This window comes from Amborella trichopoda, chromosome 10 (genome assembly GCF_054954075.1).
Source record: "Amborella trichopoda isolate Santa Cruz 75 chromosome 10, AtrichopodaSantaCruz75HAP2 v2.0, whole genome shotgun sequence".
Taxonomy (NCBI): Eukaryota; Viridiplantae; Streptophyta; class Magnoliopsida; order Amborellales; family Amborellaceae; genus Amborella; species Amborella trichopoda.
Window position 1 is genome coordinate 39,850,402 of NC_142345.1, and position 60,948 is coordinate 39,911,349.

The 60,948-nt window shown below is 34.1% G+C and overlaps 4 protein-coding genes across 20 annotated transcripts; 1 reads left to right on the forward strand and 3 right to left on the reverse strand.

Annotated features, from left to right (window-relative positions):
- Positions 1-1,855: 1,855 nt before the first annotated feature.
- LOC18434022 (Ribosomal protein L7Ae/L30e/S12e/Gadd45 family protein) lies at positions 1,856-16,364 on the reverse strand. Of its 4 annotated transcripts, none has more exons than XM_011624968.3 (4): positions 16,084-16,364; positions 15,795-15,864; positions 4,217-4,322; positions 1,856-2,260 (listed from the first exon to the last, which is right to left on the reverse strand). In XM_011624968.3, the coding sequence occupies exons 1-4, from the start codon at positions 16,208-16,210 to the stop codon at positions 2,099-2,101; spliced, it is 465 nt and encodes a 154-aa protein (XP_011623270.1). In that variant the 5' UTR covers positions 16,211-16,364; the 3' UTR covers positions 1,856-2,098. The 4 variants fall into 4 exon arrangements, with proteins under 4 accessions (XP_011623270.1, XP_011623269.1, XP_088704962.1 ...); XM_011624967.3 differs by having other exon boundaries at positions 15,768-15,864; XM_088848836.1 differs by lacking the exon at positions 1,856-2,260 and adding an exon at positions 3,864-4,042.
- A 4,479-nt stretch (positions 16,365-20,843) lies between these two features.
- Positions 20,844-35,539, forward strand: LOC18434021 (ribosomal RNA-processing 7 protein). Of its 14 annotated transcripts, none has more exons than XM_020667061.2 (12): positions 20,902-21,085; positions 21,246-21,292; positions 21,592-21,635; positions 26,740-26,830; positions 27,228-27,341; positions 27,459-27,608; positions 28,128-28,202; positions 28,327-28,476; positions 31,675-31,842; positions 33,433-33,530; positions 33,799-34,009; positions 35,164-35,539. In XM_020667061.2, the coding sequence occupies exons 4-12, from the start codon at positions 26,740-26,742 to the stop codon at positions 35,247-35,249; spliced, it is 1,143 nt and encodes a 380-aa protein (XP_020522720.1). In that variant the 5' UTR covers positions 20,902-21,085; positions 21,246-21,292; positions 21,592-21,635; the 3' UTR covers positions 35,250-35,539. The 14 variants fall into 14 exon arrangements, with proteins under 14 accessions (XP_011623266.1, XP_020522719.1, XP_088704966.1 ...); XM_020667057.2 differs by having other exon boundaries at positions 20,907-21,156; XM_088848838.1 differs by having other exon boundaries at positions 20,907-21,085; positions 26,731-26,830.
- Positions 35,540-42,184: 6,645 nt separating this feature from the next.
- Positions 42,185-46,798, reverse strand: LOC148780223 (uncharacterized). Its single transcript, XM_088848845.1, has 2 exons — positions 46,504-46,798; positions 42,185-43,056 (listed from the first exon to the last, which is right to left on the reverse strand). The coding sequence occupies exons 1-2, from the start codon at positions 46,541-46,543 to the stop codon at positions 42,356-42,358; spliced, it is 741 nt and encodes a 246-aa protein (XP_088704971.1). The 5' UTR covers positions 46,544-46,798; the 3' UTR covers positions 42,185-42,355.
- Positions 46,799-52,918: 6,120 nt separating this feature from the next.
- On the reverse strand, positions 52,919-60,195 carry LOC18434018 (WAT1-related protein At2g39510). Its single transcript, XM_088850567.1, has 5 exons — positions 60,023-60,195; positions 58,079-58,258; positions 54,311-54,713; positions 53,458-53,609; positions 52,919-53,277 (listed from the first exon to the last, which is right to left on the reverse strand). Exons 1-5 carry the CDS (start codon positions 60,193-60,195, stop codon positions 53,127-53,129), a joined length of 1,059 nt encoding a protein of 352 aa, XP_088706693.1. The 3' UTR covers positions 52,919-53,126.
- Positions 60,196-60,948: the final 753 nt, after the last annotated feature.

Consider the following 60,948-nt stretch of genomic DNA (forward strand, 5'->3'; position numbering starts at 1 on the left):
TACTGTTTTAGACGAGGAGACCTATCAAAATAGATATAACTTATCAATTATTTAACAATTTACCCATTCTCAACTTTTCCAAGTCATAATCATGTATTTTTTAATAGATTTTTTTTGAAATTAAATAAAATAAATAAATAAAATGCTAAATAATTCATTTCTTAGACCAATTTTGACTTTTAACATCCTCCCACTAGAACAAACTCCACACTCACTCCCTCTTGAAAAGATTTATGATCCACTTTTTTTGGGGTAAGTATTTATGATCCACGTTAAACTGGCCAAATGCATATTGTCAAGCCAAAAAAGACCTAGATTTTGAGCTTCTAGATGCTTAGACCTGACTTTGAAAAGACTGAAGAGTTTAGGTCGTTATAATTTTTAAGCACATACTGAAATATTCTTAGACAAGATTTTTACCGTGGAGAAGGAAAATTGTTTCATGCGGGCTAGACCATATTTTTATAATACGCAATCCAAAGGTATAAAGTATCTATCTTAAAGATGGATGCAAATAGGTAGTCAATCTAAAAACAATTGTAATTAACGGTTCAAAAGTTTTCTTATTATAATTATTATTTTTAGTTTTCAAAATTTTTTCCTTTTCATATTCATGATCTCCATGTTCAAGATTATATATTCTCTAAAAATTAAGATTAAATTATATTTTTTAAAATATATTTATTGCCAAGCTCATATTTCTACAATATATGGGCTGGTCGCATAGAAACCGTGTCCCATGGAGAATGCACCCGCGGACGCATATGATCTTGTAACTTGGAACTACAATGCTAATATATGGTAATCGTTCAAATATCGTGATACAAAAGTTATTAGATTGAGCTATTGCCACTTTGAAACCGTTGAGGCAGCAACCAGGAGCTCTTTGATGACGACCCTTCAAGGTAGCAACAGAAGAGTTCTCTCATGGGGTCAGGGGATAAGATTCTTTTTGTTGTACTCTCTTTCTCTCTCATGATACATACATGCAAACTACCCATGGTAGAACCATTGATCTATCACACTCAAATGACAAACTTTCTATATGCCACTAGATAGAGGGAATTGATAAATAAGATTCTTTTTTGTTGTATTCTCTCTCTCTCTCTCAAACATACTACATACATAAAAACTACCCATGGCAGAACCATTGTTCTATCACTCAAATGACAAGCTTTCCATATGAGGAATATTATATGAGGAACTTATAGATTTATATATGACACCTCTATCCAGCTGTCTTTCTAACCCGAAAGGACTGGACAGCTGAGATAACCCCAATCACAATGTCGCATTTAAATATTTTTATTTTTATTGACATATATATATATATATATATATATATATATATATATATATATATATATATATATATATATATATTTTGACACCGACATCCAATCCTCTCACAGGCTAGCTTACCAAAAAAATTTAAAAATATTTTTTTAAAAAATAAATTGACTAAAATGCCCCCCACAAAATGTCAGGGCAGTTTGGTCATTTTATTTTCATGGAAATATTTTTCTAATTTTTTTTCAGGTACACCCCATTGAGATGATCGCACGCAGCAGATTTTATGTTCATTAAATTTGTACAAAAAATTAACAATAAGATACTCTAAAACATTAGATCTAAATCAAACGGTAAATAATCGCTTCTCACGTTATATCTGAAGAGATCCCAACCACCGACTTAGATTGGACGGCTCGAAGAGAGTGGCAAATATAAATTCCCTATGCCTATATAGGAAGCTTTCTCAATAAACAGCAGCACTAGATACACCATAGAAAATTTGAAGCAAAAGCAGTGGTACAAATTCATCCCCAAACTCAAAAGGTGAACAAAACAGAAGAAAGGGCCAAACAAAATCCATTGATTTGGGGCATAAAGTAATAACCATCACAAGAAAGCCTATGCTATAGAGGTTCAACATAAAATAGTTGGGAATAACACCGATCTATCACACTGGACAATATTGTATATTCCATAAAAGTTGGGGAGAGCCGGTTCAAAATCCTTTGTAACATGACAATAAAGAAGTGTTGGAGAGAGAGAGTGTGTATGTGTGTGTGTGAGAGAGAGAGAGAGGGTGTGCTCCTTAGAAGAGAGATGATGTCAACTCATTCACATCTTTTACTACTTGGTTATAATCTGCCTGCAACTTTTCCTGATCTTCGTGGTTCATCTCCCCTTTTGGAGGCTTGGTTAGTACCAATACACAGCATGTGGGCCTTTTAGTGCTCCCTGCATTGGCAAGTTCCTGGAAAAAAAGGACACGTACCCCACGACTAAGCTAGAATGCCAAACAGCACATGTACTCGTGAACACAAGATAAGATTCTGCATTATAACACCGAGGCCCTGTTTGATAACCAGGGAAAAGTAGAGAATCCTGTGATTTTCCCTGCTTTAAGTTTAAACATTTTTCTAGTTAACAGTTCCTCAAAAAAAGTGTCTTTTTTCTTTATTCCTTTTTGGTTGGATTGGGAAGGGGGGGGGGGGGGGGGGGGGGCTACAGTAAAACAGAGCATAGCTTCCCCTATCGCCATGGAGAAGGAAAGCCACAATTCACCTAGATTGGGAAAGACCCATCCAAAAATGAAGCATATTATTTCATATGCTCCATCTTTTTCACAAGAGTAAGCTCTCACTTGCCCTAGGGTCTACCCACTTTTAGTAGACCTTAGGTTGAGCCCTCTCTCCCTTATAACCCACCCACCCCCCCCCCCCCCCCCCCCCACGCCTCCTCCTCTTCCCCCACAAGCCTATCCATCTCTTTTCAAGACTGGGGTGACTTTGTATTTTTCCTGGTAGAAGAATAAGCAGTCGTATTCCTCGACAATGTTCGACATGATTAACGCAATAAGATAGAGCAAACTTTATACTAGACGAGTTAAATTTTCAGGAGTCGACATGAATAGTTACAATAGCGTTGATAAGTTTAAAGAACAGATGAAGATAAAGGAGGCATGGATGTTCAAGAAATTGAAATGAAGCGCTCAGTCCTCAATGCAGGGTAGTCCACCAATATGGGTAACACCTCTGGGAGACCATTACGCCATAAATATGAGCTCGTTATATAGGGACTTGCATATGTGTTTCATTAAAAATGTGAAGCTTTAACATCTTATTGATGAATTACATAGTCAACAGTTAAAATAGGCAATTTCCAACTTTCCAAGTTATCAAATAGGGAAACCATCAGCACTAGAGAATCCGGACAGGTTATAATACTGGAGACACTACCTGCAACAATTTTCCAGATATTTCCCCCTCCTCAAGAATCCCAGGGATTCCTTGGTAACCAGGGAAACTACAGGAAAGTGATCAAATGGGGCCCTAAAGCATATATATAGTGGACCATTTCAAATCAGAGGAGAAAATACGCTTACCATGAAATATCATTTTATTTTTTTATGGTTCATGAAATATAATTTCATATATATGGAAATGTGTTCAATGAGCAAAGTGAAGACTCTATAGGAAATTTCATAACGCCCCCACCATCAGATGTTGACAGGGGACGGCTGGGATGCATTGCTACTATACCCAAAGTTCAAAAAAAACAATTGGAGTTTGAATGAAGGAATGAAGGCTTCCAATACGTCTATCCAGGGTTTCTACAAAAAAGTTATCAAATGGGAACCTAAAGCATGTACTGGGCGATTTCGAATCAGAGGAGAAAATTGGTATGGAATGAACTATCATTATTTTTTTAGAATGTTAACTGGGAATGAAATATATTTTATACATGGAAATGTGTTCAATGAGCAAATTGAAGCTCCTATAGGAAACTTCACACCATCCCAACCATCAAATATCGAAAGGGATGGCTGGCATTCAGTACTACACCCAAAGTCCGTCAAAAAAAATTATGAAGTTTAAATGAAGCAATGAACACTCTACATATGTTTAGCAAAGCATAAAATCTTGTTCTCCTGCGCATCATCATTGGGAGCCTCCAAACAAGAAACTCATGTTCCAGTCACTTAAGTGATTACTATAAGAAACATAGCTTTTTCCTAGCGGAATCAGCACAAGGGCTTCGCAATTTGCCATTCATCGTACACCAATCAAAGAAAAAGTCACTCGTTAGTACTAGTACAGTTCCGGGACAAAATTATGCTTAGTGTTGGTTATGGTGTTCTGATTGGAATTGGCGCACTAGAACCCATGATATTTGAAGGAATTTAGCACGGTTAATTATCTAATTTTACCTCTTTTGTTGGCACATATATGTATGGGATATCTGACTCTTCGCATAGAATTGGGACATGGGTGATCACATCAATTGGAGATATATTCCCTGCAATAACGCACAGCCTGCACCAATGAAAGGGTCATATTAATATCATATAAAATTTCCCAAAGACCAAAAATGTATCAGTACTTCCAACTCAGACCATTTAACTGACCAGAAAAAGGGAGTTCAAGCAGACATGTCATCCTCAGAATAATAACTAATTAACTAGTAAGAGTCACGTGCTATACACATTTCTATTATTCAATCTCAAGAAAAAAGAAATTTTCCAAAGCATAAAAGATTCTGAATAGATTTATAATGAAGATAATAATCCTTAAAATAGGACCAGAAGTCTCTCTTTATGTCTGCATAACTACATATAAAAAAAATTCACTCTTAAAGTTTGCATAAACATAAGGTATTAACTATAGGAAGAGATAGAGATTGGATTGGATGATGTAGGTTACATTGTATTTCCACTCCTGCCTAAGTCTCCCTCTCCATAGGGTCCTACTCTAGTTGAATGCCACATGTCCCAACTCTTAACCATGAGTTGTTAAGAACAAAAAACGAAGAAGAAGAAGAAGAACAGCGACAGCAACAACAACAATAACAATAGTAACAATACTGTCATTGTTGTTAATTACTACTGCTGCTGCTGTTACTAGTTACTACTACTACTATTATTTTAATAATAGTATTAAGATTGATATTAACATTAATACTAATACATTGGGCCTTCTGATTTAACATATAAAATATTAGAGAGATTCTAGAATATTAATTTCTCTAATATTTAATAAAAATATTGTCCGCCGTAGATATTAATTATTACAGCACCTACTGTAAGTGAAATGAGCAAGACTGACAACTTGGAAGTATTGTAAATAACAGAAAGTATTGTAAATAACCACTTGGAAAGCATTGTAAATAACCTCCCTCCTTCCCTCCCTCCCTCAATTAAAAACCCAGACACAGCACCATCTACTAGGCAGAAACTAACAATTTGATCAACTGTAGTTTAAAATGGAAGTTATGGTCAGGGTTTTCTTAGCTTCTTCTAATATTATATAGGTAACTCCTAAATCTTAACCCATTGTTTTACATGTGTAATACAGAATGAAATGGAGACGGAAAGGAACTATCCTATGTTGATCGCCACCACATGCAGCAGACCAAAGAATTTTTCTTGCAAATAAATATTCTAATAACAAAATCATTAGGAAGGACATGCTAACGTTGGTCTTACGTTGACAAGTCCTCCAATGACTCCAAGCATAGGAGACACATTGTAATTGCCACACTACCTTAAAGAATACCACTCAAAACGAAAACTGGTATTGTTATGGTGCCGCACCTCAAGAGGAACCACTAAACTTTAACTTTGATGGATGTGCCAAAGGCAGTGTTCGCAAAATCGAACCGAAACGGTTAACCGGTCACGAGGCTGGGAGCGGTTCAAACCGGAACCAGACTAACCGGAGCGGTTAACCGGACTAACCAGTTAAGTAGATTTTTTTTAAAAACCAATGGGTCAAAACCCCCCAAAAAAAATTAGAAAAAATAGAAAAACTTAGATTAAGTATGATTAAGTATACACCAGTGTTTTAAAACTCGCCGAGTCGAGCTGGACTCGCCCGGTTCGACTCGGGAATCGTCTGCTACCGAACCGGTTCCACGACAAAACCAAGAATCGCCCGTGTCCAGAGAGAACCGGGCGATTCCGAATAGTGAATCGCGAGTCTCAACGAAAAAACCTGTATTTTTTGGGTTTACACGTGGTAGCCTCACGGTAGTAACACATGGCACACGTGGCCGCCTCATGAGAGTGACATGTGGCCACACATGGTAACTCACATCACGTTTGCCTTCCTCGCGTTTCTACACGTGCAATGGAGTGTCAATTACACATGACTTTATAGAGAACCAAGCAACACTCATCCTTCGATGTGGGATAGTTCCTACAAAAATCATTAAAGCAACATGATGGAATATATATTATTATAGAAGCTAGTAGAATCACATGTGGCGACGTGGCCATGTTGGTTGACAACACCAATTTTTCGGTGTATGTCTTGAGTTCGAACCCCATAGCGAACACCAAAAAATATTTTGAGTTCGAACCCCTTAGCGCACAACAAAAATTTTTTTTTTTTGAGTTTGAACCGCTTAGCGCACAACAAAAAAATACAAAAAAAAATTTGTTGTCAAAAAAAATAAACAAAGGTAGAAAATACTGTTGAAAAAAAATAGAAAAAATAAAAAATAAAAGGCTTTTCAAGATGAAGATAAAAAAGATAATACAACATTTTTTTATTTTTTTTGTAAAAAAAATTCGAGGTAATATAACAAGTATTTCTTGCAAAAAAATAAAACAAAAGGCATAAAAAAATAAAATGTACTTTGACAACATCATTTTTTTATTTTTCTTGTAAAAAAAAATAAAAAGTAATACAACAAGCAAACAAAAATGTAGTACAACGTCCTCTTCTTTTGTCAAAAAAAAAAAAATATAATCAACAAGTATCATATTTTTCTTGTAATGTAGTACGCATTCTGATAATTTCTACATTGATAACCAAATCTTTTATTTTATTTATTAATTTTTGTATTATAAATCATGTAGTGTACTATTTTTCTTACAGTTGTCAATAATACATTTTAAATTAGATGATATTATAAAATATTTTGGATTTGTTATTATTTATATAATAAAATAATTATAAAATATTGTTGGTATATAATATTATAGTTAATTAGGTTGTAATAATTTGGGTTTTTTAGGGGATTAGGGTTTTCCGCCAATTCGAGATTTTAGTGGCCAATTTTTCATCGATTTAGTAAACTCTTTATTGTAGTCCATATATGATTATATACTTAATCCACGATAATTCTATGATTTCTTTTGTGTAATGTAAAGTTAATGGTCAACATAAGTTCATACAGGGAAAGAACATCTCAATATTCATAAATTGATGAAAACAGTGAAAGTTAATAATGTAGTACCCTCATTTCTTATTGGATTCATAAAAAACAACATTTATAATGAATTTTAATAATTTTTTTGAATTTTTTTAAGGTTTAATCCGAGCGATTCGGCCCGATTCCCGATCCGGATAGCCGATTCGCCGATCCAGATTGGTTTTTGGGATGCTCAATCAAGGTCACCGATCCGTTTTTTAAATCACCGGTATACACTATCATATTACATACATTTATCTCATAAAAAAAATTTGAAACAACTTTTTATATAATTTAATATTTGAATATTATGGAGATATGCAAGACAATTTATAATTTCACATATATTCAATTGATGAAGTTACAAAATCCAACTAACAATGGATGATGCAACAATATATGCTTCTATATTGTTTTAATGTTGAAAAACCCTTTAATACGGTTTAGAACTGTGTTTGAGAACGTATTTTTTTGTAGCATGATGTTCCCAGTTTTTCAATGGGTTGTGAGTCAAGGTAGTAAGAGAGAGCACCTCATTTACTCAATAACTTGGTTATCAAATGTAGGGTGTGGGTCAAGGTGTTACGTGCTGCTTGAAATGGCCAAATCGCATATTTTAAAAAAATATGGCCAAGTCGATTTTCAAATGGCCAAATCGATTTTGAAATGGCCAAACCTCATTTACTCAGTAACCTTTTGAGTTGGGTTTTAACATGAAAAAAAAATAAAAAATAAAATAAAATAATATATATATCTATATCTATATATATATATATATATATATATATATATATATATAAGATGGCAACTTTAAAATGTAGAATTAAGATGCATATTTAAAAAGAAAAAACAGGTTAATTTTTTATCCATTTCAGCATGTGGAAACATGAGAGATGAGTAAAACACTTTTTAGTTTCTACCTCTTTTCTTCATAGAGGCTAATAAACAGATTTAAGAAGTATGAAGCTGCAACAAATGATAGATAGCTTGTAACAAATAAAACAACAAATTAGAAGAAAATGTCACAACTAAACAAGAAGTTGAGAACACAGACAACAGTAACATACACCAAAAAAAACCTTAAAAAGAAATATTTTTTTTCTAAAATTCATCACAAAAAAATATTTTTACAAAAAAAATAAAACATTAAAAACAATACAACAAGCTCACCAAAAATATATAACATTAAAAAGAAAGAAATATTTTTTTCTCATATTCATCACAAAAAAACATATTTTTGTAAAAAAAATATAAACATCAAAAACAATCCAATACGCTCACCAAAAATATATAAAATTTAAAAAAAAGAATATATTCTTTTTTTCTCATATTCATCACAAATAACATATTTTTATAAAAACAAAACGTAGTTTCATTAAAAACAATTTTTTTTTTTTTTAAGAACCCTAAAATCGAGCCAAAGAACACATAAACTTAAGAATCAAAATCAACCCCAAATCTTTCATTTTTTGAACAAATTGACATGGGGATATGATAGATACTTCAATTAAGATTCAAATGCCCCAAATTTCATGAAGATTCATTCACTATTGAGATCTTTATTCAAAAAATTGCGGATTTTTCACTTCACGAAAATTTCAAGAAAAAAACGTAGCAAAAGAAAAATTGATATAAAAACATTTAATCAATAGTAAATCAAAATAACTAGTTTATTTGATAGATGAGGCCTTTATGATCAAACGTTCTGTGATCAATTCAATAAAAATCGATCAGAAATCAATTTGTTTGGATAAAAAACAGTTCTTCGAGCAATAGTACTTCGGGCCCAAAAAGCATCAACGCTTCACCGTTTTGGAAAAAATGGAAATATGTAAACGTTGAATACTTCAACAATGAATCAAAGCCCTCCATTTTTATGAAAATCTATGAGGTATTGAAACTGCATTTGATAAAATGGCAGAAATTTCTAATTTTCAAAAATCCCCATTTCAATCCGCTAAGAACTCTTTGTTTTTCGACTTTTGTTTCAATAATCGATGATTTATAGAAACTTTCTACAGTATAACATCAATAGTTGATCAAAAAAACAAAAAAAAAACCAGAAAATGGAATAAACAAAAGCTGCAAAATCTTGTTATGTAAAAAATAACGGGCATGTGTCAAATAACGGCTGTTATTTGATGCATTGAAAACAGCGTTATATCGGGTGTTAAAACGGTAAACTGGACTGGTTGGGAAAAACCGGCCGGTTTAGACTAAATACCGCCAGTTCGACCTCGAACCGACCAGTTTTGGTGTCGAGTTTTTTTGGACAGTGCAGTCTTATGAGGTTTGTCGTAAAACCGGCCCTAACTGAACTCGCCACCCAACCGGTAGCGATCTAACCGGCCTGTTCCAGTTCTAACCGGAACCGGCAGGTTTTGCGAACACTGTCCAAATGTAACTCCAAACCAATCGATTATGCAATAATTTGGGACAAGAAAGGTAGAGTTTTAAAGTGTTGTGCCAGAGCACTAGGAACGGCAGATTCTACAAGGTTGAAGCCAATGAGGCATAGACATGGACTAGCTAATTGAAACCTTGAAAAAGAGTAATCAATTATGATAGGAGGAAGCCCAACAGATGCAATCAAATGGATAAGGGATTGGTCTTTTCGCTAGATAACATTTTCTTACAAGAAGATGAATAGATGAAGTTTCTCATGATTTGAGAGAAACAAATTCCCTTTGATGGAACCAGTGGTTTAAAAAACAGATCGGTGACCCGGATTGGGCATTACAAAAATCAATCCGGATCGGCGAATCGGCGATTCGGATCAGGAATCGGGCAGAATCGCTCGGATTAAGCCTTAAAAAAATTCAAAAAACTATTAAAATTCATTATAAATGTTGTTTTTTAGGAATCCAATAAGAGATGGGGGTACTACATTATTAACTTTCATTGTTTTCATCAATTTATGAATATTGAGATGTTCTTTCCCTGTATGAACTTATGTTGACCATTAAATTTACGTCACATTAAAGAAATCATAGAATTATCATGGATTAATTATATAATCATATATGGACTACAATAAAGAGTTGACTAAATCGATGAAAATTTGGCCACTAAAATCTCGAATTGGCAGAAAACCCTAATCCGCTAAAAAAACCCAAATTATTACAACCTAACTAACTATAATATTATATACCAACAATATTTTATAATTATTTTATTATATAAATAATAACAAATCCAAAATATTTTATAATATTATCTAATTTAAAATGTATTATTGACAACTGTAAGAAAAATAGTACACTACATGATTTATAATACAAAAATTAATAAATAAAATAAAAGATTTGGTTATCAATGTAGAAATTATTAGAATGCGTACCAATTTCCTTTAATTTTTCAGGTTTCTAGAATAAATTAGTAGAAAAGATTGTTAGCAAAAAGAGAGATTTCAAATGGCCTCATTGTATGAATCCTATCTTTAAATTAATATTACTAAATTTATGTTAAAGACCATCAATGTTATAAAAATAAAAAAATATAATTAGATCATTTATTCCTAGGTTGTATTAAGAAATACCTATTATTTTTTTGACAAAAAATACTTATTGTGATATCTTTTTTTTTTTTTTACTAGAAAAATATGATACTTGTTGATTATCTTCTTTTTTTTTTGACAAAAGAAGAGGACGTTGTACTACATTTTTGTTTGCTTGTTGTATTACTTTTTATTTTTTTTTACAAGAAAAATAAAAAAATGATGTTATCAAAGTACATTTTATTTTTTTGCAAGAAATACTTGTTACATTACCTCGTATTTTTTTTACAAGAAAAATAAAAAAATGTTGTATTATATTTTTCATCTTTATTTTGAAAAGCCTTTTATTTTTTATTTTTTCTATTTTTTTACAACAGTATTTTCTGCCTTTGTTTATTTTTGTCGTCAAAAATTTTTTTTATGCCTTTTGTTTTATTTTTTTGCAAGAAATACTTTTTATATTACCTTATATTTTTTTTACAAGAAAAATAAAAAAGTGTTGTATTATATTTTTTATCTTTATATTGAAAAGCTTTTTATTTTTTATTTTTTAAGCTTTTTTTACAACAAGAAAAGTTTTTTATTTTTTCTATTTTATTTCAAGCTTTTTATTCATTATCTTGAAAAGCTTTTTATTTTTTATCTTTATCTCTATTTTTTATCTTTATCTTAAAAAAATGTTGTATTATATAAACGACGACACGCGGGGTTCGAACTCAAGACGCCAACCGAAAATTCAAGGTTGTCAACCAACACCACCACATCGCCTGATGTGATTCATTAGCTTCTATAATATAATATATATTCAATCATCTTGCTTGAATGAATTTTTGTAAGAATTATCCCACATCGAAGGATGAGCGACCCTTTGTTCTCTATAAAGTGTTGCGTACTAGTCAATCAGCTGCGCGTGTAGAAAAGCGAGGGGGGCATACGAGTGAGGTGAATTGCCACGTGTGGAGGATTTTTAAGTGCCACGTGTTGCTCTCGTGAGGCGGCCACGTGTAAACCCAAAAATTTTCGGTGAGACTCGCGATTCACTATTGGGAATCGCCGGGAATCGCCCGGTTCTCTCTGGACACGGGCGATTCCCGATTTTTTTGCAAAACCGGCTTGCTAGCCGACGATTCCCAAGTCAAACCGGACGAGTCCGCCTTGACTCGGCGAGTTTTCAAACCCTAGATGGAACGATTATTTGGACTATGGAAACAAGTTACTTTTGGCTATGAATTAGTTGTCCCTCTAAGAGGACATGCCTCTCGCCCTTCATAGATGTTGTTCAAGAAAGCCAACCTAGCCAAGTGTACTTCAGTACAAGCAGTGTTACAAGGGCACAAACACACACGTCAACAGTAGACATGCCAAGAATTGTGTCTGAAAGAAGTTTCCTTTAAGATACATTGTAGACATGCTTGAGCCATGTCTGACATGTTAAGAAGCGTGTTGGAAAATGACCATGTACAACACGTCAAAATATCCCGACACGCCTGCCATTGCAACATTGGTTATAAAACCATGAAAGGTTGATTTCCAACATGGCCACTCATCCAGGTACTTTCATTATGTCCAACACGTCAAAATATCTCGACACGCCTGCCATTGCAACATTGGTTATAAAACCATGGAAGGTTGCAATGATTTCCAACATGGCCACTCATCCAAGTACTTTCATTGAATCATTATTTTGCGCTTCTCCTCCCATACTACCCACTCATCCAAGTACTTTCATTGAATCATTATTTTGCTTCTCCTCCCATACTACTACTAAGTAGTAGTAGTAGTAGTAGTACTTCTCCTCCCATACTACTACTACTAAGTAGTAGTAGTAGTAGTAGTAGTAGTACTTCTCCTCCCAATTACTACTACTAAGTAGTAGTAGTAGCACTTCTCCTCCAATACTACTACTACTAAGTAGTAGTAGTAGTAGTAGTAAGTAGTAGTAGTAGTAGTAGTAGTAGCAGTAGTAGTAGTAGTTAGTAATAGTAGGTAGTAGTAGTAGTAGTAGTAGTAGTAGTAGTAGTAGTAGTAATAGTAGTACTTCTCCTCCCATACTACTACCACTACCACTACCACTACCACTACCACTACCACTACTACTGTTGAGAATTATTAATGTACTTGTGTTGATGGGACTTCAAACTTTGGTGGGAATTTCTAATTTAACTTGATAACTGCCAATGGGTGTACTGCCATATGCAACGGTAAAGGGGAATCGTTTGATTACCATTGAATGACATTTATGAGAGTTAACCTTCTACAATACGTGGCACCAAGACTGATGCCGCAAAGATCCTCAACTCCAACAACAAAGCAAGGCCTCTACTGTAGTCGAGTCATGAGAGCCAATAGGGGCCAAGAAGGATTTAAAAACCCGGCCCATATTACTCTTGAACACGCCAACCCACCCTCGTTGGGCCTGAATTTCGCATGGAACTCCCAACAAAATAAAGTTAATGGATGAGATAGTGGTGGGGACAGGCAATGGCACAGTCTAGACTGGCATTTCACCTTAAGAGCAGTGGCAACCCAATCTGTAATAAACTATTGGGCTCAAACTGGAAAAAGGTATCATCATAGCCCAATATATCACCACATCTATAGTCCTTTTATAGGATATTGCATGGTGTGGAACAATATGACTCCAACACATTGAGCATATACAAGTATCCATGATTCATAGTTCCCAGCAATGATGGCACATGTAGGAAAACTGAGAGCCACGATGGTGTAGGTGACCACCAGTAAGAATCTTCTCTAGAGTAACCAGCTAATCAAAAGCAACAACTCATGGTGGAGCCAGAATGGACGATAGGACCCTCATCGAATAGCATCATAATTAGACACCTGAAGGAAAGAGAGAAACGATCTCATAGAGATGATCCACTGCAGTATGGAGGCCAAACCATCCCATCACAAGCAGAGCAAGTGCATGAAAGAAAGACAGACTCTAATTCTTCCAACAACATATACAATGCACTAAACTTCCCATGCTCAATGTGCATCACTGCATCCTAAATGGAGGGACCTCATTAGGTTCCCACACCTCCAATCAAGTTGAAAAGGCAAAATTTCAACGACAACTGGATCAAGATTATCTATCAGAAAGGAACAACATGCTTGGCACCTTGACAAAGATTCTTAATCATGTCACTGTTAAGGATATATTCAAGCATTCAAAATACGAAAGTACCTCACAATTGATATGGTTGCACGAAGACAACGCTGTCACAGAGGATGTGAAAAAGTTAGAGTTAAAAGCCTTAAATCTTGAATGTCACAACTTAAGTGACTTGTTTCAAGTTCTCCTCCAAAGCTCAAATCTTCCATACCAGGAAAAAACCTTGTTCAAACTGTCATTTGGCTCATCGAAAATCTCTCTTCACAAGGGAATTTCCAAGAAATCGGCTTCATACCTCCTTGGGGATACATTTTCCCACATCTTGCATAGCAGTGCCCATGGAGATTTCCTAGAGAGAGATGTCCCACAAACCAAACATGAAAAATCGGCTTGATCAAGGGCTATCTTTTTACTAGAGAGATTTCCGATGAACCAAACATGTCCCTATTGATGAGACAACCTTACCATGGATAATGGGCATGATTTTATCCATGTCTCATGAATCATTAAATTGATTCTAGCATACATTTTAAGGGACACAGAGAAGGATTTACATGGAAAGGGTGACAGCAATAAAAATTTATACCAAAACACCCCAACAATAGATGGCTTGGAACTCAAGACATGACAGCAGATTTCTCTCAGTTTAAATGTAAGAGAGTCGTGGTGACAACCATATCAAAACAATACTTATGTTCGAGTAGTAAGGTTATGCTTGTTTACTGACCTATTAATTCTTGGTGGGTGGATTCGAGATCAACACCACATGGTAATCAAAATGGGGCAAATTTGGTTCTATTTGTTTCAAAGAATTTGAAAATGTGTGATTAAGAGGATCTTTAAAGAAGCATGAGATTGAGAGGGGAAGGGTTTTTTCTTTTTGGTACCTAGTCACAGCTTGTCCTCGACTCCTAGTATAGCAACCAATATAGAAAACAAGCATCTAATTATGAAATATAGAAACACTCATCAAAGATGATATACTTTTAACCAGATGGAAACCTTGATATAGTCCTCACGTAGCCCAACATCCTGAGTTTCACCCAAGTTTGCTATGAATGCTTTGAGGCATAGTATCGAACACACAATGTACACACAATGTGATAAGAAAATTGACATCTATACACCAATTGATGACTGTGAATTTTCAACTTCATTTCAAAAATGAGAAATTCGAATTGCTATTGGGAATTGCAAGCAGCAGGGATAGTACGTGCATCGCAGATGAATAGAAGGCCTCTGTCTAGCACTCCTATCAAAGCATGTAAAGCGCCTGTGGTCTATTACATCTGCTGCCAAGGTGAGTATTTGAAACCCAAGTTGATGGACCAAGTCAGTTTCGACTGAGCTATTTTACTAGTTCTGAATGAATTTCAAGATTTTTTAAGCTTCGACAACCGACACAATGGTCAAGTTTGAACACAAATATGGATATACAGATTTACATATACTCTCTTTCCAATGACTGATCTGTCACTTATCATTTGGAATTTTAGATTAATGCTTCTGAAGAATGATTGCATGAAACTGTCCAAATAATTTCCATATGGTTGATAATGGATTAATGTGATAGGCATTCATCACTCAAGAATAATTAAAATTCATTGAAGAAATACCAAAAGAGATAGACAATAAGCAAACAAATTCTAAATTCATTTGTTTGTAAAATAACGTGAAACATCTCAAAATTAAATAAAAAAATTGCACTACTACTCCATGAGAAACTTCGTTAAACAAGTAGAACATCAGGTTTCAACATGCAGTTTGCAAAGAATAAATATTCCAGCCAAATACTGCAAAAGAATTTTCTTCGAAAAAGTAACACCAACAATTTAAAAAAAGAAAAACAACAGTAACAATAATAACTACAACAACAATGAAACGTATTAAAACTCATCCAAATACCATCCTAATAAAAATCAATGGAATTTTAAAACTATAAATTATTACTGAGTAGAAGAAGAGGCAATCACGAACCCTTTGTTACCACGTCTGATGCTCTTCACTACTTCCTTCACCCCCCTCCTCAAACACTTCGACTCAGAAGCTGGAAAACCCAAAACCAAACTTCAGATAAAACAAATAGAAACATATAGAGTGAGAGAAGATAAATAGAGTACATTATTGGAGAGAGAAACAGAAAAACCCAAAACCAAGTTTCAAAAAGTCAGAGAGCGAGAGAGAAACCAAAATGGGGTTTAGGAGGAACCTCAAAGAGAAGGAGATATGAGAGTATAAGCGAGAGGGAGAGAGAGGGTATTTTTACCACGTCTGACAAGCTTGAGGGTTCTCTTACAAAGCTTCTTTCCTGCTAAAGGCTTGGCAATGGGGGCTAAAGCAATGACCTTTTTCCTCTCCTTCGCACTCTTCTCTGTTTCATTATCGCTACCCATCTCTCTCTCTCTCTGAAATCTCCCTCTCTCTCTCTCTAAAATCTCTCTCTCTCTCTCTCTAAGTTCCAGAGAATGCTCAACCAGCTACTCCCCTGTGTCTCGTCGGCCGAATGATCTGAAGAAGACCGAGGGTTGTGTTTCTTCTTTCAAAAATGACTATAACGCCCCTTCTGCTAATAAACAAAATGGCGCGCACTCTAAGGTACACGCCCTGAGTAATTTACCGTTTATTCGGAAAGTAAACGGCAGAGATGAGTCTCTACCGACCTAGTTCTTTCATTTCCGTACATTGGTTGATATTGATCGTCCGATTCCTGAAGGGAGAGGAGATTTTCTGCGTGTGTGTATTGAGTCATACACAAGACGTGTACACTGGATTTTCCTGCACAGGGTAGGGTATGGTGGAGAGAGCGTGTGCTAGAAGAAGGTATGGATGCATCACATCACCGTTAAGATTCAAATAATGGGATTATATACTTGCAATACGATTTATTTTTCGGGGTGGTTTGGGTATAAGGCTGAGGCCCTAAACAGTTAAAGTACAGCACACCTTCAAATACTGTCAAAATATATCGATTCAGTACTAAAACACATTATGATGACCTAAAAATTTGTTTTTATCTCTAATTATAAAATTTAAGGCTTAAGAGTGTAGATCAAGCATATCTATTGGCACTTGAAAATCTTGAAAACTGATGGCTCAAAAAATGCATTACAAGATGCACTATTTTTAAGATTTGAAATCCAATTTTTCTCATGTCCATACATCTTAAAGTTGAGATGATCAATTTGATGATGTTTGAGCATCAAAATAACCCGTTAATAGTGAAGTTTTTAGGCATGCCTTAATTTGATTGTTTGAGTCCTCACCCTTATATAAATTTTCTCCTTTATTTTTTTTACAAGGAATTTCAAATCGTTTTTGGCACCCAGATGTGAATTCAGCAACTAAACATGTATCGTAAAGCTCTAAAAAAAATGATTTTGAAAGGAATCAACACACTTTTCACATCTAACAATATCAATAAATGTGATCTCTTTGTAAACTGTAACATTTTATATTTTTCCTGAAATATAGAAAGTAAACAATGATGTTTACATTTGTACAATAAAAAAATTCAAAATTACCCCAGGAACCAATATCAAATGAGGGAGCTAAGGATTTGCATTTTGTATAAGATTGCAACTTGCAACCAGTAAGGCGCACCTCTAAATTTTATTATAAGATGTCAATTTTTGTATAAAAAATTATTAGAATGGTGCGACAATCTATTGTTATCTCTAATTATAAAATTTTGAACTTTAAAAATAGTTTAAATCAAGCAGCATCTATAAATGTATAAAAATATTAAAATTGGACAATCCGGATATTGTGTCGCAAGATGTACTACCTTTGAAACTTGAAATCTATCTTTGCTCCATATTCATGTAACTCGATGTTGAGATAATTAATTAAATGTTTTTCCAACATCAAAAGAACATTTTTCAAAAAAAAAAATTGAGATGTACCTTAATTCTATATTTTAAGTTATGTTTATATAAACTTTTTCCATACTGCTGACCTTGCTCAAAAACTGATAAATTTTTTTCAAGCTTTTGGCAAAAGAGTGATGCACCCCAAGCCTCTAATTTTACAGGCAAAGATTTGCGGTTATTGTGGCTTAACAAGATAAAGCTAAAATTATCCTTTGGTCTAAAATAAAAATAAAAAACACAGGTTATGGCAGGGCATCTTATAGCATGTCATCGTTTGAGTTTCCTTCATTTACTTAGCAATCCGCCAACCATCAAGTATTAACAACTAGGAACGATCTATAAAAATAATCAACTAACTTTGAAGGGAGAAATGGCACATCTAACTGTTTGTCATTGCGGGAATGGGGTTGAGGTCATGGTAGCAGCACCATCTGAGTGTTAGCTATCGGTCTAATTTTCTATTCTAAAAAAAACAAGAGTTTGTAATGGAGATAGGGGTATCTATCGATTGCGGGATTTATATACATTATCTCTCACAAACACATATACTCATGGCAAAGAGGTCTACATAAAAACATAAACTTGTTTGATTTATTCATTATTATACTCAATATTACTGCATCTTGTTTTCAGTAATAGAGATAAAATCTAGCGCTCCCAATTTTTGAAAAAGGCCACAAGACATAAATATTGATAAATTATGCACAACACAGGCAAAGAAACTCTGAAAGAATATAACGAGATAGATAAGTGTATATAACATAGTGCAATAAATAGGAAAGTACTGACAGTATAAATTGTATATAAGTTGTACTTTTTGCTATTGTACTACCATATATATGGTAATGGAGCACAATTTTCTTTGAAGAAGTTCTTTTTCCTCTCAAAAACTTTAAAGGTACATGAACTCGCCTAGTCTCTAGATTCATGTGTCTTCTTGTAAAAGGTGTTTTACATTGTGTTCATCTGGTTCGTGATAATTTGAATACTTCTTAATGTTTCCGGTTATTTTCCGCAACGATTTTACGTTTTAAAAGTAGTTTAGTAAAATTTTGCTATCCAAAGTCTTTATTCCACTATGTATGATTACTCTTGTTTATTAATTTTCTTTCATTTGTGGTTTCTTTTTCTTCTTGTTCTTTTCTCTTCTTTTTTTTGTTTTTCTATGGAGATTTTTCTCTAGTTGTAGAATATTGGGGCATCCAAATGATATGATATAAAGATTTTGGGTTTTTTATGCTTGTTTTGTTCATACAAAGGTGGTTATGTATGATTTGTTATTGAAATTAGGAGAATCATTGCCTACTTAAAAGACCTTTTAGTGGTCGAGTTTAGTGTTCTTGGGTGGGAGTACTTTTTAAGGGAAAATTATTAAGTAGAAATGGTTTTTTGCTCTTTCGTACTTTTCCTTTTGAGCGTCTGCAAATAATCTAAAACGGTGATAATGTTTTGGGAAGGTGCAAAATGTTATATTAAGAGAAATCTCCAGATTTACATCCTCAACACAAAGACTTTGTTGGGTTTTGTAGTAAACCTTGAACGAAGCATTCACCTTGTTGACCGGCTTGAGAGTATTCTTCTGCATGTTCTTTAGCCATTTTCAGTGGAGGTGGTTTCAATTAAGGGTGCGGTTTGTATAAAACCGAGGCTATAAATAATCAAAGTAAAGGACATTTTCAAATAGTGTCGAAAAATATGGTTTCAATATTGGAAATATTTGTAATGGCCTTGAAATATATTTTTATATTTAATTATAAATAAAATTTAAAGCTTAAAAAATAGTACAGATCAAGCAGATCTATGAAAACTTGAAAGCCTTAAAATTTGACGGTCCAAAAAATGCTTTATAAGATGCACTATTTCCATAACTTGAAATCTATTTTTTTATCATGTCTTTACATTTTGATGTCGAGATTATCAATTTGAAGATGTTTGGGCATCAAAACAACCTTTTCTATTGAAATTTTTGAGGTGGGCTTTAATTTAGATTGTTTAGAACCTCAGTTCTATATAAATTTTTTCCTTCAATTAATATCATTAACTGGCAAGGCAGGAATCCATGTGCCTTGAGTTTGGGTGACCTTATGGAAGAAATCATCCCTTGCATTTGCTCAGCTGGGGTTCGTTCTGCTGTATTTCATAGAATATCAATATCTTTGATTGGTTAGTTGAGGAAGGAGTGGGGTAATTCATCCTACTGCTAGGGAACTCCTTCATCCAGTCCTAGTCCCTTTATCCCAATTTTTTTCTTCATTTTTGTTGTATGTATCTTTGTTTGGTTGCAACTGAATAAGAAAAATTCTAACTATTTTCTCAACTTTTTAATAGTTGAATGTCAATGAATTTTTGCGTAACAGATCCATAAGTGGGATAGTTGGGCAACATTTTATTAGAATGTTACATAAAGTAGTGATAGTTTTTTAGCAGGCGAATTATAGAGAGAAAAGTGATAAAATTAACCGAGGTGGATATTGTCTTCATATATTAAAAAAAAAAAAGAGGGTAGTTTTAATTGATTATTTATCCTTAAAAGGAAAAAAAGTATTCAAAAAACCATTTTACTTTAGATAAAATTAACACAGTATTTCTTAATCAAAATGTTGGTAATGTATTTCTAAGTTTTTTTCTAGACATAGCCAAACAATAGCCATATATTTTAAAGGTTGCATCTAAATACTACCCAAACAATAACAATTTATTTGCAATTCAAGGTTGCATCTAGATACTATCCAAACAATAACAATTTATTTGCAGGTAATGTATTATGCCAGCAATGTGTTACACGAATAATATATTTATCAGACAATATATTTTCAGGCTCCAAATGGCCTTTTTTAAAAAAAATTATATAAAGTGGCAACCTTATGCTATAGAAATTAAATGCATATAAAATTTTGAATAGGAAAGAGTGTTTTTACCTTCTAATTCAACTTCAAGATATATGAATATTAAGAAAAAAACAAATTTAGGTCTTAATAAGTTATCTAGACGATCTATTTTCATATTTTTAAGTGTTTATATATGCGCTCGATCTACATTACTTTTAAAATTTTAAAAATAATATATTTTTTACTAAACTACTATTTAATAAGTTATCTAGAACACCTATTTTTATATTTTCATGTATTTATATATATGCTCGATTTACCGTTCCTTCAAAATTTTAAAATTTATAATGAGAATAGATTTTCAAGACATTATAAGATCTTAAAGGCTTCCTCAGTGGTGCACCTTACTGGTTGTAGGACACAAAAATGACCCATGGTGCCCAACCCATAATATTCCTGTAAAATTTTTCCACAATAAATTCACCGCAACGATTAGCCTTTGTCGCAGGAAGCCCTAAGTAGCTCCTTGTCGCCGAAATTAGTCGAAATTTCGGCGACTTTTAAAACAGTGGTACGTTACAGTGTCATTAATCAGCCGCCTAGCACGCTCAGCTATAGAATTCTGATTTCTATTTATCCATGGTACTTATGCTTTTGTGTTTTATCTTCATCTCAGTATTAATTTTTGTGCAGTTTTCCTTTGATCGATTTTCCTGAAACTTGTGTTTTAGGTTTTGTAGCTTTTGAATCCAATTGGTCGTGTAGTGGGTGAGGAACCGTGAGTATTCGAGAGAACTCAATGTATTTTTGCAATATATCTTTGCTGTTCTTCGTTCTTTTTCCGAAAAATTTGAGTTTTTTTTCCTCTCTCTGATATAAGTTTCCTGTTCTTTTGTCGATTTCCTGAAACTTGCCTTTTGCGGGTTTGGCAGTTTTTGAGTTGAAGGAACCTCTATGTCTACCATTTTTTGTTGTTGTCAAAAGTTTAAAGTAAATGCACTTTTTTTGCTTTTTGATGTGTGAGTTTAAAATTAACTTTGTTATCTTTTTATCAATATTGATTTATGGGTTTTGCAGCTTCTGATTTGAGCTGTTTTGAGTAACAAGTGATTGCTGAGGAGGTAACTCGCATTTGTTCTTTGTTGAAACTCTATCTCTGAATTATTAATCCTCCTTTTTTTTTTATCTAGTTATTTAATTGACGGTTCGTGGTTAGTTCTTGTTATGTTTAAACTGTTATGTACTTATTTTTCAGCTTAATGGTCTCTATATTTTTGTCTCCAATTTGATTATGGATGAATTTCACAATTATTGTGCATTTTTTTAATCTTTCCTTTTATGCTTTGCTATTTCCCTGAATTTGGGTGGATTGAATTCTTGAAATGTTTACCTTGAATATGCTTGTTTCGTGGCACCTTACATATTTTAAGTATAGATGTGTTGGATTTTAAGTATAGATGTGTTGGTTTGTAGGGTTTTTTTAGGCTCTTTAAATTCAATAATTACACACTCATGAGCATTAAGTACAATACTTATTACACACTCTTTTCTTTAATTTTTAACTTTCTCTTCCTACTCAGATTACACACTCTCTCTTTCTTCTCATTACGCACTCTTTAATTATTACACTCTCTCTTCGTACATAGATTACACACTCTCTCTTTCTTCTCGCTACTTCTCACATCATTCACTTCTTTTCTCACTACACCTCACCCCTCACTTCCTACTTATGCTCTCTTATTCACTTGATACTTATTTGAACCCATGATACCCCTTTTATAGCTTCATGGACTGCACTTCTAGATGGGGTATAATTGGCCACATGGTCTTGATTAGTGGTACTCCACATTACTGCCTTTTTTACCATTTAGTAAAGTCAGTTTTTATAATTGCCTCTAAAAATATTTCTATAGAGGGAGACCGTGTCGAACAAAGAAGGAGCCACTTGTTGCTCCAACAATTTTCGCCCTTAACATTGGCTTCTTTTGATCATTCTGAATTGTTTTATGTAATGAACAAATTTTGTGACAGTAAGTAGTTTTGTAAATATATCAGCAACTTGTTATTCTGTCCTGATTGATGCTAGTGTGAGTTACATTCAATGATTGCACACTCATGGGCACTAAATACAGTACTCATTACATAGTCTCTCTCATCAATAATTACACTTTCTCTTTCTACACGCACTACAAACTCTCCTTCTTCTCACTACTTCTCATTTCACTCACGCTTTTTCTCATACCACACTCAAGTACTTCATACCATACCACACTCAAGTACCTCACAACTCACTACTCATTAAATTATCGGAGCAACATTTGGTGAGTGGTGAGGTGTGAGGCACTAAAGTGTGGTGTGAGAAAACGAGTGAGTGACATGAGAAGCAGTGAGAATAAAGCGAGTGTAGTGTGCATAAAAAGTGAAAATGTAATAATTGAAGAGAGTGTGTGTAATAAATAGTGTATTTAATACCCATGAGTGTGTAATCATTGAATGTAACTCACACTAGCACCAATCACGACAGATGAACAAGTTACCTGATATATTTACCAAAGGACTTGCTATCACAAATTTGTTCATCACAGGGAACAACTTAGTATCTGAAGAATTCAGTGTTGAGGGAGAGAATTGCTGGAGCAACATGTGGCTCCTTCTTTGTTCAACTCATTTTCTCTCTCTAGAGAAACTTTTTAAGAGGTGGCTATTAAAACCGACTTTGTTATATGACAAAAAAGGAGGTAACATGGACTCCCTTGAATCAGTGAATGGATGACCATGTGGCCCATTCTACACTATGTAGAAGGGCAGTCCATGACGCTATAAAAGGGGTGCGTTGGATTCAAGTGGGCATCAAGTGAGCAAGAGAGCATAAGTAGGAAGTGAGTGGTGAAGTGTGAGATACTGGAGTGTGGTGTGAGAAAAAGAGGAAGTGATATGAAAATTAGTGAAAAGAAAGAGATTATGTAGTCTGTGTAGAAAGAGAGTATAATAATTGAAGAAAGAGTGTGTAATGAGTAGTGTATTTAATGCCCATGAGTGTAATTGTTGAATGAAGTATTTAAGATTTCATGAGCCCCTTTTTGTTTTCTCTACATGAAGAGGTGTGTTTATTTTGAAGGAATTTCGGTATGTATTAGAGCCTAGAAAAATCTTGCAATCGGTATCAAAGCGGGTTTTGTCAAGGCCCATTTTATGTGAACATTGAGATGCTGTGAAGCTAATCAGCCTTGGACAGAGCTTCCTGGTGGAAGAGATTGACGAGCGACCCGCCAATCACATTGGAGGACCTAGCAAACACAAATTGAGGGCCAGATTGATAACCTTCTCTTGCTAACTTGATGCTCACTTGATGCAAATGAAGGGTCAGATTGATAACCGTCACTTGATGTTCGTTGAACCCATCACACCCCTTTTATAGCTTCATGAACTGCCTTTTTACATGGTGTAGACTGGGCCATATGGTCCTTTATTCTCTTGATTAATGGGAGTCCACATTACCCTCTTTTTTGACCATGTAATAAAGTCATTTTTAATAACGCCTCTGAAAAGATTTCTTTAGAGAGAGAATGAGTTGAACAAAGGAGCCACGTGTTGCTACAACAATTTAGCGAGTGGTGAGGTACTTGAGTGTGGTGTGGTGTAAGACACTTGAGTTTGGTGTGAGCAAAAGAGTAAGTGACATGAGAAGTAATGAGGAGTAAGAGAGAGTATATAGTCCCTGTAGAAAGAGAAAGTGTAATAATTGAAGAGAGAGTGTATAATGGGCAGTATATTTAATGCTCACGAGTATATAATCATCGAATGTAACTCACACTGACATCAATCAAGACAAAGGAACAGGTTGCTAATGTATTTACAAAAGAACTTACCGTCACAAAATTCATTCATTTGCAAAGAACAACTCGGAATAATCAGAAGGAGCCAACGTTGAGGGGGATAATTGATGGAACAACACGTGGCTCCATCTTTGTTCAACTCATTCTCTCTTTAGAGAAATATTTTAAAAGGCGGTTATTAAAATGTCTTTGTTACATGGTAAATAAGCAATAATGTGAATTTCCATTAATCAAGTGAATAAAGGACTGTGTGACCCATTTTACATCATGTAGAAGGGCGGTTTATGAAGCTATAAAAAGGGGTGCGATGGGTTCAAGTAAGCATCAAGTGAGCAAAAGCATAAGTAGGAGGTGAGTGGTGAGGTGTGAAGTACCTGATTGTGGTGAGATAAAAGAGTGAGTGTCGTGAGAAGTTGTGAGAAGAAAGAGAGAGTATGTAGTTTTTGTAGAAAGAGAGTGTAATAAATGAAGAAAGAGTGTACACTGAGTAGTGTATTTAATGCCTATGAGTGTGTAATCATTGAAATGTACAATTTAATATTTCATAAGCCTCTTTCTCTTTCTCTATGTGTAGAGGTGTTTTTGTTTTGCAGCAATTTTTGCACGTATTAGAGCCCAGAAAAATCCTACATGGTTCACAATTGCATTGTTTATGGCTTTGATGAATTGTAAGTAATGTGCACTTTTGGCTATATAGTTGGTAGTCATGGTGTTCATGCTTGTTAGTGGAGCATACGTGGCAAAGTAATAACTAGTTAAATTTCTAAAATCTCAGAGAAAATGCTATGAAGGCACTGTTTTTTTCCTTTTTATCCTTTCAATATTTGGAGGACTATATATGTTATTCTTTAGGATTTGTCACTATGAGTAAAAATGTGATGTAATGAAAAGAGTCGATATGAAAGGCATGCGTCCATTAGAAGGAAATTTTCATCTTGCAAATCTCATAGTTGGCTTGCAGTATTATTGTAGTAGCCGTAACCCAATATTTTGTGGTAAAAAAGATGATATTATTGGAATGAATTGAGAAAGTTTCGTCACTGGAAGCAATCTGATATATTCTAAATTATTCTAGTCATTCAAGAAAGGAAATAGAAGAATACTTTTCCGGTTGAGTATGACGAGACTCTTGGGCATTTGCTGTGTTTAGGGGAGAGGTAATGTCAAGTAGAGAATGACAGGCACAAGGGCTTCACAAGTGTCATATTTGTGGAAATCAAAATTATATGACACGGGTGTTGGTGGAAAAATCTAGTTGGGAACTTTATTTCTTGGATCAGAATAATCTTGAGCTTGGCTAAAAAAAGTTAGCATTATAAAAGCGAATAATAGGCTGTAAATGAATTTGAACATGTGGCTATTTGGAAATAAGAATATTAACATAATGAGGTGAGAACAAAGATATGAACGACCAGAGGTTTTGTGGGATAGATAAACTAACATGGAAAGTAAAATGAATATGAATGATGAGCATTAAGAGGTGTATCTTGGATATAAGAGACATTGAAAATGTGATGTATGGTGATTGTGCCATGTGAGAGATGAGCCTGGTTTTTCTTTGCGCTATTCGAAGGTCGTGACAATTGGGATGACACATCCATGCGGCTACAAATGGAATACTGTGTTATGGTTGTACAGATAGGAATTCGCAAGATGAAGATTGTAATATAATATGAAAATGCTTGTCTAGTTGGACACATATAAGCATATAGCAAAAAAAAAAAAAAAAAGGAATCCAAAGTCGGAATCGATACCTTATACCAATAAGTTTAATGCACAAGGATAATTTATGTTTTCTTAGCACCTAGAACGTGTTATATGTTATACCTTGTCCAAAAGTATGACAGCTGCTTGAACCTCAGTTATTTTGTTCTCTGGATCTTTTATTGGAATTCCTTTTTTTTTTACTCTGAGATACTGAATACAAGAATTTTAAAAATCTGGTAAGATAAATTGATATCAAGTAGTTCATTTAATTTTAGGGATTTTGACTTCTTTTCATGATTTCCAAAGTATATTTTGTTCAATGTAAGGACAATCAAAAGACACTTCAGAAGTTGAAATTATAATGAGATATTTTCTGTATTGTCTTGTCTAATTCTTGTCTAAATTCTTGGTAATTTCTAATGTCTATATTCTGTTTCTCCAATAGAATGATGCATAATTCATATGAGATGTTTAAATCAGCAAAGATTTGAACTTAAGTTCAAGGCACCATCTGGGTCTGTTATTCTTATTATTTTTGTTTGTTTTTTGATTGAAATGTTGGGTCTGTTATAGATTTGAGGGCTTGAATTAGGAATTGTTATTAACTTGAATGAGATACATATCCTTTCACATGGAATTACATACTTATTTGGTGCCGTTCTTCTAACTTTAGTTTTCACAGATGAAGGCAAAGAATGGAGCAGAATGCAAGAAACAGAATGGTTTGAAGCTGAATAAGAAAAGGAATTTACCCAATGTGGGAGATGAAGCAGGTAATGTGGGCCATTGGATTAAACATGAAAATTGCTTGATCAAAACGAGAGTTAGTTTCTTGAGTTTATTTGCTCCAAGGAGCATTATGGTGGTTTCTATTTTAAAGTTAAAGCCAGTTTATTACTTTCAAACTGGAGTTATCTTCTTTGCTGTTTCATCCCATGATTTTTTATTTAAGAAGATATAGTTGAATTTTCTATTGATGTAAACTGAAATTATAAGGTATATTGTTGAAAACTATTTAAAAATTGGACTTACATGATTTCCCTAATGCGACTGTTCCAAGTTTCGATGTATCTATGCGATTGTCCTTTCAAGTATGTTCATTTAATCCAGTTACTATTATAAAGGCACAAGTATATTTTTACTGTAATTTTACGTACAAACTACTGGCAGATGCTGTAGAAGCCAGTGGTGATGTGGAATATTCTCGCCATTCCAAACTTTGGGAAGATGGGAATAATGATTTGGACCCTCATGAAGAACACAATGAAGCTGACCTTTCAAATAGTAAGTATGCCAAGGGTTTATATTTTTTTACTATGTCTTGTATTCCTTGATAATATTTCAATAAGATGGTAGTTAAAACGTAATATAATTGGGTGCTTGTGTACTTGGTGTTTCTAGAGAAGGCTAGAAGAGCAGACAAATGTGGTAAAAATGATGATGTGAAATTGAAGAAGAAAAGGAAATTAACAAAAAAGAAAAATGGCACTGAAGCCCTCAAAGTCTATGAAAATATACCAGAGGATGGGAACTGCACAAGCTGCATGGCAAGTATGTCATATTGCGGACAGTGTTCTTTTGTTTTGATGCCGTATAATGGAAAACAGATTTTGTTGGTCATTTACTTTTTTTGATTGACTTTTATACACCAAGAGACTTAATGATTTATTGAGATTATTAGTCTATCCTATCTCATAAACTTTGTCACTCATGTTTTGTGCATTTGAAGGCATATGGTGAAAGGTGCTTGTTTCATATGATTGATGAAAGCATTGTTACTCCACTGGTGTTTCTCGTGACACATGGAATAGATTGCTGACACTTATAATTTGCTGTTAAATTGACTTCTTTAGTGCTCATGAAATGTTTACTCACAACTATTGACTTGGAGACCTTGTTGTCATTGTTTTATTCTTTATTTGTTTGATTGTTATTTTAGGAATAGCATAAAGCAAATAAGTTTCTATTGTTTCCTTTCACTGGTTTCTGTTTCAAGTACATTGGCTTCCAAAGTTTGTCTATGCAGCATGAGAAAAATTTCCTTTTTAGTTGATCGCATACTTTCCACAGGTCATACTAAAAGTTCTGGCTATTCTGAAATTCAAACTGAGAAAATCACTGCTGATTGTGATGAAGATATTGGTGGTGAGTTAGTGAATGTTCATTTATTTGAGACATCTATCCATGCATCCATGGATTCAAGATAGCAGATTAATGAGTGACTGGAAAACTATGATAATCTCATGCTCTGGTTACTTGTTTTCATTAGATATTAAGATGAGTAAAGCAGAAAAGAAAAAGAAAAAGGACAAGTTGTCATTGAAGAATAAAAGAAAATTCAAGGGAAAGGGAAGTGAGGTTGAGATTGCAGAGAAAGTAGATCTGATCGTGAGAGGAATTGGCACAAGAACACCGAAATGTATGTTGGCTAATTCCTCAGTATCAAGTTACAATATTTTGTATTATCTTGCATGCCATTGATATTAATATAACTTTAATGGTTCTTTCTCATGGTCTTGATCTGAAATCATGAAATACTGGTTTACCTGATTTACTGTTAAGTGAAGTCTCACTTTTTGTTCAATTGCCGTTGCTCAATTTTATAGTTGGTCATGAATTGTATATGCATATTATTTTGAGGAATATTTACTAATATATTGGAATTTATGTGAATTACTTCCTCATATGATGAACACTGAGTTATCATGTTTCCCAATAACAAAGACTCAAAAGCATGGGAATTTACTTTAGGGTTTTCAGGTTGTTGTAGTTTGTGTTCTAACTGGAAGTTTGATGAAGTTTGTATAATTTTATATGAATGTAAACATGTTGTTTAGACAAAGAGGGCCCAATTTGGTGGTGGTGGTGGTTGTTCTTATTATTATGATTAAACATCATCATCGTCATTGTCATTATTATTAGCATCACTATTATTCTTAAAATGGACAAGTCTATAAAGAATGAGTCTTCAATCACCCAACATAGGGCTAGAATTGATCATTGTCTAAAACACGTGGATTTGTTCAGAAATTGAAATCGATATAACATTGACATCTAACATCAAGCGATGTCTTGTCTGAATATCATCAAACATTGACAAAAGTGTTCAAATGCTTTTCTAAAAATATCAAATTTTTTTGGGCCACCTTTTTTACCAATATTTGAAGTAACAGGGAAGGTGAAAAAAGAAATAAAAGCACAAAAATATGAAATTTGAGAATATATGGCTTCTGTCACTAAAGATGTTATGGCTCCAAAGGTTTCCAAAACATATGACAAGGTGCTGACGGATGAGTGGCAGGACAAGAAGGGATAGAATTCGAAATGCATCCATTCTGGAGAATTTAGGTGTGGCACCAATAGGTGATAAGATGAGATAGAGTAGACTTAGGTGGGTTGGCTATGTGTGGCACCGACTAAGTACAACACTTGTTAGGAAGTGTGAGTTAGTTCAAGTGGAAGGACTTAAAAGGGAAAGGGGTAGGCCCAAAAGAATGTGGTTGGATGTAGTTCGGAAAGATATAAGAACTTGTGGTTTCATTAAGGGTATGATCTTTAATAAAGCAGAATGGCGGACCAAGATTCGTGTAGCCGATCCCAATTAATTGGAGAAAAGCTATAATGATCATGATGATGACAAAGTGCTGATGGCTGTCACACATGGGGGCTTCAATCCCATAAGTGCAATCCTTCCTACCCATCTTTAAGTGCTACTCTATATAATGATTCCTTAGTTTCCCTAAACAAATGGTGAAACCTAAACACCCTAGCTTCAATGAACAGATATCTTATTTCCTTATATCTACCTTTAGGGTGTATCTTTGAAAACATGGTTACCAGTGTTGGGCAAAATTGTTATTAGATGAAAACAAGCCACTCATGTGTTTTAGTCAAAACACAACACCGGTCCTAATATCGTAATACGACAGTGAAACATGTTACAACTAGACTGAAATTGATTAGAACTTAGACTGACACAGGTTAAAAATTGATCAAAACAAATAGAAAACTGAAAGATGCTCCAAAAACATCGGTCTCATAGATGATTGGTTGGCTTGATTAAGCCGAGAAAAAGATGTCAAATCCTTTATTATGATGTGATTAATGTTGTAACGGTAAAAGTGTCTTATTGTATATTGTTAGAGGGTGCTTTAAGCTATTCCCCTCATTAGAGGCTATTTAGTCATTCTACATTCTTTGTTGCATATATAAGTTGTAAACTGCTAGAATCATCGATGTGATCCTTTTCTTTTTAGCTCTCTACTACTGATTCTACATTAGCAGAGGCTCGTGGAATGTTTAGAGGTCTATGGATCTGTCCCTGCAATTTAAGAAGTTGACTAGTACTAGAAGGGTATTGTCTCAATGTCTTAAGATGGGCCTATAAAGAATCCTGTACTCTATGGAGGATTTGTGGTGAGATCTTTGTTTTTTATGACAGTAAGAATGTGAATTTGGGGCACATTATTAAGGGAGCTAACCAAGAGGCTGATGCCCTTGGCAGTGACGGCGTTCTTTGTGAATAACTCTATGTCGACACAATTTCGTTGCTAGAATCCAATATGATGTCTTGACATCTCTTTACATTTGGCTTTTGTTTTTGATTCTAAAGAGAGCTGCAGATAGAAGTTTGATTTATAAATCACATAATCATTTGACTATTGAGGGTCACTCAGATGCTGATTGGGCATGTTCTCCATCTGACAGGTGGTTTACCACATGTTATTGTACATTTATTGGTGGAAATCTTGTCATATGGAGAAGTAAGAAATAAGATGTTGTGGCTGATCAAGTGTAGAGGTCGAATATAGAGCAATGACACATACTACATGTGAATTGATGTGGTTGACTGGTTGTAGACATAGATGCAGGAGATGGGATTTACTATTAATGAACCTATGGAGATGTATTGTGATAATTAAATTGCAACTGATATAGCTAGCAATCCAATATTTCATGAGAGAATTAAATATTGAAATAGACTGTCATTTTATTCGAGAGAAGGTCACTATTAAGCAGGTATCTATTCCAATCTAAGTATCACTTGGCAGACATCTTCATCAAAGATCTTGGTCATAATCTGTTTCAAACAATTTGTTTCAAGCTGGGCATGGGTGACATCTATGGGGGAGTATTAAAAGTCCTTTGTAATCCTTGTTTCTCTTTTATTTTAAGCTAATAAGACCTATATGTCCTATTTCAATTTGCATGGGCAGTCTTGCCCTTTCACTATTTTTTGCATGAGACGCAATTGGGACTCTCAGGTTACTCTCCCTTCCTCTCCTCTATTTCTTTCGTCTATGTCTCCCTTCTCTAACAGAGTGCCACTCTTCTTTCGGTTGAAATGCAATTTCATTTCCATTGTATTACTTGTCGAACTCTAAAATTATGATAACTGAAAGTTCACTTCCAAAAAAAAAATGAGCACTGAAATCATAGAGTCTTTTCTTTTCACCTGGCATGAACTAGTCATGAAAGTACCATTTGCTAATTGTTAATTGTTGATTCACCTATGCTTGACCTCTTCCATGGAAATTCCACTCATTAGCTCATAACTGCCTGTAGACTTACGTCATGCTTTTCACCCCTTGCTGATATTTGTCCTATAAATTTCCAGCCGATGTTAAACTACCGAGACATTCAAGTCATTCTGAACACAAAGGCAGCAAAGCTTCCCATACCGGTGAAGCAAGTAATCTTGTATCACAAGAGGGTTCCCTACTTGAGGTTGAGCAAGTTGATCAGATTTCTTCTGGGGATGAAGACTGTTCCAGAGGAATGAAAAGTATGTATATCTGTTTTGCAATGTTGAAAAATGTCAAGACATTACTGCATTTCTGTGATTTTTACTATAGCTCTATTCTATACACATTTTTGATGTTTGGAATAGTAAGTAATTCTAATGATGTTTGCAATAGCTCTTTGCTATACATTTTTCCCATGATGTTTGTAGTAGCTCTTTGCCGTGCGCATTGCATGAGATTGTGTGGGAATTTTATGTTACTAAAACTGTATTCTTTTGTTTTGTGTTTATGTATGTATGAATGTACATTATGTATATATAACTGAAATCATATGTTCGAATGGAACATCCGGTTATATGTGTCAAAGAGTGAAAAGTAATGAAAATGGGGTACTACGGGGAATTAGAGGTTTGATTTGCAGACTACTTTAAAGGCACTCAGTTTTAAATCACACATATCTGCAGATTTTTTATTGTTAATGTCATATTCATGTGAATTAAACTGAAAATGCTGACCAAATCTTTTATCTTAATATATCTTGAAACCTTTTCTAGTTCATACACTTCTCTATTCATTTCAGAGTTTCGGAATAGGATCACCTCTCTTGCCTTCCTTTATGGGTCTCATAAGAAGTTCCTATGCACATCGGTGGCTTGCAACATTTGTTGTATCTTGGGCTGGAAAAGTAGGTTCTTATTAGGAACTTAGTGGCATTTGGAGCCACAAATCATAGATTGTTCGAGAACTGCCCCTACACTGATTTCTATAGGAACTGGGACAACTTAATTCAGGTAGTCAGCCGTAGGAACTCGAGAGCATCTCTTTGGAGGCCACTCAAGCCAGGTTCCATCAAGCTGAATTTTGACGGGTGCTTCCTTGGCACCCCGGCACCCTCTGAAGTAGGAGGCCTCTTTTGCTCTATTGTTGGTCAGATCTTGCAAGCTCATTCTTGCCCCATAGGCTTTGCGGATTCAACTCTAGCTGAAGCCAATGCCCTTTTAGAAGGCCTCCGTAGATTTCAAACTACCTGGGGCCCCACCCTAGTGGTGCCAGGAGACTCCCAAAATGTCATTTTGTGAGCATCGGGAGTCTCCCCTTGGCTGTGGCTTCTGGACAATATATTCGATGAGATAGCCCACTTGACTCAGGATATCTCAATCTCTTGGTGTTATACATTTTGGGAAGCTAACTTCGACACTGACCACCTTGCCCGTGAGGGAGCTAATTCTAACACCCTGGTGGGGTCTTGGATTTTTGCAGTGCTACCTTCCAACTATTTCGAGTTGTAATTTTGTTTGTTTCTTTTATACCCCTTGGATTTTGTGTACGTTTTTTACTCGGTAATATAATTATAGTGAACATTTCTAAAAAAAAGGCATATATTGGCATTTAACCTTGTAAAATGGCTGTAATCGCTTCTGCTTCTTGTATGCCATCGCAAACTTTGCTTCATGCTGATAGCAAGCCTTCATATTGGCTTTTTTTTTTTTTTTTTGTATATTTTTATTCTTAGCTTTACAAACACTGGATGCATATAGGGCACATTTTTTGTGTGTGCGTGTGTGTGTTATACATAATTAGTTATGTAAATATATAAGCATTTTGAGACTCCTTTGCTTTCTATGCAACAGAGTGGATCATGGAATACCATTGCCATAGACCGGGTTTGGAGGTCTTGCAGCAGAGAATTGATGCATTTATTGCTGAACACGAGGCACAGGAAGAAAAGGTGACATTGATTGAATTCAGTCCCTGTTCAGTCTAGTATATTAACTTACATGAATCAATTTCACTCTCTTTGAATCTGTGGTTATATTGATTTAGGCTGAAATTTTACGTATTCCCATCTTAAGTTTGACTTAACTCATGGCCCTGCATATGGCTTTTGCCATATGGCTTCCTTAACTCCATGTATATTATACACCTGTATTGTGTAATATATCCTTGATATTTTCTTGTCTCTTCTGTCCTGTTATATGTCTTCTGAATTTTTGCAGGCAAGGAAGGAGAGAGAGGAGAAAGCTGCAGCAGGTGGCTGGACTGTTGTGGTACACCACAAAGGCAGAAAAAAGACAACTGATGCTGAAAGTGGGGTTTCTGTGGGTTCTGTTGCTCAGGCGGCTATAATGGATAAAATGGCCAAAAAGAAAAGCAAAGAAGCTGGTTTAAATTTTTACCGATTTCAAAAACGGGAGGCCCATAGAAATGGTATGCTAATGCATATTTTTTGCAATCATAATTTTTTTTCTCAAATAACAGTTGTTGATAACTGAACTAATTTGATGAATAGTCAGGAATTGACGCACACATTTCGTTAGTATTTTTGCAAGTCTGTTTGCTAATGGTGATTACTTCATATATTTGGCACCGATGTTTCTTGAATGCAAGATTGATAGTAGGGTTTTAGAATGGAGTTGCTTTCTCATAAGGGCAATATTATGTTAAAAAAGAGTACTGCAACTCAGAGTACACACTATAAATTGATTACCTTCTAACATAGAAGAATTATTTAAAAGTTCAGATGCCTGACTTATTTAATTGGTCTTGAACTCAATAATAAAGACTTGACTCTTAAAATTTCAGTCTTTGGATGGTTAAATGCACGTCATGCAACTTGGAGTTGGTTGTCCACATCAAGTGCCTGGTTTAGGAAATAGGAATTAGGAACAATAAAAGGTGCCTTTTATGTGTTCCCTGTTTTGCTCTTTTGCATCGGAAATGCTTCTCCAATTTCTTTGATAGATGTCTCATATACTAGGGGTCGATCTCTTAAAATTGTGATATGAGCTTGGACAATATTTCTAGTTTAGGCATTTGGCAATACTTTCTCCAAACAGAAAGTGAAATTCATAAAAAAAAAATGAAAGACAACAAAATGGGATTTGAGTTTTGAATCTTTGGCTCCGGGGCTGCTATGAAATGCTTTGAACTCTGAAACACTGCACATTCATTCATTGGAGGGGCTGAAACAATTTCAGTATAGAACATATGCTTCTCAATTGCCTGGTTCTTCATTAATGATCATTTTATGATTGGCCTAGTTAAATGTTTCTTGATAAATACATGTTTTCAGTGGTTTGAAACAAGTACTCAGGTCCGGACTGTCAAGGTTCCTGAACCTGACTTAGACAACTCGACTTGGCGAAGTCTTTATTAACAATAAAACCTTGGGAACAGGCGAGATCTGGCCAGTTCCTGAAGCTTTTGTTCCAAACTCGTTAATCTTCCAAGTAACTTGGGTGAATCCCAGTTGGACTTGGGTGAGTCCCTGTTGGACTTGCCAAGTTTTATATCACTACGTATTGTAATAGAAGTGCGGCTTTGTTCGGTTGGTCATCTACCTGTGTTGCTATTTTTTGCAGAGCTTATGATGTTGCAGAACAAATTTGAGCAGGATAAGAAGCGAATTCAGGAGCTGAGAGCTGCTAGGAAATTCCGGCCTTATTGATGCACGCACATTGACGGAACCTTTAGTGTCCGCTTCCTTTCTTCGGAACTGCAATGGTTGGTAAAAACAGAATATGGATGATTTGCCTTACCCAACACAGTCAGTCCGAACCAGAGGGGTTTCTCTCGCATATAGTCTTTCTTTTTGGGATGAATTTCTTCTCAACCTTGTTGGACTTTGAATATATCGCGGCAATTGATGTCTTTTAGTGGAAGAGTTTGTTCACATATCTTGTCAGACAATAAATTATTTTTTTTAGTAAATATGTGATAGAGGCTACTCTTTTACCATTTTATAGGCTGAAAGCACAAGTTTCACTAAGTTCTCCGAGCCATTGTATTTGTCTGGACTATGGATTAGTGGAAGTCCAGCCTGTAGTGCCTATTTGTGAATTTCTTTCTTCATTTGTCTATTAGGAGAGTTGGGTGAAACGAAAACTCCAATGAAAAAATGCACAGCAATTTCATGGTTTGTTAAGATAGATATTTTTTGGTTTGTTGAGCGAGCGAGCTAAGTGATTGTTATTGTCAACATTGTTTTAAAAAACTGTCCGCCTGGTGCCTAGCGCCCGCCTAAGCAGCCTGGACCAAAATACCGCACGTTCAGATCCAGGCGGTCTTACACGGGTGGATGTATCTGGGTGGGCACCCAGGTGGACTAGGTGAGCGCCCAGGACGTCGGTTTTTTTTTTAAAAAAAATACCCCAAGGAAAATGGGGTAATTTTGACCCTCAAAAAGGTTTAAATAGGTTATAGGGCTTATTTTCAACCTCCAAAGTTAGAAATAAATAAATCCATAAACCCTCAATCTCTTAGCTATACTAGTTTTTTAGAATCAAAAGTAGTTTTTGTGGTTTGAAGAAGCTTCTTAAACCTTTTCACTTATTATGAAATATGGAGAGTTGGAGACTATTACTGATACATATCCTATTAGACTTTTAAGTTTTGTATGGTTTGAATTTAGAAATTTTGAACAAGTTTATCAACATGCAAGGTCGTATGTTTGTATGTAAAAAAATGTTACAATATTTTAAAATATAATAAATTCTAAAATTGATACAAATATATGTATATAAACCACTTAGCTATGTAACTTATACAATAGGGCGCCAAAAGTTATGAGAGCCAGGCCGGTTGCATAGGGGTTGTCTAGCATTTTTTGAAACTTTAATTGTCAAATAGGCTCAAATTATTGCAGGGGAAAAGAATAAATGATTAATCCTTTCACGCAAAAAAAATAAAATGTAATCGTTAGATCTTTCTCCATTTTATAGATTGAAAATCTAGTGTTGTTGTTGTCTTTGGTTTTTCACTTTATTGGTAGTTTAGATCGTTGATAATTGTATGCTAGAAAAACAATTTTCTTTAGCAGAAAAGGGTCGCAATCACTCAAATGTGCAATCATTCAAATGTGGAAAATGTTAAATTGGGTCGCAAGGGGTGTCCAAAGAGATAGAATTCTTGAACTTTGACTATGGTCCATAAGAGATGGGTCGCTAGGGGTGTCCAAAGAGACAAAATTCTTAAACTTTGAGCATAGTCCATAAGAGATCGTGGCTGCATGATTTCACATCTTATGGCTATGGACCATTGTGATCCTTCTAATGCCAATAGTAACTCAATAAACTAGCCAATTGCAGGCAACACTTCCTCAATGGCCATGGTATCCATTTGCTCATTCTTACACCAAGGTATTTAAAAAATCACCTTGCACCATACATTACGAACCCATCAACTTGTTTTTTATAAGCTTCAACCCTTGCAGCAAGAATGCCATTTCAGCACTATTGGCACTTACATTCCCGCAAGGGCCAGACATTCTCACTCCGATCTCTCACCACTTCCTCTTCTTCAGTAACAGCCGGATTACTTAAGTGCTCTCATCAGAATTCAATTACTATTGGCACTTATATTCCCACAAGGGCCAGCATAACAAAACATGACATTCTCACTCTGATCTCTCACCACTTCCTCTTCTCTAGCAACATCTGGATTACCTTAGAGCTCTCATCATAATTCAATTTATATCAACCTTGCAATTGAGGAACCCACTTGACTTTTGGCTTACATTTCACCATACCTAGCTTAAACAAATTTGGAAGATTTGTTAGTATGTGAATCTCGTTCCCCCCATCTTTCTTTCAAAATAGACGATTAGCTCTACAAAGGAGGTTTGATATTGAATAACACCCACTCAAAAGGCAATGATGACCGATCAAAAGTCATCCAATTCCTCTCGTTCCATGTCTCCCATAACACATCTCTAAGAATCATTACAACTCCTTGCCCTCTTCAGGTAATTGAATTATTAAAAACTATGTAATAATGTCTAACAAGTTTGAGGGCAACATGCATGCTATCCCCAACTACTGAAGGCACCATTCCCAAATTCGGAAAGCAAAGGCGCAATAGAAGAAAATGTGAGGTCCTAACTCCCCATCATTTTTACACATGAAGCACACATTCGATAGAACCATGCCCCTCTTAACAAGGTTATTAATAGTTAAGATTTTTTTTTGGCATAGCCAACCAAACAAAAGCTTGTACCTTATGAGATAGATATAGGTCACTTCCAAATTTTAGAAAGATTTGGGTATAACCATCTCCATCGATCATGAAAGAACATTCTATATACAGATTTAATTAAAAATTGACCATCATTCTCCAATTCCCAAACAATGTCATCCTTCTCAGAACTTGAAATATACACTTCCTCCAAATTGTATATCAAAGAGACAAACTGATTCGCAATCACATTAAGAAATTTGTTATAAAGAAGATTAACATTCCACACCACTTTTCCCTACACTATTGAAATCATATCAATCACTTTGGCTTGTGGACTTGAAACGCATTCAAAAAGCTAGGAAATTTTTTTGTTTAGAGGCTTATCTCCAAGCCACTTGATATGCCAAAACAATAGGCTATCCCCTCTACCAACCTGCCATCTAACATTCCTCTCCATTATTTGCATGGGAGAAAAAATTGCTTTCCACATATAAGATGAGTTTGAAAACCCTTAATCCTATCAGCACAAAATTCTTATTTATCCATCTTATATAGTTCTTAGCAAGTGAAATTTTTCCCTCTCCTCAAATGATTCCCATAGGAAAGTATGCATCATTGCCTCGGGTCTCTTGGCTGATAGATGAGGCATTTGTGAAATAGACATTTCATAAATAGGTAAATTTATCTAATCTTTATAAAACCTGTCAACTTTTTGCATTTCCCATACTTTATTTTCAATTTTAGAATTAGTTTTTTTCTAGTGTTTAACTCCAAATAGGCACCTGCTAGGTCCAAGTCTGTCAGGTTGATTCAAACCACCAAAAACAAAGAAAAAAAGCAAAAATTACAAATACTACATAAATATATAAAATATGTTTGAAATTAATGTGTAGTTCTATTTCACCTAATAAGAAATATAAAACAAAGTGAAAATAAAAAAGTTCAACTAAAAAAAATATTTTGAGAATAAAAGGCAGATAAAATATAGGAAAATAAAAAAACAAAATTGCTTTTTTTTTTTTGGTTTGATTCAAATAAACATTGTTAGGGCTTTTGCAGATTAGTATAATAGGAACAATTTAGGATAAATTTGAGAAACTTTACTCAAAAAATGAGAGAGAAATTAAAGATTTTAAAATTTCGGGTTAAAAAAACCTCCCAAATTTGAATACTGAATTCTTCTGATTTAGATTTTAAATTCAACAAATTTCTATAAGAATCTTTGAGAGGAATCTAGTACCAACATCTAGAATCAAATTTTTGATGATTTGGTTGAGCAATGACAAAAAGACTGCAGGAAAAGAGAATTGGCTTTTCTTGCTCATAAATGTTGTTATTATGTTTTGTTTTTTGAAAAATTATGCCCAAATGCAGTTTTATGTATGGGTCCCAATCGTTTAAACTTGGGTTTGGATATGAATTGAAGGATGTGAAAAGCAACAAATTAAAAAAAATTTAAAAACCTATTTCCTTTTATTTTAATGTGAAAATAAAAAATAGAATGGTCCCAAAAACCAAATTCCTGTCGAGCTATATTCACTCTTGAACAATGAATCTAGACCATCCATTTAGTTAACATTAAGATCCAGGCCTTTAACTATTCAAAATCAACTTTTTGTTTTCCAAAATTGTTCATCTAATGTGTATGGGTGTGGCTCCAAAAATGGTTAATCAAGTAGATCTATTATCATATGAAAAACTTGAAAATAGACGGTCTAGATAATGTACTGTAAGATGCACTATTTCTGGAACTTGAAATCTTTTTTTTGTTTTGTTTCATATTCATTAATCTCAATGTCAAGATGATCAATAAGAGGGTGGGTTTTTCAACATTAAAACAATATTTTCCGATGGAACGCATTTGTAATTCTACATTTTAAGGTTGCAACTTCATATAATTTTTTTCCATAAGGTTCTACAGAAATTGGGATATGAAAAACTTTTTATAAGTCCTAGATCTAATTATTCCATCAAATTGACGTTCATTGGGATCAGAAAAGTATTCCTAGGTATATGAGGGACTAATAGTATATTTTGGTCGAAGGGAGCGTTTTAATCTTATTTCCAAGGAAAAGAATTCATTTGTGGAATAAGATACTGTCTTTTTTCATCTATATACAACAATAGCACTGTACAGTGAGTGTCCTGCCATTTTTTGCTTTTTCCTTGAAATTCCCAAGTAAAACATAATGAAGGGCAGGTATAGTTGAATAAGGACGTTCATGTTAATCTGATTCTCCCACATTTGCCGTCCTCATTCAGTTTGGAAGCTGCCTCTTGTGGGCTCTCTCAAACTAAATTTTGACATAAGCTCAGTGTTGGGGTTGGCGGACTGCTTCGAAACCATGAAGGGACAATTTTTCTCTCTTATGCGGGACCTTGTGGCATCATTTCGGCTAATCAAGCTGAAATTTGCTCTCCTGCATGGTTTGGAAATCATTGTCACCAGAGGTTTTTTGGGAGACATTCTTATTGAGGGGACTCTCTCAATGGTGCAACAAGGAGCAAAGAATTTCAAACTCCATCGGAAATGGTTGTTACAAAATAGAAAACCTTACAGTTCATCATCTCGAGCTAGAGATGCATAGATGTAAAAAAAAAAAAAAAGATCCCAAGTCTTGAAAATATATTATATACACTATCAATTTTAAAGATTTTGTATTGTTATATATTTGTTGCATCTACACCATCTTTGGAGCTTTAAATTTCATAATTAGGAGTGCAAATGAATTTTTATATTATTATATGAGTTTCCAGCATTGGAATTGCATCTTTTGGCAATCAGCCTATATTGGGTCTAGTAATGGGCTTGTGGGCCCTACTTGGGCAGACATTGGGTGAGGGGTTGGTATGACCCTAAAAAACTAGAGCCTGGGCCACAAAATGTGGCCCAAGGGTTGACCTAGTCCTTTAAAACTAGGGCTTGTGTTACAAAATATGGCCCAAGGGTTGGTTTAGCCCTAAAAAAACTAGGGCCTAGGCCTCAAAATGTTGCATGAGGGCTAGGCCTATAAGAGGGCTAGATAGGGCTAGCCCAGCTCGACCTTTAGGTTCATTCCTAGCATGCCCAAATAAGGACAGGTTTTGTGCCCCAAGGGCGGAGTTAGAGAGGGATATGATAGGGCTTGCATAGCTCAACCTTCGGGTTATTATCCGAGAGAGGGCCAAGGACCGCTCCTTGCCCTACTTATACAAACCACATCCCTACTGGGATTGACAATGGGCTGGTGGCTTGGTCTGACACTAAAAAACTGTGGCTTGGTGTGGTACTAAAAAACTAGGGCATGGGGTACAAAATGTGGCTCGAGGGTTGGGCCTAAGAGTAGGCCACGATAGGGTTATCCTAGCTCGGCCTTTGGGTTCGTTAGGGATGGCCTGGCCTGGCTTGGCGTGGCCCGGAATGGGGCAGGTTTTGTGGCCTAGGGCCAGGTGTAGAAGATGGCCATGGCCCGGAAAGGGGCAGGTTTTGTGGCCCAAGGGCATGCGTAGAAGATGGCCATGATGGGGCTAGCCTAGGTCTAACTTTGGGTTAATTAGGCCCATGATGGGGCTAGCCTAGGTAGACCTTTGGGTTAATTAGGCCCAGCCTGCACAGGGCTAGGGCTAGGCTTGGGTCTGAGCCGGCCCATTGCCCTACTTACACACATTGCATCCACTGTAAAAGGTTTACACTTATTGTGACACTAAGTATTTTTTTTCCTGACATATTTGGGGTGCTTCGCTCCTAGCCCTATTGGAAAATGGCTGCAAAACCTCCATACTTTTGGTTGATTATTAGGAAAGTTATAAAAAAAAAAAAACCTCAATACCACACTTTTTATGCAACTTACCCCAACCTAACTTTTTTTCTCATTGTTTTTTCTTTTCCCAAAACAAATTTTTTATGCAAATACCCCCAAAATAAAAAGTTCATTTTTTAGACAGAAATGCCATTTCAGTACACAAAAATCATTTTGGCTGATGCTTTGACATTGCCGAGTAGCACATTGCCAATTAGACATAATTGCCCGTCCCATGCACAAAAATCATTCATGCTAAGATTTGACATTGACTTTTGGACCGATTAGCACATTACACAAAAATCATTTTGGCCAGATTTGACCCATTAGCACATTACACAAAATCATTTTGGCCAGATTTGACCCATTAGCACATTACACAAAAAAAAATAGCACATTACGCAAAAATCATTTTGGCCAGATACCCATGAGCACATTATACAAAAATGAGCAAATTACACAAAAATCATTTTGACCAGATACCCATGAACACATTACACAAAAATCATTTTAGCCAGATCTGACTTTTGGACCCATCCAGTAGCACATTGCTTGAGACCGCCCTAAAGACATTGAAAGTTAAGTTTTGAGGGTTTTTTTTTTTTTTTTTGTAATTTTCCCTTTACTGGTGTACCAACTGGTGTTACTGCGGTTAAGCTTAGTTGTATTAAGAAACGTGCCAAATGGTGTTACTGCGGTTAAGCTTAGTTGTATTAAGAAACCTTAGAGATGAGAAATGGTGGTAATTACATTTAACCACACAATTCTCAGCCTGCTTTGTCACAAAGTAAAAACAAACTAAAAGACTCCATAGGGAGTCTTAATTACAATTAGCCTGAGCATTTGGAGCAGGGGCAAGAATTGGGTTCCAGGCCTGAGCACGGGCAAGAATTGGGTTCCATACCTGAGCACTTGGAGCAGGGGCAAGAATTGGATTCCAAACCATGCCCAGTGTATGCACTGGGTCCCGGATCGATGACACTGGGTCCCGGATCGATGAAGGCCGAGAGGACAGGACTTGGGTTGGAGCGGTTGGGCCGCATGCTGTTGCCCGTATAGGGTTCGGGACTGGGGGACCGTGGTTAGGTTCTGGGTACCAGATTGGGGCTTGAGCATATGCTTGAGCCCAGGTTTCTTTGGCAGTTTCAAGAGCATCTTTCCAATCCACCGATGAAGCCATTGTATAAGCTTGCAGGTGAGCCCGAGCAAGCTCCCGAGCCAAATTAAGCCTTCCAGTCCTTGTTCGAGCATACGGTAGTGACTTAGCCCAAGGGTGAGCCGAGGCTTGAGCCTGAGCACACGGACATGCATCCCACTGATGAGCTAAATAATTGAATGATTTCTCCATTGCCGTGAAGAATGGAGCATAGACATTCGTGTCGAAGTTAATGAAACCAACAGCTGCATTCTCCCATGCATTGTCAATGGCGTTGTCCAGATGATCCCGATAGTCTTTATTCTCATCACCTGTTTCAGAGGAGGTGGAGGCTTCTTTCTCTGGATCGTCCATGGTGGCTGCCTCTTCAAAGGAGAAGAAGAGAGGGTGAGAAATCACACAAGGAAAAAATAATGAGGACCAAGGTGGTATGGGTACGGACCCTAAAATTTATTTTAACATACAAAATGCTCATGAAAGCCTTTTTTTTTTTTTTTTTTTCAAAATTGCTCGAATTTTTTGTCCCAATTTTGTTTTATTTTTTTGAAGTTTTTTTTGTTAGTAGGGCAGTGCCGGTGGTTCCCTAATAACATAAAAACAAAAAAAAAAATAATTAAAATTCGGTCCGAGAAGCATAATTTTTCTTTTGAAAAAAAAAAAAAGTGGGTTGAACGACTTTATTTATAATTTCCACCTATAAATGTAGGTAATTTCTACCTATAAATGGAGTATTTCATATAATAGAGAAAAAAATTAGGTTTACCATGTAAATCACTCTATTTTTTTCGTATTTTAGAAAAAAAAATTTAGGGTCTATATGTAAATCACTATTTTTAAAAAAAATTTGGAGAGTAAGCATATTCTTTTGAGATTTTGTGAGATTCTAAGGATATCAATTTCCAAACAAAGGATACCACAAATTCATTCATAAAAAATTGATTTAAATTTAGAAGTTAAATTTAAAAGAAAGTTGATTTAAACTTTAGAAGCATGTACGAGATTTACTGAGAATGTCTCCAAATTTAGAAGGGAAAATAATTGAGAAAATGTCAAACATGGTTTTAGGAAATTTTTCAGTGAGAAAATATCAATCTCTCTATGAATTTAGAAAAAATTTCAACAAGAAAATATCTCTTTATGAATTTAGAAGCCAAAATAGGAAAATTTTAGGAAAATTTTCAGCAACTAATAAGAGGTTACATTTAGCAACTAATAGGAGAGACATTTAGGAAAACGATGATGTGGAATCGGTGTCTAAAAATTAAATAAATATGATTGAGTATATTATCTACTTTTTCTATATAGTTCAACGGAAAGTGACAGTTATCTCTCAGCAAATTTGTATTATGGAAAGTGACAGTTATCTCTCAGCAAATTTGTATTTGTCATTATTTTACCAAAACCCATTAAAAGGAATTTATCAGAATATTTGAAGGCTTATAGCATAAATATGTTACAGATTTTTTTTAGAAAAAAGATATCTTATAATTATATCAAATTAATTAATATAAGTGATTAAGTAATATCTATTGTTACAATTCTACTGCTGTTGCTCGAAGAAGGTTTCTAATGAGTCCATGTAGAAATGAGTCGCCTCTTAAAAATCTATTTTTGAGATAGACTTTCAGACTTAATTTTTTAGGACATGTAATCTCTAGCATGGAGATTATGAATATGAAAAATAAATAAATTTTGAAAAATAAAAATAATAATTCTATTAAAAAAACATTTCAACCGTTTATTTCAATTGTTTTTAGATGGACCACCTATTTACATTCACCTTGAAAAAAAAAAAAAAAACCTAGTTTTGATTATGATTTATTTGAAATGAAGTTTACGTATTTGCTTTTTTCACACATGAAAAGGATTAGGTCCGTTAAAGTCAAAAAAAATTGGAAGGGAAACTCCAACAATCAGAAATTAATACCCTTTCAAAGAAATTTTCTTTCAAAAGAAGAAACCCTCATTTTCTGAAACATTTATATCTGATTTACCAATACAAGCCGGGGGCGTTGTCCATAGAAATGAAATAAGTGATTATGTAAATAAACATGTGAATATGCATTCACATAAATAAATTTATAAATTCAATCTATGAGAGCTTCAAGAATGATCCTTAACCAATCCATTAACCTATGATCCTTCTTAAAAAGAAATTTATAAACAATAATTTTTATAATATAACAGTAAAAATAAATTTTATAATATTTCATGGAAACTTAATCAAAAAATTTAGAATAGTATGTGCACACAGACCATGACGTTCATAATAATGTTAAAAAAATTTAATAAATAAAAAACTGCAATAAATACACATGCATAAAGCTATATATTTTCTAGATTATTGTCTAGTGGAATTATTATTTTACTGCATATTTTATAGCATGACGTTATTTTTCTTTTTGTATTGGGGTTTACTAAATAATTCTAAATAAAAATTTTAATGCATAAAAAATCATATAACTAAAATATAAGTATTAGCTTTCCAAAGCATGTCTATTAATACACTTAAATCTAGATTAAAGCAAAAAGGCTTCAATTAATATTACAAATGAAGAGTGAAGCACTCAAAATTGTCCAGGGAATCTCACTTTTTTAAAAGTTATGAAATTAATAAAACATAAAATTATTAAAAATCCAAAAAAAAAGAAGAAAAAGCTAGTATCATATTTCCCATTTTTGGGTGTGTGCCTGTGTGATTAATTTAATAATAATAATAAAATAAACAAGCTTTTAGAATATTTCTTTGAAATTAGTAGAGCATATTTTTATGGAAAAAAGAACAGTGAAAAAGTATCTTGAAATTTATTATTAAATTTTTTTAAAAATAAGATAATCCCAAATTTTAAAATAATGAAAATTTATTTAAAGAAGTCTTTGTTGAAATAATTTTTTGTATTTAAAAGAAAACGTTTGTTGAAACTGGTATGATCTGCGGGAAAGACAACATAATATTAAAAGAGTATTTAGAAATCCATTATTAAAAATAATGAGTAATAAATCTTTCTTAATATGTTAAATCATGAAAACTCATTAGAAACTAATAAAAATTCTTAAAACTAAGAAAATCAGCTAGTACAAAGAGATAACTCATTATTTTGGGGCGAGAAAATTATTATTTTGTATAATAATACAGTTAAAAATGACAACATGTGAATATATGACTCAACTTTGTGACCTACATGTTATCATCAAAAAAACATCCCACGCAAAGTAAGTAGATAATCATATTAGACAATAAACCGTGGAACATTAATAACTAAAGGAAGGAAAATGGTTTGATAGGGCAGTTGCCCTACCAAAATAAGTAAAGCCTCACTTCACGTTTAATCAAGAATTACATTTTAAGCATCGGAAAACCTTTACATCGATCATCTTGGTTTGAACATATCAGATGCGAAAAAAAAAAGGATTTTAAGCTCTAAAAATAATATATATTATAACAAATTATCTAGACCGCCTATTTCACCCTAAAATTAAGTATTCATAAATCCGCAAGATCTATACCATTTTTTTGTTTCAAATTTTATAATCGGTATCGAAAATTGATGTAGATCCATGGAGATTTCCGTTGCCAAAATGCTTTCTAGACGGGGATTTGCTGTGAGGATTTATTTTGTTTTCATAAAGCCTCATCCCATAATTAATAATTAAATTGACACAATTGTTGATATAAATTAACACAACTGTTGATATAAAATGGTAATAGAACAAACGTCTAGTTGAAGAGATGCAACATATTTGACATAACATATGACATAAATTAACGTGGAGTTTAATAGGAATGAAGAACAATGAATGTTACAAGTTACCTTTTTCTGAAGGATATGAACCGGACCAAAATAAACTCATTATTGTTCTTTACTCTGTTCTCTTCGGAGCAGTATTTGAGCAGTAGAGGAGGGAGACGATGGTCACTGGTCTGCAAGTTCCGAGCAGTATTCCGAGCAGCAGTAGCAGTAGAGGAGGGAGACACTGGTGGCTTGTCTGCAACTTCTGAGCAGTATTCCGAGCAGTAGAGGCTGATTTTCTAGTTTCCTAAAGGAGGAAGATGCGGAAGAAGCTGATTATAGATAAAACTCATTTCGTAATCATCGTTATCCCTTTGAGGGTTTTTCTGAAAATAGTTAATGATTTTATAGGCAAGCACTATCACATCACAAGAGATTGTTTCCTTATATTTTCAACTGGTTACTACTGTACGTTGATCTCAAAAGATTATTCATAAGTATCTCTTTAACTGATTGTTTATTTTTCCTTTTTTAGTTATAAATATCATAATACTTTGGGATTCTAGTTAATCGAATCAAAATGATGATTAATCGTCATGATGTTAATAATTATAAAGTTATTTTAGTTATAAATATCATAATAGTTTGGGATTCTAGTTAATGGAATCAAAATGATTAATCATAGTTAATGGAATGAAAATGATTAACCATCATCATGTTAATTATTACTGACAAATACTAATAATTATATCATCATCATCATCATCATCATCTTAGCCTTTTCCAAATTAATTGGAAAAACTATGTCCATCTTAACCTTTTTTTAATTAATTGAAAAAACCATAGCCCTTTACGTGGACATGAGACGGGTTAAGAAAAAGTTTAAAGTCATCATTGTTTTTAGACTGAAATACTAATTATATAAAAATATAAAATTGTAATTTTTATAATTATCATTAATAGACAATACAATGTAGTTATCATAATCTCCACCAATGAAATTACAATAAATAATGATATAGTAATAATAAATTATTAGATAAATACTAAATATAATACAGTTTTAATAACTTTTCAATTTATTAATTAGATGACACCTATTGTTGACATTTATGTGATTTAATAATGAAATATCTTGCATTCATTAGTGTCCTCTGCTATAACATCTCTAAAACCAATAAATTGGGAAAGGGGCTGGGTCGTGGTGGAATGCCCACACCCTTGTTATCATGGTTTTAACTCCCACCCACACAGCCCCACTAACACTTTCAAAAAACTAATTTTTAAACTATTTGAACTATAAACACTTTTAAAAAAATAAAAATAAATAATAAAAATAATTTTTAAACTATTTAAAAAAAATAGGTAGAGGCGTATCTTCTCCACTAAATTACCCAAAAATAACAAACAAGCCAACAAATTAAATATCAAGCCCACACTATGGCAAAAAGTTGCAACAACTCTATCCTAGACTCTTCTAAAAATTTAATACTAAGCATTCGAAAGTGTTCTCTTTCACCCTTTATTTCTGCTATAACATTTTTGCATATAAAATCCAAAGAAAAACCACGACATTCTTCTATTTCTCTAACAAATTTGGTACCAGAACTCACACTATAGCAGCAATTTTTAATCTATATGTAAAGGGTGCGGTTTGTATAGAGCCTAGGCTCTAAGTAATCAAATTAGTGCCTACCTTCAAATAGTATCAAGAAATGTAGTTTCAACATTAAAAATCTTTGTGATAGCCTTAAAATATATTTTCATCTTTATTTATGAAGTTTAAAGTTTCAAAAATAGTGTAGATCGACAGATTTATGAAAACAATCTTGAAAATTGACGGTCCAAAAATACATTACAAAATACACTATTTCTAAACTTTGAAATCCATTTTTTTCTCATGTCCATGCATCTTGATGTCGAAATGATCAATTGAAGATATTTGGGCATCAAAACAATCTCTTTTGGTAAAACTTTTGTAGTAGGTTCTGATTTTATTGTTTAGAGCGTAGGCTCTAAATAAACTTTTTCCATATATATATATCTGGAAAAAGCTGGTGTTAGCTCACTAGCTCATATGAACATATGAGCCTAAAGGGCCAGATTGAATCTGGACCGATCAGACGATCACGGATGTCCAGTAGTGCTTGAAATTTTTTTTTTTCTACAGATCCAAATCACTTAAAATTTTATGCGTGTGTTCTACTCATCAAGGAGCACCTAATAAAAATATAAAAAAATTTATTCGTAAAATAAATGATCAAAATACCTCCCGAAGCTTTTCAGGAGCATTTTGGTCAATTTATTTCATGTAAAATAATTTTTTGATATTTTTTGAAGATTCACCTATTTTTGATAAACACGCATAAAATTAAAAGTGATTTGAATTTGTAAAAATAAAAATTCAAAAACTACTAGATATCCGTAATCGTCAGATCGGCCCAGATTCAATCTGGGTCGTTGAACTCATATGTACACATGAGTTAGTGGGCTAATCCCAGCTTATATATATATATATATATATATATATATATATATATATATATATATATATATATATATATATATATATATATATATATATATATAACTTTTATAAAGCTCATAAATACCCAGCAAAAAAGACCTTAACATCATGATAAATTTCCTTGAAGATAATATCACAGTTACAATAATTGTCACTAGGTTTATGAGCATTTGTTTCGCCCTAAATTGTTCTCTTGGACACGGTGAATAAGATTGTGAGAAAAAGTGTAAGAAACCCTACGTCCATGGCGGTTTGTTACATATATAGCATATATGTGGCAAGATTTTTTTTCACTCAAAATTGACACACAAAATATACGGAGACCGTCAGGCTATTTTTAAGCAAAACCATCATTGACATAGCATGTCCGAGGCGGGGGCAACACACTGTAGCAATTCGCCTATAGGTATTTTTATTTCATGTAAAATATTTTTTTGATATTTTTCGTAGATTCGTCTATTTTTTATGAACACACGTCTAAAATTTCAAATGATTTGGATTTGTAGAAAAAAAAAATAAATTCAAACAATATCGAACATCCGTAATCGTCATATCGAAATTTGGGCCGTTGGGCTCATATGTTCATATGAGCTGGTGGGCTAACCCCAGCTTTTTTATTTATTTATATATATATATATATATATATATATATATGGGTTTTTCTTGAGTTAGCAAACCCTCAAAATACAATGGTTCTAGTTAGAAAGGGTTGTAATGAGTGTATTTATCAAAACAATCATTACTTTTTTATTAAAAAATTATTTAAATAGGTAACTTTACCATCAAGCAAAGACAAATTTGATATTTTCATAAAAGTACAATGGTATTTTGGAAGTTAGTATCCTAAAAATTTATTTGTAGAGTGTCATTGTCATTTAGTTAAAATTTCAACTTTATCCTTTATATAGATGACAAAAGTACCTTTTGACTTGTATTAATATTTATAAAATTACCCCTTATAAAAGTAACTTTTTTTAAAAAAATAGACTACAAAATTAATAAATCCATCATTAACAACTCTCTCTATCTTGAACCTTTGTAATTTGATGAAGTTTAGATTATCCCTATGGGATTTTCTAGAGTTAACAACCCCTCAAATTACATAGGTTCAAGTTAGAGACCCTTGTGAACCATATTTTTACTTTTATTGCCCCTATATGACTTGAAGACCAATAGATATAGAAGGCCATTTTGGATTTTTTATTTGAAATTTAAAGCTGATCTCTTTCACACCTTTATATTCTTTTTTCTCTTTTTGTTATCCCCCATTCTCTCTCTCTTTATCTCTCTCCTTTCCCTCCCCCATCCGCGCTCTCTTTTGACCGGAAATCTCTGATATGGGATCAAGAGAGAGAAATAATAAGAAGGGAGATTGCAAGGAGAGAGAAATAATAAGAAGGGGGACAACAAGGAGAGAAATAAAGAGGAAGAGAATGGGGACAACAAGGAGAGAGATAAAGATAGACAGAGGATGGGGATAATAAGGAGAGAGAAAGAGAGAGAGGATGGAGACAACAAAGAGAGAGAAAGAATAGGAATGTGTGTGTGTGAGAGAGAGAGAAGAGTTTTAAATTTCAAAATTCAAAATTTTTCAAGTTTGGAAATAAAAAGTCTAAAATGCCTTTCTGTATCATTTGGTTTTCAAGTAATATAGGGGCAGTAAAAGTAAAAATACGGTTCACAAGGGTCTCTAACTTGAACCTATGTAATTTGGAGGGTTGTTAATGCTAGAAAATCCCATATATATATATGTATACACTACAAAACACCTATAGGCGAAAATGAATAGTGATTTCGCTTACCCTCTTCACTGTCCAAAGTTCATTGCACGGTCACGATTGTCTGGTAATGTTTCATTTTCCATGTTTTTTCTACAAATCGGGATGACCTAAAATTTGGAACGCGTGTTCATAAAAAATAAGCAAATCTATCAAAAAAATATTTTACATGAAAAAATGAACAAAATACCTCCGAAACTTTTTAGGGGTATTTCTGGTCATTTTGATTTTTAGAAAAAAAAGAAAAATGGAACACTATAGGCAAAAATGAAAAATGATTTCGCCTACCCTCATCACCTTCCAAAGTTCATCGCACGATCACAATTATCCAGTAGAGTTTTATTTTTCATTGTTTTTTTTACACATCAGAATGATCTGAAATTTGGAGCGTGTATTCATTTTAGTGAGGTGCACATAATAAAATATATAAAAAAATAATTCGAGAAAAAACATTTGATCAAAATACCCCTAAAACTTTTTAGGGGTATTTTGGTTATTTTTTCATATAAAATATTTTTTTGATATTTTTCGAACATTCATATTTTTCTAGTGAATACACACTCAAATTTTAGGTCATTCCAATTTTAAAAAAAAAAAATGAAAAATGAAATACTATTAGACAATTGTGATCGGGTGATGAACTTTGGACGGTGATGAGAGTAGGTAAAATCACTATTCATTTTCCCCTATAAGCATTTTGTAGTATCTTATATATATATATATATATATATATATATATATATATATATATATATATATATATATATATATATATATATATATATAACTATAAAAGATGGGGTTTGATTCCTACAAAAGAATTGAGTTTTTTTTTCTTTTCTTTTCTTTTCTTTTCTAGCTTAATAATGTAGTAGAGATAAATATTAATTCAATTCACGTAACTTTTATAAAACTCTGGTAAATACCCAACAAAAAAATTTCCTTGAAGATAATATCACCGTTCCAATAATTGTCACTAGGTTTATGAGCATTTGTTTCACCCTAAATTTGGTGCTCATATTCTCTTGGAACCTATTCGGAAGACTGTGAAAAAAAGTATAAGAAACCCTAGAAAGTTATTTTTTTAACTTTTTTTTTTTTGAATTACAAAGAATAGGGGACACCCATTTCAGGAAAGAAAAATTGGCATTAGATTGAAGCCCAAAGGGAATTTGTTCAACCTCACAATTTGTATATTTTCCTATCATCTCCGTAGAAATATTTTTAAAAAATTAAAATTAATTTTAAAAATTTTAAAAGGCTTGGTCATGCCTCCCTTTAAATTTTTTTAATAAATATGGGGTGTTGCCACCGAAGTGGGGAGAGCGGTCCATTATAGCTTTCTAACCATGGGCAAACCAAATTTTATCCCTTTTGATAAGAATCATGAATTACAAATTTGTGGATGTTAATGATGGGGTTGTCATACGGATTTTTAACATAGTCCAATACCTCTTTGATGTATTTAGGGGATATTCAACGGGATGGGGATTTGGATCCAAGTATATGGGATCTATATCCGCATCCAGACCCAATTGAATTTGAATATTCAGATCTAAATCTGGATCCAAAAAGTATACATGGGATATGGATCCAGATCCGAGCCCAGTTGGATCCAAAATATTATTTTATATGCTATTTTTATATCTATAAAGTAATATTAAATAATATATATAAAAAAATACTATATAAAATATGTGTATTTATAAAATAATATATAATATTTTAATAATTGGGTCAGATCCAAATTGGATCCACTTGAGCCCAGATCCAATCCGAATTCTATTAAGATCAAAATTTTAGATTCCGATCCAGCCCGTTGGATCCAAATCTTGGATCCATATCTAGATCCAGATGACAGGGTAAATTCTCGGCTCTATATGCCTACAAAACAATCTTTACATAAATATATCCTCATGTCCCTCTAAAACAATCTTGTTATAAAAATTCTCGTTAATATTTTTTTTTTTCATTAGTGACCTTTTTTTTCTCCTTTTTTATTTTATTTTTATTCAAAATGGTCCCACTCAAACCTTCAGGGTTGAAATGAGAAGACAAATATTAGCTTCAGTTCTTGAAAAGCCGAAGTTCACTCAAATAATAAATTCAGATTTCCAAGATTCGTAGCCATGACTTAAACTATTCGGAAAGTATTGACTTCAAATTTAAAGTCTAAAGTCTAGAGATCCCATTTCTTAAAAGAAATATGATGGAATTACTGAATATTTACAGCTGAACAAGCACTAAAATTCCTTTTTGGAATTACTGAATATTTACAGCTGAACAAGCACTAAAATTCCTTTTTCATTTTAAAATGAAAGGAAAGCTAAGAGATAGCCAAGTAGGGGACGTTGCCACACCGCACACATGAAACCTTATGCATTGAAATAAATGGAGTCTCATGTTGCAGCAACTTCTCTTGAATTGCTTGCTTTTTCCACCTCATCTTTGATGGGAATTTTGTCTTCTGCTTTCTCATTGTTATCGTCTTTGCTCTTTCCCCACATAACGCAATAAAACCCCAAAATTATGAGACATCCCCCAATCACACTGCAACTCATGACAAAATAACCAACCATCACATTATTAGATGGAAAAAGTTTGTATAGAGCCGAGGTTCTAAACAATCAAGTTAGAGACCATTATGTTTTCTAACTAAAAAAAAAAGGCACCATTTATTATATTATTCAACAAAATTTATTGAAATTTAGAATCATGGGAAATGCAAACCTTCCCAAGTGAAGGCGTTCCTTGAGGAAAAAGGCGCTGAGAATCGCAGCAATGATAAGTTGAAGGGGAAAAAACAGGGCAACAAACACCGGTCCTCTCTTGGAGATGCACCAAGCGTTCAAAGAGTACCCAATTGCCGAAACCAAAATCCCCTGCATTGAGCTTCCATAGTGTTATCCAGCCAGGATTGAACCGGTTCTAGGAAGGTATCCTTACCGCCCTAATAAATCCCCATTTTTTAAAATTTCAGTTTTTTTAAATATTTTCTAAATCGTTGATTTGATCCAATTCAAGTTGGCGATCCGGCGATCTAATACGGAATTATGGGGTGGATGATCCATCTAAACAATCAGGATTTTGAAATACCAGTTGGGACTATGGTTAATTGTTGCGAATCAAAGTACAAATCCTCACTTTATAGTCCAACTAATATGGTTTTAAAATTCCTTATACTAATATTATTTAAAATTTCCTTTTGTACAATAGCTACACAAAAACTAGGGTCGGCAACAAACCAGGCTTGGGCCTAGCCAGCCCTGGCTCGGCCTGACCGTTATCCTTGTCTAGGCCTAACCCAGACCAGGCCAAGGAGGCCCAGGCTCAGCCCTATCAAGGTGGGGCAGGACCGGACTAGGGTTGGGCCATTAAAATTATGAAAAAAAGAAAGCATAAAAAATAAGGGCTTGGCAAAGTTGGGCCTGTCTTCGCCCTGACCAGGCCCTTGAGTTATGGTGGCTTGGCCGTTGGGCCACATGTCATGAACCAGGCCCTAATTTTGTAGGGCCAAGCCAGGCTACCCGGCACACTTCCACCTTTAGCTAAAACGTCCATAGAAAGAGAGGTTGTGACTTACATAATACAAACAGGCCAAGAGCTCCAGATCCCAGCCGATCATCCATGGTGAAGCGGTCCTCTCGAAGATCACCGCAACCACTGCCGATTGTAACACACCCAGGAAAGAAATCCACGCATTCATAGAAAGAGTGGCCGGATAAACTTTGTAAATTGAAGCCTGAAGGATCAAGAACACACTCCAGCATAATGTTGAAACAATTGCAAAGCAGGAACCTTTAACCCAGTTTGGTTTCGCATACTTTGCACCACTGGTGCCATGAATGTTAATGGTGGAAGGGACTTTTAGGGGCGGAAACTTGTCACCCTTGTAAAAAGTGAAGAGCATAGCACCTCCTATGCAAATCGAGGTACCCAAAAGCTTGGCTTGCCCTCTGTGCATTCTGATGTTTACACATTCCATCCTGCATTTTGAACAAAAATATTAAGTACCAATTCAATTGAAGAGCAAATAAGATTCTCTGATAAAATAATCATATGCTACGTTATAGTTTCTAGGAGTATTCTTTGATACTTCAGCAAATTGCAAAGCAATTTTTTTTTTTTTTTTTGGGTAAATAGGCATTTTTATTTAATTGTTATTAATAGGAGAATATATTAACCAATGTTTTAAGACTCACTCTTGGATTCGGCCAAAGGTGAGTTACTCGGGCGAATCTAAGTAAACTCACTTGAGTAGTAGCCATCTCTCTCCCCCAGCCAGAGCACTGCTTTCAAGCTGAGGCAACAACCATTGTAAGGGTGCAAATTAAGAGAGAAATGAAGGGGGTGAGCAAACCACCCCCCTTGAGAGAGAGGGTACCTGGTTGTGAGAGAGAGGGAGAGAGCATATCTGGTTCAGAGAGAGATGGAGCAACACAAAAGGGGGGTGGTGGAGAGAGAGAGTAGTGCACCACCTATTTTCTAAGGAGGTGTACATGGTACCCGAGGACCACTTACCTCAGTCATTGGCTGAGGTCAAGTAGACTCGGCTGAGTCATAAAACATTGATAATTACACACATTTTTACTATACATAGATTTTTCATAATCCTCACCCTTAAAAGGGTTCATGAGAAGGGATTTTCAAAGAGATGGGTCTCCAAGTGATGGGGTTCATAATAAGGGATTTTTAAGAAGGAGATGGGTCTCCAAGAGAGAGATATGGCTTAAAAGAAAGGCGAGAGAAAGTCTCCCGGTTGCTCTCAATATTCTTTTTCTAGGTAGCGGTAGGTGTAACAACATTAATTAAAATAAATACAAAAATAAATAAATTAATTAATTAATAATCATATATTAGTAATGATAATAATAATAAAGAGAATAATACTATACCGTTAGGATATTGTTGCTTTTATATTAACAATAAATAATAGATATCATTGTTAGTATACTTGAGGGTCCAATTTTACTTGGGTAGACCTTAGGTCTACCACCTTAAAGTTTAATAATAACACTCCGTTAAACGACACCTTGCATTGAGGTGTTTCTTTTTTATACATCTTTTTCTCTCTCTCCTCTACACATCTCTTTTAACAAATTTATTCCCACCCTCTCTCTAAATACAAAAAAAAAGTGGCTGGGGTTAATAGTGATTGATGGTGGCAAGAACATGTGAATAGCGTTAATGGCGTTCGATCCTCCAAATTGAAATCAGTGGATAGAAAATCATTTGGGTTCTTTCTTATTTTTTTTTCTGAATTTGAAATATGATCAATCGTAGAAAAGCTCCATTCAAAAAAAAAAAAAAAAGACTGGTTTTCTTAGTTCTTTCTGCTTCCCCAGTTTCGAAGTTAAAGTAAATGATCGCATTCTTCTGAAAAATAGTTAGTTTTTAATAAATAGTAATATTTCCGTTCAGTATCTTTATTTTATAAGCTTTGTGTGTAAGTGACCTCATTGTCTCAAAAAATAATCTTTTTAATAAAATTGTGATACTTTATCTATTACTAAGAATTTTAAATGTTTAGAAATAAATTTATCTTTCGTGTCTATTATTAGAGAATTTTAGATACTGTAAAATTATTAAAAATAAACGTGATATTTATGCTTTTAGTAAAATTGTAAGATTTCTTTCTACTGTTTTTGAATATTTAGACATTGTAAAATTCATGTGCAAATGACTGCCTTATTATCTGAAAATTGATATTTTTGCAATTGATTATAGCATTGTCTGTGAAATGTTTATTTGTGAATTGACATCTTATAAATTGTGATAATTTCGTACTCTTGAATTTCTATAAGAGTTTTTCTATACATTGGCAATTATGCTAAAATGTCCTTACGAATTGCTACCTTTCTAATTTGAGCCCAAAATATTTGATTGGTTATTTTTGAAATGTTATTGAAAGTGATTGTTATTAATGGTTTCAGTGAAATTCATATTAATGATTTCAGTAAACGCTTTCGAATGTTTAAAAAGATTTAAAAATAATTTAAGTATGCAAGTGGACTCATTCGGTTCGCCGGTGAGGTATAAGTGGACCTATCCGAGATGCCGGTAGGGATTAAGTGGACTCATCCGGTACGCCGGTGAGGTATAAGTGGACCTGCAGGGATTAAGTGGACATATCTGGGATGCCAATAGGGATTAAGTGGACCCATTAGGACGCTAATGGGGTATACAGGTGACCTATTTTGGATGCCAGTAGGGTAATTTTGTGGAATCTTTTGAATTATGCACTGCCTTTAAAATGTTATATGCATTTCAATTATTTGCATTATGTTTAATTTTGCATTTTTGAAAGTGAAATTGTTATTTATAAATCCTTGTGTTCGTATTGTTTTTTTTATTGACCTCCATTTTGAAGTTTGTTTTTATCTTTCATCGATGATTATTTTTAGGAATATTATGATCACTTACTTAGTAACCAAACTCATCAAACTATGGTAAATATTTTTCAGGATAACTGCGGTTTCATTTTGAGTGGTCGTCAGGATCAACTCTGGAAGATTTTGTAGTTGTGCCTAAACTTTCTTTTATTACCTTGTAAGAATTCGCCACTGCATATTTGTCCTATCAAGCAATGTATATATGTTTTGTCTGCCACATATCAGGAATATCTGTATTGTAAATTCTTGGGGCGTGACAGTAGGTACGAAAGATGAGGAGGTTGATTGATGGTATTGCTCGGTCGGGAGAGCTCTATGGGTTGAATCACATAAATTGTGTGCCTTTATGTTGTGATTTTAGTTTTTGCATTATTTCTTGCCCTCGATTTATAGTTGTATTAATCTATCTCGCATTTAGCTAATTGTATATACAATCTTGGGTGGGATCTTTTATTCCCGGCTCGTTGAGGGAGGGGTTAAAAATGCAATATTCTTTTCTATACCAATAAAACAAGGGTGCAGTTGGTATGGAGCCTAGGCTCTAAACAATCAAATTAGAGCCTACCTTCAAATAGTGTCGAGAAATGTGGTTTCAATAGAGATCTTTGTGATAGCCTTAAAATATATTATTATATTTATTTATTAAGTTTAAAGCTTCAAAAATAGTGTAGATCGACTGATCTATGAAAACTTCAAAATCTTGAAAATTGACTATCCAAAACTGCGTTACAAAATACACTATTTCCAAAACTTGAAATCCATTTTTTTTTCTCATGTCCATGTATCTTGATGTCTAGATGATCAATTTAAACATATTTGAGCATCAAAACAACAACTTCTAATCAAATTTTTGAGATAGGCTCAAATTTGATTGTTTAGAGCCTTGGCTCTATATAAACTTTTCCGATAAAACAAAAGGAAATGTTTTTTTAAGTTATATTGAAGAGAATCTGCAATACCTAAATAATATTGCGAGGATGAAGGTGATGGCCGGGCAAAGATTATTCATGGCACCAACTACGGTTGGAGAAGAGTACATGAGGCCCGCAAAGTAAGCATGCTGCGTCCCTGTTATCCCACATAAAGCCAATAAGAACAATTTGAAAAAGACTGGCCTTGTCAGAGATGGACGCGTCTTCCTGCAACAAATGAACTTCTCAAACATTAATTCCCTCATCTCAAACTTACATTTTGTACTTTCACGGTTTATCTTTTACAAATACATTTTCATGTCTCTATCATCGATCATACTAAAGAGTAACCGATTTTTTAGCATGTATTCTATGCACCGTCAGGTGCGTAGTTTACTTCTACTCCCTCTGTCAGAAGACCTTCTTAGGAGTATTTTCTAATTCTAAAATTTGAAATTTGAATTCTGTAACTCTTTAATCTCACCATCTAAAAATTGAATGGTCTTCTATTCGATCTCGAGACATTAGTTTTTTAAAGTGCATAGTGGGTACAATGAGGAAGTTTTTTTTATTGGGGCTTTGCGTTGAAGATATTGCATCCCTAAAATTTATAATCTTTCAATTATTTCTAGATTTTTCCTGAGGGAGTAAATGAACATTCTACTCCTGATAGAGTAGAATGTCTTTTGGCTTTTTCTAAGCCTACCGCCTCTCATTAATTTATGTATAGGTCATTCGTTGTTTTCGCCCAGATTCGTCGTCATATGTGTTCTCATCCAGCTTTTGTTGTTTTCAATGGAAGATGTAATTGGAAACCTCAATGAGACTTGCTTGAATATTTAAGGGCAACAGTAAAGGGCACTTCAAACTCAAAGGACAAGTACTAAAGTGTTGTTTTTAGTCTTTTGACAATGAATAACTTTCAAGATGATATGGAAGATTAGTAGTAAAGAGTTGCTTCAAATAAACCCTTAAAATTATCATCTGGAATAGTGAAATGTCGGGATATGGAAAAAAAAAAGAAAAAGATTTTAAGTTCTAAAATAGTGTATCTTGTAACACATTATCTCGACTATCTATTTTCAAGATTTTGTGTTTAGGATATGCTTGAAATGCACTATTATAAATTTTGTAGCTAGAGATAAAAGTTTGATTTTCAAACCATCATAAAAATTTATGGCCCTTACTTCGATTGTTTCATATCGATGCCTCTATAAACCATACCCACAAATATAAGGAGGAAATGTATGCATTGAGACCATTTATCTTTCGTACAATGTGGTCACAATTAGTCTTGACCATTGGATATAAAATTTGATTGATGCATATATTCTACCAAGCTCAAACTTCAAAAGAAATTTTCTTGAATTTTGTAACACACTCAAGCTATCAGATTACATCGAATGGTTGTAAATAATTATGGCCTCATTGTATCAAAAATAAATGGTATCTTAAATTGTATTATTATATATAATCCCATATAAGAACCGAATTGAGAGGAAATAATATTAAGGGTGAGAATGAACTTTTCACATGCATTCAAATATGTAAAACTATACATACATACATGTCCACTTACATCCACATGCATTGAGGAAATTAACAGCACATATATATGCATTTTTACACTGGGTCGTGAGAATGGAGTTGGGGTTGTGGTGATAACACCACTTGTACTTCAGCTAAGGTCTAGGCTTCCATTTTCACCCAATACATTAAAAAACCATTAAAGATTTCAAAAAAACATGTTGGGACTCGTTATCCTCACTGAATTACCCAAAAAAAAACAAAAGGGGTTGGGTCATGGGGGTAGCACCCCCATACCTAGTTACCACATTGTGGTTTTCAATCTTGCCGACACCACTTATGGACACATTAAAAAAAGGTAACTTCTTTATGAACAAACGGGTAGGAGCATGTTTTCCCACTAATAAGCAAAATAAATTAAATTAAATTAAATTAAATGCAAGTTTATAACATAAGGACGTTTACCTATCCAGAAAGTAAGCAAAAGGAGAGAGGAGGAGTATGGAGACAATGAGTCTATAGACAATGAAGACATGGAAGCTCATGCCTCTCTCCAAAGCTCCTTTGCTCATAATATCTGCTATGGCTATCACCAGTTGCAGCCCGATCATCACCATGTAAGGAGCCCACCCTGCCATCTCTTTCTCTCTTGAATGTTAATAACTCATTTGCAATTCTCCTAGGACTCTTTCTATTTATACTAATAAATTTATAGCATTAAAAAAATCTCCCATCTCTCTCTCTCTCTCTCTCAATTGAATGTTAAGAACTCATTTGCTGTTCTCTTGGGACTCTTTCAACTTGTACTAATCAATTTATAGCATGGAAACAATAAAAAAAAGATATAGTTTATATAAGTGCGAGGTTCTAAACAATCAAATTAGAGCGCACCTCAAAAATTACCCTAGAAGAGGTTGTTTTCATGTTCGAAATTCCTTAAATTGATCATCTCGACCTCAAGATGCATGGACATAAAAAATAAAAAAAAATTGGATTTCAAGTTTTGAAAATAGTGCATCTTGTAACGTATTTTTTTATTGGCAATTTTCAAGTTTTCATAGATTTGTTCGATCTACACTATTTTTTAAGTTTTAAATTTTATAATTAAAGATGAAAATATATTTTAAGACTATCAAAAAGATTTTCAGTATTGAAACCACATTTCTCAACACTATTTGTAGGTGCTCTTTATTTTGATTGTTTAGAGCCTCGACTCTATACAAAGCACATCCATAAATTTATAAATTCATAGCATGGAAACAATAAATAAAAACCTACCATCTCTCTCTAAAATGCGAAGGAATCGTGTGAGGCCTCGCCTTGCACTCGTACTACGTGCAGTCGAAATTTATAGCATGACATTCTCCGTCGCTCTAATGCAAAAGACATTG

Excerpts from the sequence above, each read along its gene's own strand:
- LOC18434022 (XM_011624967.3), bottom strand. The coding sequence starts at position 16,210 with ATGGGTAGCGATAATGAAACAGAGAAGAGTGCGAAGGAGAGGAAAAAG. Across the intron at positions 4,323-15,767 it reads ATTGCCTCTTCTTCTACTCA|GCTGTGCGTTATTGCAGGGA; the intron begins GTAATAATTTAT and ends TCATTGGTGCAG. Across the intron at positions 2,261-4,216 it reads TATATGTGCCAACAAAAGAG|GAACTTGCCAATGCAGGGAG; the intron begins GTAAAATTAGAT and ends CTTTTTTTCCAG.
- LOC18434021 (XM_011624964.3), top strand. The coding sequence starts at position 26,740 with ATGAAGGCAAAGAATGGAGCAGAATGCAAGAAACAGAATGGTTTGAAG. Across the intron at positions 26,831-27,227 it reads CAATGTGGGAGATGAAGCAG|ATGCTGTAGAAGCCAGTGGT; the intron begins GTAATGTGGGCC and ends AACTACTGGCAG. Across the intron at positions 28,477-31,674 it reads TGGCACAAGAACACCGAAAT|CCGATGTTAAACTACCGAGA; the intron begins GTATGTTGGCTA and ends ATAAATTTCCAG.
- LOC148780223 (XM_088848845.1), bottom strand. The coding sequence starts at position 46,543 with ATGAGTTTATTTTGGTCCGGTTCATATCCTTCAGAAAAAG. Across the intron at positions 43,057-46,503 it reads TTCATATCCTTCAGAAAAAG|AGGCAGCCACCATGGACGAT; the intron begins GTAACTTGTAAC and ends TCTCCTTTGAAG.
- LOC18434018 (XM_088850567.1), bottom strand. The coding sequence starts at position 60,195 with ATGGCAGGGTGGGCTCCTTACATGGTGATGATCGGGCTGCAACTGGTG. Across the intron at positions 58,259-60,022 it reads TTTGCTTACTTTCTGGATAG|GAAGACGCGTCCATCTCTGA; the intron begins GTAAACGTCCTT and ends CATTTGTTGCAG. Across the intron at positions 53,610-54,310 it reads TCTTGGCCTGTTTGTATTAT|GGGATTTTGGTTTCGGCAAT; the intron begins GTAAGTCACAAC and ends AGCTCAATGCAG.